This window comes from Dryobates pubescens, chromosome Z, assembly GCF_014839835.1.
Source record: "Dryobates pubescens isolate bDryPub1 chromosome Z, bDryPub1.pri, whole genome shotgun sequence".
In the NCBI taxonomy this organism is placed as follows: domain Eukaryota; kingdom Metazoa; phylum Chordata; class Aves; order Piciformes; family Picidae; genus Dryobates; species Dryobates pubescens.
The window spans coordinates 38366552-38438640 of NC_071657.1; the positions used below are offsets into that span (position 1 = coordinate 38366552).

Below are 72089 nucleotides of genomic sequence, written 5' to 3' on the forward strand. Positions count from 1 at the left end.
AAGTGTCGAAACAACAAGGCTGGCTGCCTGATTTTTAGCTATTTAGTTAATTCAGCACAAACCCGCAAAATTCTGTGATTGAGCGGTAACGTTATTTCAGAGCCAAAGAACTATTTAGGCTGAATATAGTTTGCTGAGCTCTACTGGCTCAAAAGAGAAGCCTGCAGCTGTTTCATCGTGAATTATCCATGGAGCACTGATTCCTTCCTTTACCATGCCTAATCAGCCCCAAATTTGCCTTAATCCATTAGCTTTGTTTGTTCTGTTGTCTGTCTCTGCTTTATCTTGGGAAGGAATGAAGGTGACAGCCCAGAACCAAACAGGGCAGCGACTGTCTTCTTCGATTGCCTACAGAGCAACTCACAAGGTGGTTCTTCCCTCTAATCAGAGTCCTGTAATGTTCCTAAAACATAAGGAACATTTTTTTTAAATCTCCCTTGTGAAAGGAAAACTCTTCTATAGGAACTGTGTTTACCATAGAAGCTCATTTGAGGCCAATTCTTTCTTTTACAAAGTTGGTGGGTTTTTGGGTGTTGCTTTTCGTTGTTGTTGTTGGGTTGGGGTTTGTTTTGTTTTGTTTGTTTGTTTGTTTGTTTTAATTTCCAGGCTGTTAAGTAAAAGAAATACACAACCTGAAACAACAACAACAACAACAAACTCCCTACTTGGTCAAGAGGTCCAACTGCGGTATCCAGATATGAACTGCTGAAGAAGCCAGAGGGTGGCTTTCTACTAGTTTGCTGGAAACTATAAATGATAAAATATTTATTTGGTGAATGTGACTGGATATTAACAACCAAGGGAAACCAGAGACAGCTTGTGAACTGTTCACTAATCCTAAGAAGGGTTGAAGCTCTCAGGAATGAGTGCAAGTCTGGAGGAAGCTGGACTCCTCTCCCTTGTCCTGCAATTACTTCCAACTCACAGTTTGCATTACAGGAGAGTAAATGTTTAGCCTTCATGGCCAATGAAGAGTTTGAAGATGAGGATGTTAAACCTCAAAGACCAAAAAAGCAGATTAAAAAAATGGCCCAGCATTTGTCTTCTGAAACAAATCAAAGAAAGCCTAGCAGTTTTTTAGCTAGATCAAGTAGTGTTCATTCTTTCTGCCGTGTGCATTTTGTGCAGCTTTTTCTCAGCCCTGTCAGTCAAACCTTTTGCCTCAGCCACAACATTTTTAGAGAAACACGAGGTTAAAACTTTTGCAGGCAATTCATTGTACCCTTGCTTCTCCATGTTGTGGAGCAGGTAGGCATGGGATCCATTCATGTGTAGCCCACCTCTCCTGTGGGGAAGTGCAATGTCACCCCTTTCCCAGCATCTCCTCACATTTTCTGCAGCGGCAGAGGTGGTATTTCTAAGATCTGAACTCAAGATTACATCTAGGACAGGACTGCTGTTAAAGAGAGTTCTGCACCTGGTCCTTCAGGGTGCCTAAGCATCATGAAACCAAGCATCTCCAGAAGTAATTGCAGATGTCCTCTGAAAATATCCACCACTGTCAGGAGCAGTCTGAGAAAGAGGTAGAAACTGCCTTTTGCATAACAACCTGTGCTACACATGCTAGATGGGAAAGAGCTCTCTGGTCACAGGCCAGAGATTAGCTGAGGCATCCAACAGGAGCTGAGTGGCAAGACTGAACGCCAAGAAGACTGGTGCCCTTTGGGTCTGTTGGAAATCCTGTGCAAACAAAATTTTGTCATGTTTGCATCAAAATGGTATCAGGAAGTCTCAATCCTTGCAGAAAAATAAATCCAAAACTGCAGTGGAGAGTTAATAATTTGTTTTCCCTGGAGAGGAAAAGCCTAGCTCCAGCAACAAAGGCCTTGGTGAAGCATGGATGTACTATTAGAGGTGGCACCCAACTGGTGGTGTCCTCTCGTGTTCAGTAGAAGCTCAGCTCATCCTGTGGTGCAGAAGGCCGGTGGGCAGCTAGTGCAGGGGGCCACTGCCACCAGTAAAGCGGACAGGTTCCTGGGGGCTTCCTGTTTGTTGGAGGGAGTTTTCATTGTATCCACAACCTTACTCAGCTGTGTGAATCCACAGTGCTGTATGCGCTAGGAGCTTATATGGCTGAATTTATGGTCTCAAGATTTTTAGTTTAAAAAAAAAAATCTAAAAGTTTGTCTGAGGTAAAAAAAAAAACACTTTTTATTTTCCTACATGCAAGAGTCTGGAAGCCTTAGTTCTTACTCCAGTATAAAATAATATCTAAGGATATAAATGACTTTCAAAACTATAACCCTCAAAAATTGAGGAAGAAGTTCACTCAGCCACAAAGGAACCAACATTCCTTAAAACAGCTGCATTGCCAGAGTTCTCATGACATCAGACTGATTTGAAGTAAAATTCACATGTCCCTAATTATTTTACAGGAATTCTTAAAATTCCCTCAGGATAAGTAATTTGAAACAACCCACTGAGCTATTTTGACTGTTTCCTGGGGCAAATTTATGTCATAGTTTGGTTAGCTACAATGTTATCAGCTGTCTCAGAAGATCAGGCTATGCTAACACAAGCCTTACCTAATTCATGCCTAAAGTCTGATCCTCAGAGATTTCTAAGCCTTTTAGAGATCCTTTTGAATGGCCTCTTTATAATTTTAGACACAGGGACATTTACTGAAGTAGCTCCCATTGTAAGTAAACAGGAAGGTTTATAAGAATAGTCATTTTTGTTTGGCATCCTACCATTTACACTATTACAGACTTGCTTATAAACACATGACTACTTTTTAATCACTAGACATGAAAACAAAAATTCCCCAATGAAATTCAAGGATGCATTGGGAGATGTGAATGTGGAGGAGGCAAGGGCACTGAAGAGTCTTCTCTTCATTGGTGTCCAGAGAAGAGAGGGGCAGGAAGTTATTCTGCTCTCCAGTGTTTCTGCTTAAGTAGCAATGCTTATGTCTGCTACAGCCCCAGGTAAGCACTGGGGTACAGCAAGTCAGGAGTATGTTTGTGTTAGAAACCATCAAACAGACAAATTTCTACTTGCTCTCTGCATGCTCTCATGGCTGCATTTTCTTCTTCCAGGGCTGACCTTGACAATTAGGGCTGGTGTACCTGCACTCCAGGAGGAGCTGGAATATGCCTTTTCTCTGGTGTGCCATGTGGCAATGCCTCTAGTGGCAGACAAATAACTTTTACATTAGTGTCAGACAGCACTTTGGGACTTGAAAACCAGAAAAAGCTTCCCGAGATTTGTGGGTGCCATGAGCAGTCAACAGTGATGGCATGCTTATAGTGACCCAAAGGCCAAGTTGGTTTTCTTCCTGACAAGCTCTCTCTGAATGAAAGACCTCCAAGGAAAATGTTATTCTCCAGCTTGGAGAAGCCTGCCTACAGGATCTGAAGTCCTTCATGACCAAGGAATCAGGTGTCTCATTTTTGAGGGTCCTCCCACAATTTGCATGGTGAATACCGTCAATTGATCAATGATGGGACCTTACTGCTGCCTCACCTGCCTTCCCTTTGTCCTTTCCCTCTAGTTTATATCTCCTCTTTGTTGCCGTATCTTGATGTTGGCAGGAGTATGTCTGGGACAGGGACCACAGTTGTACATATCCCTACAAAGTGTCAGCATACATATTAAGTGGGTGGAAATAAATTCTGTTTATTCATTATTTCCATGTGGCTAATAGACTAGTCCAGACAAGGTAATTCTACTGTCCATAAGCAAACTTGACCTGTTTCCTGTTCATAGTCTGAAGACAGATAGTTAAGTGTATTCAGGCTTTGCTTGAAATATTTTAAATCTTCAGAGTATCTAAAAATTAATGCATATAGAAGTGCAGGATTGCTTTGTAGTTCCCATAGGCACTGTACGACTGTGCTTTGACTGCAGGCAGGCTGATCTGTCCTTTGGGAGTACACTCCTCACTCCATGAGCACTTGGGTTGGATATCCACGGCAGGAGTGTTGGGCCAGAAGGGACTTTTTACTCACTAGTTGTGAAATCCCAGAGCAGATTAAACTTTAAATGAAAATTAAAATAAATCCCCTTTGGGATGAGATGGAAATGTCAGCCCAAGGAGGAATCTGTTCTCAGTAAGTTGCAAGCGACCAAAGGAGATAGAAGTTGGAATCCAGCCTTGGCTGCACCACACACCATCTGTCAGCCTTGCAGAGCAAAATAAAGGAAAAGCAGAAAGTGTGCAATTATCTTCTCCCTTGATGAAGAGCCCAGAGGCCAGAAAAGTGACTTCTCTTCCCTGATACAGTTCTCAAAGTGGATTCGACACGTTGATTTTCCCACACTGGTGATGCTGTGATTTGCTCTCTCATCCTACTTGCTCTCCCCTTGGCAAGCAGGGATCCAGGCTGCCAGGCTGGGACCTGAGTGAGAAGGCTCCATTCCCATGGCTAGAGATACAAGTTTATCAAATTGCAGAAGAACAATGGAGATCAGGGGACACTGAATTCACTCCACTAGGTATCCTGTTCGCAAGATGCAGGGGCTAGCTCCTACCCCAACAGTTGCTCAAGCCCTACTGAGAATAAATGCTTTTAGTCAGGCAAGAGCTCTTCTCTCTCCTCTCCCTCCTGTTCTTGCATGTTTTCATAATCTTGCAGAAGTCTCAAAAAAGGTCATCTTTAACCTACTGCAGGCAGGGCTTAGGAGCTGTGTGAAAGACAGCAAGAGGGCCCATGCTTGATCAGTACACCAGCCCCATAGCCAGTGAGTGGGGAGATGGATGACACTCTCCTATTCACCACCCCAAAAAGAGTGCAGGAATGTCTCTCCCCTGGCATTGCATTTTGAAAGATGTGTCTGGTGAGACAACTATCTGACTTTGGCAGGCACTGTCAACAGCATGATAATTGATTAAAACACTGTTGAGAAAATCATAGCACAAGCTTACGGCACAGCCTGATCTGAAGCTCACTAGCAGAGTAGGGCATCCTGATCTAATCCATATCTCTTTATTTGAAGGAGCAGACAGCTTGCATTTTGCACTGAAAATAAGAAAGCAGAATGAAAAGGAATGAATCCTTGTGCTAATCAGCAAAAGAAGACCTTGTCTGCAAGATAAGGCAACCTACAAACAGAAGAGCAAATTATACCACGGCAACAGAAAGGATAAACAAGGCAAGATGGCTAAAGGCTACTTTACACAAGGAAGATCTCCTCCTCCTGTTGCCTGTGTGGCACTGAAGACTGAAGGAGCCCTTCTGCAAAACAGAAAAGTGAGCAGGAGGAACAGGTGTCCCGCCTAGTGCAGTTAGACCTGCAGCTATTACACTGTTTCCCATATTTCTGATCCTTCAGCAGAGCTGAGGTAGAAGACCAGGTAGCAACAACAGTGAAGTTCAATGAGTTTTCTTCCTAAACAGATGCCTAGGCTGTTCCTGCTGTAACCTTTCCCATTGCTGCACATTTATGGAAATTCAAGATAACTCTGGGATGCAGGCTTTAGTGCAACTATAGCTCTCACCTGTCTGCATGCCTGCCTGTCACTGGGCTGCCTCTGCCCCTGCTGAGAGGTGTCAGCACCCCATGCTCACTGCCAGTGTGGAAAGGCAGGCAATACTGTGCCACAAAAAAGGGCCTGTACAACAGTGCTGGTGGCTTGTCAAAGGTCACCCTCAAGGCCCTGGATGGCTAAGGCCATGTTACTCTTCACTCAGGGTACATTAAAGAGGTTCAGCCAAACACAAAAGGATTTCCATAGCACATCAAGTGGTTGCTGTAGTCATTACAAACATAAGCAGGTAAGAGTATTTTTGTAATTGCCAGTCTTGGGGGGAGAAGAGAAGATTAAAATATTTTTAAGGGGAGAAAAGCCTTCTTACTTACTTGCATTTCCTACTCAGAAGAACAGAACATGGCATTTGTTTGTTTTTTTTAAGATACTTTCATTGGAAGATCTCTCATCCTGGAAGACCTCAGATCCTCAGCTTTCATATGAATAGAATTAAAACAGCCCAGGAATTTTTGAATGTGAGTCTCTCTATCTCTTTTTCTCCTTCTCCCTCCCTGTGCTTCAAACTTTCTTTGGAGCAATACTGTGGAAACAGAATTTTGGGGTTGATTCTCCTCCTGCTTGCTGTTGTGTGAGGCCAGTAAATTTGACTGAGGTTTTAGCACAGCTGCATAATACAAACCAACACTGCTCATGTTGTGTTTGAGACACTTGTGGGTTTGTTTTGACTTTAACCTTCCACATGGTCTATGGATGCAAGTACTAGCCTAGTTATGCAACTCCTGTCTCCATTCCTCCAGACTTTCCTCCTGCTCCTTGTAAGAAATAATGCATTTTAGCTCTCACTCTATTACCTTCCACCCACTTTGGAATCCCAGAGTACTATAAATCAGGCTCTATTTTACTTGATAGAGCTCTGCTTTCCCCTACAGGATTACGTGTTTTATAGAGGAAGCAAAACTCAAATCCAGTTAATGATTGCACTGAAGCACACTGAGTAGATGCCGTGAAGCTTCTCCTTACAATTGTGATTATCTGCAAGGGAAAGAAAGTTTTTACATGCCAGAAAATATGCTATGTCAGGCTGGTGTCACTGAACATTGCTTAGTGTTCAGGGACACATTCTGCCTCCATGAAGTTCCATCTATTTCAGATTATTTTGCAGCTGGGTTTACAACAGACAGGCAATTTATTCAATATTTTAGAAACCAGAATTACCACACCCCTGCTCACACACCAGTCTTTCATCACTTGAAAGTTTTCTTTTAGCATTTTAATTTCCCCTCTTTGTTTTAGGTGAAGACTTGGCATAACTCAGATTGTGTTTCAAAACCGAGGCATGGGCATGAGAAGGAACAAACAAATATGCTAAGAAGTATTTTCAGTATAACACATCCGATTTTATTCTGAGTAGATCTACTGCCTGCCCTTGTTTCACTATCTGTATTGTGAATAAACTGGAAGTCTGATTATAACTTGTGGATTAGCAGAGATTAGTAGGGGCCAGCAGTCCATTTGGGGCTGGCCTTCCAAGCATTGCCACCATGCTTCTCTGCCTGCTTAATCTGATCCTATCAGCAGTTCAGTCTATACAAGTTATCTCCCCACAGACATATTGCAATGTAAGTTTTTGCTGCAGTAGCCGTGGGTATAGATGGGCGAAGCAGGAGTCTTTGTGCTCTGTTTTATTCTGATTAGATTGGTAGCATCACCTGTGGTTAAGGCAGCCTGACAGCTTCCATTTCTCCATTAAAGCTGTTCACTTTAACTTGCTTGTTCTTTTGATTTGCCAGATTTTGCCTGTAAGGACTAGAATTTCCTCTTACGTATGTCTGAACCTAGATGGAGTGGGGCTGATGCATAAGAGGGAAACTGCGCTACAGAGTTTCAACTAAGATAGTCATGAGAAAATGCACTGTTTAGTCCACACTTGGGGAGAAAAAGACATAGAAAAATCTTGCTTTTTTTTTTTTTTTTTTTTTTAATGAGAATGTCACCACAAACACTGGGTAGAGGATATGCTTGATACTTAGCAAGCTGCAGTACAAATGATATTTTTCTCCACTCACATCACCACCATCCTCTAGCAAGGAAGGCTGCAACCCTTTACTCCCAGCCTCCTCACCTCCTGTCCCTGCCTCTGACCCTCACCCTCTCCCACTACCTCATGCACTGCTTTATCCTCCCTTCCTGACCCTCTTGCCCTGGTTATCTCAGTTGGAAAGAAAGTTTCAGCATGGTCCATTTGCACCCTCATTAAACTCTTCACATGCCATTTAGATATAAATAGGGACTGGTGGTGGGGGAACTTGGAGAGATGTATTCTCATTTAGAGATAGTACTGGTATTTTAACAGGATCTAATGTTGAAGATGTTAATCGGCTCTGCTTCACTTGAGCAAACCTCCTATTGAATAGTCTTTTAGTCCTCTAAGCTACCTCATCTGAGAAGAATCAGTTGCCCTCAAAGTGCATCCCATTTGCTTCGTATTGCAAAACCCAGGGAGTCCTCACTTCTTGTCAAAAGTGTCTTTATGAAGCTGGGCCCTTTGACAATACACCACACAATGAAATGAAAACCAGCGTTATTAATTTAGTGCTCTTCTATTACATGTCCTTACCTAACTGATCTTTCACCCAGTGGCCACTGACACAAAGCTGCCTGCTGAGAGAGGAGGGTGGAAAGAGTTGAAAAATTCAGAGGCAGCTTTGCATTTCTCCAAACTAGAGATGCAACCTCTAGTGAATTAATGTAACGCTCCAAACTTGTATCCCCTTGAGAGCTGGCAAAATAAGGCTTTAGCAAAGGTTTTTCGGAAGGCCCCTTGGAGGAACTGAACTGACAATGCAGTTAGCAGTTGATTCCTAGTGCAAAACCATGGATGAGAAAGAAGCTCTTCTCTGGAGACAGAGAAACTAGGTCGCCCAAGGCAAGGAGGATCAGAAGGCAAGCGGAGGGGCCGCATCCTGGCTGTGCAAGCAGGGCTGCAGGGCACAGCGCGGGGAGGAGAGAGCAGAGCTGGGGTTCATAAACGAAGACTCCTGTCCGAGCTCCGGGGGATCGAATCGAGCAGAGTCGAGCCCGGCCCGTCAGAGCTGGAGCCCAGGCCCGCACCGCCCAAGCCACACCACCCGCGCCCAGCGCTGCCCCGGACCAGCCCGGGGCCGCTAGCCAAGCCCCTTTCCGCTCCGCCCCGCGGCGTGCGCCCAATGGGCTAGGAGATCATTTGCATATTTGCATATTGGCGGGGACATAAGGGCTGACACCGCAGAGGGGGCGCGGCAGGCTGGGCAGTTGCAGTCTTTGTGCTACAGTTGTGGTTTTCTTAAAAAAAAGAACAAAAAACCAAAAAAACCACCCGACCCAAGCCAAACCAGCGAAACCTTAGGCTTTTTTATTTGTTGTACCGAAACTTTCCTGTTGCGGCAATGCACAGGGAGAGAGAAGGCGAGATGGGGAGAAAGGCGCTCCTGGTCGCCGCCTGTCTCTGCCTGCGCTGGGTGGCTGCTCTCGGTGCTGCTCCGGCCGGCGGCGGTAAGTCCTCGGGACGGGGAGGGTGGGGGCTGTGGTGCGGGGGCGTGCAACCTGGGCGGAGTTCGGGGCACGGCTGGGGCGGGAGGGGCAGGGAGGCTGCCGGTCATGCCGGTTGCATTGATGGGGGTGTGGTGGGTGTTCGCTGGGGGACTGTCGCCGGTATGTTGGCAACGGAGAGTTCGCAACTTTACCTTTGCGAGGCTCTCATGGGATGCTGGGAATGCTGTGGGGCCTGAGTGGCGTGGAGTGGCCTGCAAAGTCGCTGGAGAATGATGCTGGGAAGACCTCTGTCCTCTTAGGACAGACACAGGGCCAGTCCCCCGCTAGGAGCACAGGCACAACCTTCTGTGTTGATGGCATGAACAGTGCAGTTTTGCGATGTGTTGGTGGTGGGTTTTTTGTTTGTTTGTTTTTTTCCCCTCCAGGAGCAAGGGGACTTAGAAGAGTTCTTTGCTAAAGGTGGACTGGCATAACAGCAGCACCACAGTAGTGTCCCGCGGCTCCTTGCAGGGCCATGGCCCTCTATAGAGCGTAGGACTCGACCGTCCCCATGAGAGCGTTCATCCGAAATTCATATAGTTCCCGATCCAAATTGTAAAAGACAATGCTGGGTTTCAGCAGTGCCATGACAATGCTTTTGGGTTGTAGTTAACATTCTTAACGCAGCGGAGCCCCTTAGGCAAGGAGTGAAGAGGACTGTACCCTCACAGTGTCTGTATATCCAAGCGACCTGTAGTAGTTATGTAGTCGCAGCCTGTAGTAGTTACCATTTGTCCATAGGCACCCTTCAGGATGGGGAAAGTGGATCGTGTGTGAATATTGTCTGCTCACTAATGCTCCCTCGGTTAATCATGATTGCAATTTTAATGAGCAATGTGGCTTGTTTTAGAAGACTGCCGCTCGTCAAATGTGTGTTATCAGTGCCTCGTTGGTGTCTTAACTTTCTTGCAGCAATCACACACACACTAAGGGTAGACATGTAACATCTGTCTTTAGAAGTCCACAGCCTTAGAAGAGAATGTGTCTGAGCCACTTTGTGATACTAAAACACAATATGGGAACTGCTGGTTGTTCTATTCCTCCTCCCCCCCTTTCCCCCTGTTGATGTCTTTGTTATTTCCTTTATGGAAATGAGGGAAATTTTTTACAAGACCATGGCATGCTAGGCACAGCCACAGGAATGTATCCTCACTTTGAATCTGATCTTGTGCCATCAGAGGCAATCTAAAGCACTTTTCATTGCCATATCCAACTTTTGTACAGTAAAATACCTTCCCAGATATTTCACTCCTGTAGGAATTGATTTGCTGTAGACTTACTGATGATAATATTGTTTCTTCTTAGGAATAAGTTGTATGAAAACAGGTTGTATGACCATCCTAAAGCTATCCAAGCCTTCAGTTCTGCACTATTTCATGCACATTGCAGTAAAAAGCATGTTTGAAGCCACAGAAAATACATAATCCACCCCTCAAGGAATCCTGAGTATTTAAAAAACAACACAGAAAAATATAGTCTAGGATATGATAATATTAGTGTTCCAGAGAAAAATAAAAACATTACCAGAAATACATTTTTATCTCTGTTTTAACCAGTATAAGTCTGGAGTCAGGGATTACAGCAGTCATATGATGTGAGCTGTAGTCTTTTTCTCTGGCTGTTTTTGGGATGAACCTACCAAAGCACCTGTGGCATGATATTTCCAGAAACAATTTATTTCTGAGTAGGCACAGATGTGAGGCTGTCAAGCACAGAAACTGTGCAGGAGAGCAGCATTAGCACTAGCACTCCTAAAAGTTAGCCAGAACCCCTTCTGTGCAGAAAGTGCTTGCATTGTATGGCTTTCTCATGCATCCTTTCCTCCCTATTAATGCAAGGTCTGACACAGATTGCATTTTATTGTCTTTGGCTAATTACAGATATCCCAGAGGGACTGGTAGGTGCCAAGAGTGGACTGGGTTACAGGCTTCCCAGCTGAGGTTGAGTAAGGATCTATTTGACAGGGAGTGCCTCAGAGAGGGGTGAGCACCCATGTGCACAGTGTGAGAATAGAAGTTTGCTCTCGTTTTTCCAGATACAGGGCTTGAGCTAGGAAGTTCTTGCTCAGAATCTGAACTTGGGCTCAGATTCTTTTTAAACGTATTGCTCTTTCTGTTGACTGCCTGGAAAGTGAAGGAGAACATACTCTCAGGGCTCTGCAATTAAGACAGACATAAATGAAGTTGTAATTTCTTTACAGCAAAGTTAAACAATAACCTGACTTGTAGGGTAAATTTCATGGGATTGCAACATATATTAGTCTGCTTTCAGTTACTAGTACAGATTAATTTAAATGATAACTATTCTTGTGATACAGCCCCTTTATTACAGCTAACCACGAGTGTGCTTTAGGACTCATTTAGGAATTCAGTATGACTGATTGATGGGTGATCCTAATACTTGTTGTCCGCTTAGGGAAGAGCTAGTTTAGTTAACTTCAAATGGTAATGTAAATATTAGATGTTATGTGCAGATGTTTGTTGCTGTACATGTCCCTGGGGGGTTGAGTTTACATAGTCTGGTAATGTAATTTCTAGTGATCCTAGCTAATAGTATTTCCATTTCTGTGTACGTAAAGGTGGGAAATTGTTGTTTATCAAAGATGCGTTTTAAAAAACCTTAGTCAAAGTGCACTGAATTTGGCAAATGCATTGTTAACATGTTTAGTATCCTGTGTCTGATATGGGCAGTTTAACTTTTGCTTGATATCCCAGATGTTACTTCCTCAGAACTCGCATTCTCTGCCTAGCTGAGCAGTGATAAAGTTTTCTCCATCAAAATCAGTTGCTAAGTTGACTTAGGCTTTTCATGAAGGAAACCTGAAGATAAATTCTTTTAATTAATATGTAAACTCACTGGCACTGTCAGAATGCTTGAAGTTAGTGAGATGCTTTCAGAATTGGTAAGAGTCCCTAACTGGGTGGAATTTCACAAATTCCAACTCCAAAATGTCATAACTAGGGTTTAAAACAGAAAATTAAATGGACTTTCCCCCTAGGTTCTAAGCTACACACACACACTTTCTTCTGAGTTCTGCAATATTCTCTACCTGGATGTACAGGACAGCTCTTTTAAAATATGAAAACTGAGATTATGTAAGTGGACATGTAAGAAATCATGATAGCTTGCAGAGCATGATGAAATGGAGTTGAGGAATGCAACCTGTAGGCTGTCAGAAAAGACAACTGATTTGAGATTGGTGTCTTAATTCTGCTGCCTTTCCCAGTTTTCTAAATAATCCTGTTGAAGGTCACCTTCTTAACTGTAAGCACATAGCTGTGTCCAGAAAACTATTTTGTAACAGGGAAGCCTGGAGGCTTTTACAATACAGAATACATGCCTTTATACCTTGGCTGAAGTAAGCCTGGGAAAATGTGATTTTGTTCTTATTTTTGTTTAAAAATGATTTAAAATTTCTTTTAGCAAAGGCATTCATTTAAGACTACACATTTTTACCTCAAGGTCTGATTCTTTTCAAGGACTAGCTTAGAAATGGACTTGAATTCTTGTCACTGAAAACTTCAATATCCCAGTATGGATCCGCATAATTTTCTTTATATTTAATTACTATTCTACATTATGTAAAATCTGATGCAAATTCAGGTAAATATCTATCCATGTGTTAGACTCCCTGTTTCTGGGTTTCCCCGGTTTACTAATATAGGTTAAAAGACACCATTAAACAGTGGTGTGTGTGTACATTGAAAACATTTGTTTGGCTTTGTGTAAGGCTGTACAAATGAGCCCAAATTACTTGTTGGACAGTTAGGACACAATTCAAGGAGACCTTTTACTTGAAATCTTTTATCTGTGACAAAAGTCCATGTATGACAGTTTTTCTGAATACTTTTTTTATATAGACCAAGATTATTTATGAGGTACAAAAATAGGAGAGGGAAATACTAGTTTTTCTCAAGTGATACACTCAGTAGAATAGAATTAGCCAGGTTGGGAAAGACTTTCGAGATCATCAAGTCCAACCTATCATCCAATACCATCTAATCAACTAAACCATGGCACCAAGTGTTTCATCCAGTCTCTTCTTAAACACCTCCAGTGATGGTGACTCCACCACCTCCCTGGGCAGCACATTCCAATGGCCAATCACTCTTTCTGTGTAGAACTTCTTCCTAGCATCTAGCCTAAACCTCCCCTGGCACAGCTTGAGATTGTGTCGTCTTGGTCTGGTGCTGCTTGCCTGGAAGAAGAGACCAAGCCCCACCTGGCTACAACCTCCCTTCAGGTAGTTGTAGACAGCAAGAAGATCTCCCCTCAGCCTTCTCTTCTGCAGGTTAAGCAACCCCAGCTCCCTCAGTCTCTCCTCATTGGGCTTGTGCCCCAAACCCCTCACCAGCTTTGTTGCCCTTCTCTGGACACATTCCAGCAACTCAACATCTTTCCTAAACTGAAGGGCCCAGAACTGGACACAGGATTCAAGGTGTGGCCTAACCAGTGCAGTGTACAGGGGCAGAATGACCTCCCTGGTCCTGCTGGCCACACTATTCCTGATCCAGGCCAGGATGCCATTGGCCTTCTTGGCCCCTGGGGTGCACTGCTGACTCATGTTCAGCCTACTATTAACCAGTACCCCCAGGTTCCTTTCCACCTGGCCGCTCTCCAGCCACTCTGACCCCAGCCTGTAGCACTGCATGGAGTTGTTGTGGCCAGTGTGTAGAACCCTGCACTTAGATGTGTTAAATCTCATGCCCTTGGACTCTGCCCATTTGTCCAGTAGATTGTTTGCTGCAGTTTTAAAGCAGGACACATGTAGGAGTCAGTGTGTGATATTGCATGCCACATACGGTAATTCTAAAATTTAATCTTCATAATGTGAGAGCTGAGATGATATTACAGCCTGCATGCAGCACAACATGAGGCTGGGAGAAGTCATTCTGTGTGGTCTGGGCCATGCAGAATTTGGAAAGCCTAACTCAGGTGAATTTTGCGGATAGATTGAGTGCATCATTAAGAAATCTGTTACAAACCCTGCCACACACACTTCCCTCACGTAAGGAGTAACTCGCCAGTGGCATTAGATGTGACGCTTTTTGTGAGAATAAAAAGATGCTAACAATTCTTTCTTCTTTCTAATTTCTCATGCATCATAGCTAAATGAGCAAAGTGGCCTTATACCGTTTCCCTAATCCATGGGCTGTGGCTTTGCAGCTGCTGGAGTCCTGGTGGTGATTGCACCTCAGTGTTCCTATGCCCATAAATGCAACCCAGAGTATTTTAGGCTGAAATACGAATTTGTGAAGCACTTGGCACATCTTCAGAGGTAGGTGCCATTGTACTTAAATCTATCTGACTTTGATGCACGTTTCTAAGCACATTGTCAAGTACAGTGCACATGAAACTCCAGACTTCTGAAAGAGATGGAGTCTGAGCTTGCATGCAAACTATAGCATGTGTTTGTAGTTGAAAACACACTACCAGGCAAGATATCAATTTAATTTAGAATTTGGTTAATTATCAGGTTTAATTTAGAAGAGAAATGGTATCTAATTATGAAAGGAAGCACTATCAACTAATTACTATTCTTGGTCACCTTCCCGTGCTGGACAGGAATATACATAATTGAAAGTCCTTCTGTTGTATGGCTTCCAGGTGAAAGCTGGATCTTGACCTTTTCAGGGATTCACTGATTCACTGCTGAGTGAAAAGTTATAGTTGATATTTAACCAATCAGTCTTTGGGACTTCTGGCACAAAAATAAATAGTGTAAGTCTAAAAGATTTGTTTCAGAAAGGGATTCCATGCTATTTCAGTTGAGAAAATGCTGTTTTGAAAGTGCAAAAATAGAAGGGGCAGCTTCTGAGGAAGATCAGTACTTGGTTAGTTTTAATTTTTCTTTCAGCAGGTAAAGTCTTCTATTCACCATTATGTGAACACTTGTTCTGGGGAAGCTGTTTTTCATAAACTTTGCCCTTTCTTTAGGGGGAAGGGAGCTCTTGGTGTAATTTTCCTGGGTTAGCTAAGCAGTTTATTGTGGTCAAGGCCAAAACCTAAAACTGTGTCTGTTCAGTGAACAAGTTCATGTTACTTCCATGCATGTGCTTTGCTTTCAGCAGGTGAGAAGTCCTGCTGAACTTGGGCAGTGTTAAGCCTTTGATGACGGCAGTCATGTGTGTAAGCATTGTTGTCAACCTCTGTGGTGGTTTTAAACCTTGTGTGAGGTTAAAGCCTGACTTCTGTGGCCCTCCCAAGCATTTCACGAACAGCTAGCTGAGGGCTGAGTGAGTATGGTAGCTTGAATGTGAAGACCAGAAAAAATAAGTTTTGGTAAAAAAATAGGTAGATGATCATTCATTGCCTTTGAGTGATGCAGCACACTTCATGGAGAAATACAAACATACAATTTGTCATGACAAACCTCTTCAGCAGTCAAAAAGAAGAGGAGTGGAAATCTGTGTGTCTGGCATGAGGTCTCACAGTATCCTTTTGCATTCCCTACACTGGCTTGGAGCCATTCATTAATGTGTGTTTAGGAGTTTGTGAAAGCATGGTGGTCGTGATGCCAGGAAGCACAATGTTGCGCAGGACAGAGTTGGCCTGAATTCAGCTACGCTTGGGAAATAGGCAATCGGTATTTGCGAAATGCAGCTTGCCAAAGTAGGGATAGGTTTTTGAAAAACATTGGAGTTCAAGGCTGCAGTTAGTTACAAGGTCAGCTGGGTATGGAGGTACTTAAGTGTTAAATTCCTCTTCTTTTTATGTCTGATTCAGGTTACTTCCCAAAGGAAATAGCAAAGTAATTTCTCTGCCTTGGCAAAAACAAAGGGAAAACTTATTTTGAAGCTGGAGGGGATTCTCCAAGAAGTGATTTTTCTCAGGCTATCACATGCACCAGTACAAGATCTTCACTCCTCTCCCTCCACTCTCAGATTCAAAATGGAAGAGGAAGATATTTTCTTTGTTGTTGCTGATTAAATGATCTGAATTAGGCTTCTACTTTAACTAGTTAGTTTTCTTAATGGATGCCTGAATCGCTCACCTCCTGTTAGTAAAAAGTTTAAAAATAGCATTTTGCCAAACAGTGCTGATTTTGACAAACAAGTCTCTTTAAAATAAGACCTGCAATGATTATTGAAGTAGAAGATGCACCACCAAAATATGTAATAGTATGGTATGACCTTGCTGCTTGTTTGCATGTCCTGTCTATGACTGTCCTGTGCAGTTTCCTGTGTTAATTACAAAAATAAACAGGTTTCCTGTTAATCATGTAATGGGGAAAATTGGCTCTTAAAAGGAATTTGTACTTCTCTGACAACTGGCCAGTTTCTCAAGAACTCTTTTAGTAGGGCATTGGAGGGGGAGAAATTTTCTTGACTATTCCTGACATCTCTCCAACACTGTATCTGTGACTTCTGAACTGGTTGTCCTAATACTCTTAAAACACTGCTGTCTATTTTCTGTGTTCTTGCACAGCAGAGACTGAGACCAATTTTCAGGGAATTGAGAGCAAGTTTTCCTTAAGGACACCTGCAGAGCCCGATGAAGATGTCTGCTATCTGGTTCCTGGACAGGTGAACAGCTTGGCACAGTGCAACTTCAACCATACCAGTAAAACCTTTGTGGTGATCCATGGGTGGACGGTAAGAAGAAAGAGGTGGAATCTTCCCTTTACCTATACTCCTGATAAGCTGTGCTAGATGTACTGGCTAAGGTGTCTGTATGCCACAGATATTAATGTATTTCCATTTTTAACTAAAAAACACAACAGGTGACAGGAATGTATGAAAGTTGGGTCCCAAAGCTGGTGGATGCTTTGTACAAGAGGGAACCTGATTCAAATGTCATCGTCGTAGACTGGCTGGTTCGAGCTCAGCAGCATTATCCAGTGTCTGCTGCGTACACTAAGCTGGTGGGAAAGGATGTTGCTATGTTTATTGATTGGATGGAGGTAAGACATGTAGTCAAACTTCTCACATGGTATGTAGTGTCTGGGGAAACAAAACAGTGGTGATGCAGACCTGTTACTCATCTTCTGTTGGGTAGATGAAATTAAGCTATTGCAGACAGTACATTTGCCGGACTGATAAAATCCTAGCTTACACAAAAAATCTCTTACACAAGGTGGCCTTTTATAGTGCATTCCAGAAACTTCATCTTGCAGTCTGTGGAGCCCAAAGGGCTTCTGAAGGCTCTGTGTGAGTAGTTATAAAATACAGTTTCCTATATGTTATACAGCAGCCAGCCCTTGGGAGACAGAAATTTGCCCTGCTTTTGGGAAGTAAAGAGATCCAGAAACTGGTGGGAAGGGGCTGTCTGAAGACTGTTGATACACAGCCCTGTGTTCTGTCACTCATTCTATATTCCCCTCTGCTTAGATTTTTGCAAGTTAGTTAAATCAAGTGACCAAGTATGTTACAAATATGCTAATTTTATGTAGTGTTTATTCAGGACTCAAAGAAAAATCCTGGTGTTTACAAAATATTTTCCTGTATGTCCTCTGATGTTTTGCCATTTGACTTCAAACTTTAAGCAAATCATTCTTCTGCAGGAACAATTCAACTATCCTCTCAACAATGTCCACTTGCTGGGGTACAGTCTAGGTGCTCATGCTGCTGGCATTGCTGGGAGCCTGACCAAGAAGAAAGTGAACAGAATCACTGGTAAGAAAACCTGTGGTTGTAGAGTGAAGAGGCCTGTCTCTTCCATGCTGAAATAAGTTCCTCTGGAAAAATCCCCAAAAATGCTTGTTGGCAGTACTTAGTTGTGTTCATGCTTTATTGAATCAGCAGGTCTGATATTTCTGTAGTAGAACTGGAAAAGGTTCAGAGAACAGCAACAAAGGTGATGGATGAGAAGCCTTGATCTGCTTCTGCCCAAGAAATTGAATAGACAGGGATTTACTGGCCATCAAAAGAGACTAGTTGGGGGGATGTGATTGAGACCAGCCAAATCAGTGGCTTGGAGGTCACAGTATCTCTTGCAGCAGTAGGACTTCAGATGGCTTTCTTCATCCAGACAGCCATTCCTTGCAGCTGAGGGGAGCTATTCAGAAAGAACAGGAGGTAGATTCTCCTGCAGAGCTCTTTGCCATGAGATGCTACAGATACAAGAAGTTTATAGTCTCAGAGGAAGATTAGACACATAATCAGAAGACATCCACTGTGGGTTACTTAAATCCTAAGTCTCAAGTAGTATTCTAGACTGAAAATAACAGAGTTTTATGAAGGGGAGGGAGGTATACACATGCTTGCCCTTTTTTTGTGCATGCTTACATGTCTGCTTAGGGTTCATTTCTTGAGACTGAGAAGTGTGCTAGGCAAGGCAGAGTGCATGGCCACCCGGGGGCTGATTTGACAGCCCAGGACTCTGAGAGCAGAGCCCCTAACACTGATCTCAGTGACAAAGGAAATGCCGACATCAGCAAACAAAGCTAAGACTAATCGCTCATCTGTGGTGTCTTCACTGCTGAGAGAGCTTGGGAGCAGCATTCAATTGGAATCCTAAGTCTATTCCTCCTGACACTCTTTGCTGTTTCACCTCAGCCTGGCTGTCATTCCAGATCCACAGGCATGCCTCGGAGTGGACTAGGCAGGTGTCACATCAGGAATGACTGGCTCCTGAGAGGAATCAGTTTTAAAATCAGGAGACCAAGGCACTGTTCCTTTCCCTCTGCTGCAGCACTGCATCCACTGAGGCTGCCAAATCACTCCAATACTAGCAGCCCTCTGTTATGCCCTGATAGTTGGCCTCAGTGCCCAGGATTAACCTTTCTTTTGGAAAAAGATGTCATCTTTGAGCACAGAGTGTTGAAATGTGGTTTCTGAAGTCTTTACAACAGAGGGGAAGGCAGCCCAGGCTGAGTGATGCTACCCAGAGGTGGGCAACCCAGATGTCTGCCCCAAGCTGAGGACTTCTCCTGTGGAAAAGAAATGTCCTTTCAGCTGTGCCTTCAGTCATCTCTCAAGTAGTTATTTGGACAGTACATCCTCACTGGCAGAATAGTTCTGGGTGTTTTTCATGTCAGTGTTGTTGCAGCTTGGCATTTTAACATAATGCCCTCTGCCCTTAGGCATGTAGACAATGAAGCTCTCATTTGTTTCCCGCGTATTCTCCTAGCAGGGAGTCAGCAGCAAGACATTTTCGTTTCAGATAGAAATTTTATAATTCTTCACAAGAAAGGAAAATGTTGAGAAAACATTACATGTTTATGCAGTGGAAATGTTACAGCTTTGAGGAAGTTATTTGGGTTTGTTTATACACCTTATGTGTGGGTGGTTTTTTTTTTTAAAGTGATGGCTTTTCAAGGTAGTTTATTTGAATCTCCTGTACACATGGATGCTACTTAAATGATCCCACTGTTATGCCTATAGAGACACCAACAACCACATGTAGTACTCCATCCCATTGTGGTAGCCAGCTGACATTTGTTACCACTCAGTGTCGGCAGACAATCTCAGTTTTCCTTTGTGGTTTGCCCCATTAAGGACTGGATCCAGCTGGTCCTACCTTTGAGTATGCTGATGCCCTCACCCGTCTCTCTCCTGATGATGCTGACTTTGTGGATGTCCTGCACACCTACACTCGAGGCTCTCCAGACCGTAGCATTGGGATCCAGAAGCCTGTTGGACACATCGATATTTATCCTAATGGTGGAGGCTTCCAGCCAGGTTGCAACTTGGGAGAAGCACTCCGTCTGATTGCTGAAAAAGGCTTTGCAGGTGAGGCTGTTCTGAAACGAATAGTGTAACATCCAAAGCAACATCTTCAATAGCCTGCAGGTTTCCTGCAATCAAAGATCGAGAGGCACAGGAATTTGTTCTTTTAAGTGCTTTTAAAAGCCACCCTGTAAAGCTCAGCTCTGGTGTAGCAGATTGTGTGCCTGTTCACAGCACTGCTTAGGGATTCATATCATATGTGTATGTCTACCTATTGCACATTCTTGTTCTTTGAAGATGTGGATCAGCTAGTGAAATGCTCCCATGAACGATCCATCCACCTCTTCATTGACTCCCTCCTCTATGAAGAGAAGCCCAGCATGGCCTACCGCTGCAACACAAAGGAGGCCTTTGAGAAGGGTCTCTGTCTGAGCTGCCGGAAGAACCGCTGCAATAATTTAGGTTACAAGGTCAACAGAGTGCGAACGAAGCGGAACACTAAAATGTACTTGAAGACTCGTGCTCAGATGCCCTATAAAGGTAGGTTCTGCTTGTTTACTGGTGACAATGACTACTGTTTTTGCTCAGCTGTCTCTCAAGAGGATGACAGTATTGCTGCTCTGGTTCCTGTGGTGAGCAAGGATGAAGCTTTCTTATAGATTGCCATTAAGTGCAATCAAAGCAAAGCCTCAAAAGCACTGTCATCTTACTCAAGGTGTGGAGGTGGGGGCTAGAGTACAAATAAGATCTTTTTTTTTTAGCTCCAAGTAGGAAAGTTATGAAGATTTATTCTGTGGCCTGGTCACTTGAAACAACTGTGTATTCCAATTTTTTGTCAATGTTTTTCATCCAAATATTTTCTGCTGCTTGCAAAATAATCAGCAGAGCTCAGCCTTGTGAGTGACTTCTTCAAAGATATGCAATCAACTTTTTTAAAGATACACAATCATCAGACTTGTGCCTTTTGTAGTGTCTTTGCCAGACTGTACCATATGGTATGCTCATTGTGTGCAATCAGAGGGCACATTCTTGTGGTGTTGGAACAGCTGCAAGACTAGTGTTTTGTTGGCTTTTGGTGCTTAATCTGCAGTGTCAGTGGGTTGATTTCCCGCCCCCCCCTCCCCCCCCTCCTTTCTTACCACCTCCTCCCCCACCCCACTCCATAGGGTTCCTGTATGGGGAGGGCACAGCTGGCTTGTTTCAAGTCAGGGACAGCAAGACTGATAATAGCACACTGATAACGGATTTGAAGGTGATACTTCAGACTGGCATTGTAGTGGCACTCAGGTCTAAATAGAGAGTTTAGTCAAAAACTGCAAAGGTGGTTTTTAATTGTAATTTCCTTCAGGCCTAACCTAGGGAAAATTATTTCCTGGATATCTGCAGGAAACTCAGCTCCTCAGTTTTAGTGCTCCTGGCAGCCCAGAATTCGCACAAGAGGTTTTTGGATGGTTTTATTATCAGTGGTTTCTTTAGAAGCTGAGTTTTTTTCTTAATGGCCTTTTTGTTTGTGTTTGCCCAGTCTTTCATTACCAGGTCAAGATCCATTTCTTTGGAAAGACTAATATAACCAAGACAAATCAGCCATTCCTGATCTCTCTCTATGGAACTCTAGATGAGAGTGAAAACATTGCATTCACACTGTGAGTAGCTACAGAAACAAATCCAATGTACTGTTGAGTCTGCCCAAATATCTTAAAGACCAAGCTGAAAAATTAGATCTAGCTGCAGCTACAGAAATATTAGAGAGTTCAAGAGTCTGTTCTTGTACTTGATTAAGAGGATGCATGCACTGCTGAAGCTATGATCTAAGCTCTACAAGAGCTGCTTTTGATAACATATCTGAAATATGGAAATATGAGTCAGCCTAGCATGACTTTTTCTGGTGTGGCAGGTTTCTTCTATTCTTCTCTTTTTGGTAGCTTTATGTTATGCTTCAGCTGTTCTAAAGCTCCTTAAAAACAAACTGCAACCTGGAGTTGATTGTGGGGATCTGAAGGCCACAGTGCAGAAGCTGAAGGAAATATGGCATTAGCTTCCACAGCTCTGCTACTAAAGAGAAATCTCTGCTTATGTCCCTGGGCTGACAGCAAATGGGGCTGGAAAACACTGCAGTCTGCTTTCTACTCCAAGGAACCTGAACTGTTCCTGGTTGGTGGTTGTTTGGCTTCTCTGAGAATGTCATCAGCACTGAAGACAACCCTTGTCTGGCAGTCTGTCCCAGGATTGTTTTCTAGCTTTGCTGGAGAAAGCTATTGCTTGAGGCTCTACAAAAGCCTGAGGTGTTTTTTCCTTACTCCATGCATCAGAACTCTGAATAAGTTTACTTCCTTCATTCTGCTTCCCCCCTCCCCCCCCCCCCCCCCCCCCCCCCCCCCCCCCCAAATATCTAATTATTTCCCCATAGTTTTCTATGTCCAACAGTTGCCATTTTCACTTTTCCTTATTCCCCTTGCCACAGGCCAGAAGTGTCCTCAAACAAGACCTACTCCTTCCTGATTTACACAGAAGTGGACATTGGTGACCTACTTATGTTGAAGCTGCAGTGGGAAAAAGACACCTTCTTCAGCTGGTCAGACTGGTGGACTCCTTTTACATTTGATATCCAGAGAATCAGAGTGAAGTCAGGAGAAACTCAGAAAAAGTAACTAGCTTTGATTATTATTAGATATATTTTAATTGACAGGGTTTCCTGATTCCTGGTATCTTGCAGGGTGGAACAATACAATTACAAATGAATGTGTCACTTACAGTCAGGGTGCCAGTGGCTCCAATGTAGCATTTTTCAGCCAGGTTGAGTTGTTAGCTTCCACCGGGATGTGTAATCTGTAGTTTTACTACCACATGATTTGCATCCCACTGTCTCATGTGTCTCAAGTTGGTTATAATACCCAGGGGAGGCTCTCCAACAACCAGCGTCTCTGTATGTGAAGCTCCTCTCCTTCCTTCTCCTGCTGGACATTTGCATAGACTTTCTTGCAGGGAGCAAGCTTAGAAAGAGTTTTTTAGAAACCTTTCCCAAAAGGTACATTTGTACAAGAAATCGGGGCTTCATTAAACTGTGTTTTCTTAGGAGTTGAATACCTGAGCGGTGGAAACACATGACTATTGCAGGGTATTGCTAATGCATGAATATTAAAACAAAGTCTGAGCAACTACTTCAAGTTGAATCTTTTTAAATGATTCATGAGATGTGAGATCTGTTAGCAAAAAAATAGGCCCAATATGCATGTCCTATGTTCACTATTCTGAATAATATTTTACACCTTCTAATAAACAAGGCAGTAATTTAATCAGAGAATAGTTATCAGAGCTGAACAAATAGAGAAGTGGGGAAGTACTGATAAATAGGAAGGCAACTGTTCAGGTTTGCTGGAACTGGCAATCTACATTGTTTGCAAACATTTGAGGGAGTAAGGCTTTCTTCCAAGATCCTTGACCTGATAAAAGTCACATAAGGACAGGTGTACAAAATCCAAGAGGCTGAAATAGTCTTTTTCTGCCTAAAAGAGCAGAAGCTCTTTATATAACAGCCAGCAAAAGTTACGGTTACAATTTGAGGTCTGTGCATAATGCATTTACTTCCCCCCCCTCCCCCCCATTCTTTTGTAACAAAATTATCTTTTTAAAATAACTTTCTCATAGCCTTGTAAATGCCCCAGAGGACAAATTATAAAAGCCACTTCCATGCACCAGTTCTGTTTATATAGTTAGAAAGATTTCTGGCTCAATGTCACTGTCCAACATTTATTCCACAGGGTAGTGTTCTGTTCACGGGATGGCACCTCGCGCCTTGGTAGGGGAGAAGAGGCACCGGTGTTTGTGAAATGCTCGGAGCAGCCTGGCAACAGGAAGAGAGGAAGGTATGAGTGATCCCTGTTGGGTTAGGGGAAGCTTCCCAGTTTAGCTGACTTATGCACCAGCCTTCTCAAGGCTTCAGAAGCTCACAATTCAGAGTAACCTAAGATTTGCAAATTGCAGCTTTGGCAGCTTAAACCCTAGTTTGGTTCTCTGCTAACCGTCTCCTTGAGTGGTTATTAACATATGTGAAAAGCAGGTACAAGTCACCACCTCACATTCACACAGTGGTCAAGTGTAAATGACTGCTGGAGTTCACAGGCAAAGTGCTAACACAAAGGAGGTATGCCTCTAAGAGTGTCATGCATTTACCCTTGATTGAAGAACGTCCAAACAACTGTACTGAGTCAGTCCAGAGCCTTACCTCCACACTGACCAGTAGCAGATTTGGAGGTTGGTACAGAAACTGAGCAGGCATATGCAGGTACTATTCCTGGCACACTGCTTTCTGCTAGTAACAGAATGACTTCTTCATGTTGGCATCTTTGATTTAGATTAGAGATTGGGTCTTCGGTGTTTAACAGCACTTGGTGCCCTTAAATTCTTTGATCAATTTTTCTTAAACAGTGTAAATTTTTGAATGTGTGTCCAACTTTAACTGGAATTTATCTGCTAAAGTTGGCACTTGAGAAGTTGTTGTATTTTAGTGCAATTGCTGTTTGTAAGGTCTTATGGGTATGCTTCTAGACTGAGCCCTAGATCTGCACTGAAAGGGGTGTGCTGACCTTCACTCCAGGGCAATGACCTGGGGAAGACCAGAGAGCTGTGTGTATCTGATGTGTAAAAATCAAGCAGCAGCCCCAAAAAGCCCAAGCACGTGATCTATTTTCCGTTAAGGAGTGTATATATATAAACTAGGCAAAGGAATGAGTATCTTACTACATCTTCCTCTTCACCTTACCTGTGTTTTTTCTTTCTTTACAGTGCCAAGAAAACCTCTAAAGAAAATTCTGCTGATGAATCTGCTTAAGTGGCAAAATTGAAGAGATTTTCTCCTCCCTCCCCCCCACCATGCTGGGGAGGTTAGAGAGTCTGTTCATCCCTGTGGACTGGATGTTCAGAACCAAATATATAGAAATATTTATCTGCTGATGGCTCTTTGCCTGCTATTCCTAGTTATTTTAATAGACTTTTTGTAAGGAAGTCTTAGTATACAAAGTTACTAACCATAAAGATACATTATCCAAATAGTTAAAAACAAAAAGAAACCTGCAAAACTTGCCGAAGGCTTGAGTGCTGGGAAGGAGTAAGTAATTTTGCTTAATCATGGTGCCTTATGACAAGGTTTCTTGACCTCAGACTTTTCTAGTATTTATTGAAAAGAAGCAAAGCCCTGTATGCGGCTTTCCTTTTTTTCAGCAGTCCTCTGGAACTTTTTACTGCCTTGGATGTCTGAATTTTCAGGCAGTGGCTAGAGTTCATTGTCTTCAAGTGTTCATTTAGCAAATGAGTAGGTTTCTCGTGTGGAAAACAAAACAAAACAAAAACCAAACACCTTTGTGTGTATTACTAAAAGGTGCCAGGGACTGACTTAATTATGGGGATGCATTTTCTAGTTTGTGGTTGTGTTTTACTGTGGGTAGATGCCAGTGCTGCTTAGCAATAGATACGATCTGTTAAGCTATATACCTTTACACAGCTTACCCTGGAATTAAATAGAAGTTGTAGGGGAAGTACCAGTGTCCTCTGCAGGCATTCAGCTTCTCATCTGTACCTTCATTCCTTCAAAATGAAACCACCTAGCCTTTACCACTGTTAATAAAGAACTACAAAGGAAATGAGCTACCAGAAACAGCAGGAAACTTCCCCCACCCCCACCAACAGTTGCCCTGCTCTTTGAGAATAAATATCAGTCATGCAGTGCCTGCAGTATTGCAGTCTTTGGTGCAAGTGAATCCATGTGACAGGTGACAAGCATGCTTATGTTTCCCTGTACTGGAATTATGACTGCCAGTGACCCACCTCAGTTTGTTGCTTGGCTGTGATATAGTGCCAGATCCTAGGAGCTGCTTGGTTTTCTGACATATGATAGAATTGAGCAAGGAGCAGGAACTGTGACAGCTGCTCCTTTTAAGAAGGCTGGTTGTGTGATGTGCGAGAGTAAATGCTCTGAAAAAACACTGGAATTAGGCACGCTGCAAATTGCCAAAACTAGATATATTGTAGGCATTCTGCTTCCCCTTTAAGCAACACAATTTTTCTAGTGTTCTAAAAGGTTCAGTAGTCCTCTTTTAGCTCTCTAGGAGATAATGTACTGGGGAGGCAGAAGGTCTTGAATGTAGATGCTTGGAGAGGTGTAACATGATGCTGGGTTTTGTAGTCTTTCCTGCATGTGCAAGGCAGTGTGGAGGTAGTGATTTTTCCAACATCATCCCACCTTGAAACTGAAGCCAATATGTGTGTGTTTCTGTTTGTTTTATTTTCCAGCTGTGGCTGCTAGCATATTTGGGGATAAAAGTCTTCAGTGCAATATGTTGGAATATTAATGACTGAAATTGCTCACATTTGATTTCCTAACCCTTAAACTACAACAGAGATGTGATGAGTCAGAGGGTGGGGTTGAGTATTGAGCCACTGCATTTGAGACCTCTAAAAATAAATAATGATTTATTCCTTGTAGACGTCATATTTGTTGCAATTTTCTCTTAACAGTTAAGTTCTTTGAGAGAAAAAATGGTGTTTGAACAGGTGCGCTCTTACTTGCAGGATGACATACAAACACATACAGATCTTGGATACAGAAGAGTGGAGGTCCTTGTACATGAGGGCACATGATTTAGCTTTTGGATGTTATTTATTAGCTGTAAATAAGATATTTATGTGTGTAAAGGTAGTTTGTATATATTGCTAAAGTTGCTGACAATCTTTGCCTTAATACAGTTGTGTGGTATTAATCCTGTATATAACTTTCAGGTTTTTATCAACAAACCACTTACACTGCATTATTTCCTGTGTGGTTAATACTTTTTTAAAGATAAGAAAGCTCTTCAGTTTTGTACAGAATAGAAACCTATGGTTTTAATAAAATTCTCAAATGGATGAGTGGGTGGTTTCCTTTTGCTGAGATAATGTGCTGTATATCTTTTATGTGAAGACCACAGCCTTCTGATTGGATTCTGTGGTGAAGAGATGGTTTAAGATGGGATAAAAATTTGGGATGGGATAAGAGATGGTTTAAGATGGGATAAGACTTTGTTTAAGCAATGTGTAATTTCTATTTCATTTCCTTTTGAGAAATGATAGAGCAAGACCCAGGCATCACTATCACAAGAGAAAGAGCTGGTCACCTGGAATTTGTGGTTTTGTGTCCTTTTTGGAACAGCCCATCCTTTGAAAAGCAAAAAACAGAACTATGCTTCTGTTTACTGTGCCAAAATAGAGGTTGTTCTCTAGTGGGAAGAGGAGTTAAGCACCAGTCCTTTATCACCACCACTGCTTAAGGGAGTGACAAGGAGAAGAAAAAAACAACAAACCCAAACCAAAATCAACCCCCCCAACACTTTGACCCACATGTTGTAAGCAAAGCTGAGCTCAAGAGTGATTATCATCTGAACATGCTTTCTCTCTGTGATACAGGGCAAGGCTCTAACAAAGCCCTTGGAAGGAGAGTGACAAAATTAAGGAGAGTTGTAGTGAGGTGTATGGGGAACAACGTTAGGAGTATTTAGACCAGCTCTGAGTTGGCTTGGGATGCACTTTTTGTGAAATGGAAAAATGATGGGTGCAGGGGCAAGCGAAGGATGAATGTGGCGAGTGATGGAGAGAAGGTGAGGATCTGGAGGAAAAGGTGGAGTAGAGTGGCTTAAGAGAATGAAGGGGGGAGGGAAACCTGAGGCAGGAGCTTTTATCTGCTGAGAGGGAATGCATGGAAACAGTGGCTGCAGGTGTTCTAAGGATACTCTACTGCTTTCCCTGGGTCACCAGCTGGGTTGGGAAATGGTCCTGCAGTTTTACAAGATAAGGCCTATGACCAACATCTCTTAAAAGCATCATGATACTACTACTGTATTAAAGCCACAGCAATCTCACCACGAAGTGTTTTGTTAGGTAAAGCAGTGAAATAGTTTTTCGTGCAAGGACAAGAACTTGGGAACTTCTCCATCCTAGAATCATAGAATGCTAAGGGTTGGAAGGGACCTCCAGAGGTTGAGTCCACTTCCCCCCCCTGCAAAAAAAACCCCAACCACTTAGCGGGTGGGTCACATAGGAATGCTTCCAGGCATGTTTGGAAGAGCTCTAGGGAAGGAGACCCAACAACCTCTTGGGCTGCCTGTTCCAGTGCTCTATCACCCTCACAGTAAATTTTTGTGGTTTTTTTTTTTTTTTTTCCCTTATGCTGAGGTGGAATTAACTGTGATTGCATTTACATCCATTGCCCCTTGTCCTGTCACTGAAACGGGTATCACTGAAAAGAGACTGGCTTCATCCTGCTGACAGCCACCCTTCAGATATTTGTAGACAATGATAAGGTCTTCTCTCGGCCTTTTCTTCTTCAGGTTAAACAGCCCCGGTTCTCTCAGTCTCTCAGATGTTCCAGTCTCTTAATCATTCTTATAACCTTCCATTGAACTCTGTCCAGTAGTACCCTGTTGCTCTATGGAGCCCAGAATTGTGTGCAATAGAATAGAAATAGAATAGAATAAACCAGGTTGGAAGAGACCTTCAAGATCATTGTGTCCAACCCAATCTAATAAATTAAACCATGGCACCAAGCACTCCATCAAGTCTCCTCCTAAATACCTCCAGTGATGGTGACTCCACCACCTCCCAGGGCAGCATATATTCCAGATGTGGTCTAACTAGGGCTGAGTAGAGGGAGAAGCAAACCTCCCTTGAACTGCTGGGCATGCTCTTAATGCACCCAAGTACACTATTGGCCTTCTTGGCCACTCTGGCACATTCTTGTCCAATAGCCTTCAGAAGCATCCCTGGCCCCATTACTCCCGAATCTTGTTCAGCAGTGCCTAACCACATCAGGAAAGGTGATGGACTACTCATCCTGCCAACTGTCTCTGGAAGGAACTATGGGAAGAACATATTGTCCTGTGATTTGAACAGGCAGAAAGAACAATACTTGGCTGGAAACCAAGAGTGAAGGAAGGGTAATAGTCCTGTACCTGTAAGGCAAGGAAGTTCTGACTGAAGTACCTAGTGCCTAGAATTCATTCCAATGTATTAAATTTTGAGAAGTTTTTAGAAACCTATTGCTGTCTCTATGTGTCTCAATACTCAGCAGCTTGATATTTAATTGATTTGCTTGCCCTGTTGGAGCACCATATTCCTCGTAGGTGCTTGAAATGTGGCCCCTGGTTGCAAATCAGGGCATACATGCTTTAAAAATTAGATTTCAGGGGTTGAGAATAGTAACTCAACATTCAAAGTCCAAGATCAGTTCCCCCGTAAAAACTAAGAAAGCACTCAGCTGATACAGCAGGGAGAAAACTTTGCATGTCTGTAAAATGGGTGGTTGATTTCCATGAGCCATGATATAATGAAATTTGTACAGATAAATCCCACATGGAATCACAGAATCACCAGGGTTAGAAGGGACCTCTAAAGATCATCTAGCCCAGCCCCCCTGCAGTTAGCACAAGCATGCTTAACTAGATCAGGTTGCCCAGCGCCCCATCGAGCCTCACCTTGGATATCTCCAGGAGGGATGGAGCCTCAACTATCTCTCTGGGCAATCTGTTCCAGTACTCAGCCACCCTCATGGTAAAGACCTTGTTCCTAACATCCAATCTAAATCTCCTGTAATTTAAAGGCATTGGTCTTTGTCCTATCACTGCAGGCCTTCACAATCCCTCTTCAGCCTTCTCGTAGGCCCCCTTCAGGTACTGGAAGGTTGCTATTTGGTCTCCTCTCCAGGCTGAACAACCCCAGCTCCCTCAGCCTGTCCTCATAGCAGAGGCGCTCCAACCGTCTGATCATTTTCATGGCCCTCCTCTGGACCCTTTCCATCAGGCCCATGTCCTTCCCGTATTGAAGGCTTCAGACCTGGATGCAGTAGTCCAGGTGAGGTCACACCAGAGCAGAGTGAAGTGGCAGAATCACCTCTCTGGATCTGCTGGCAATTCATCTTTTGATGCAGCCCAGGATGTGATTTGGCTTTTGGGCTGCAAGTACACACTGCCTGCTCATGTCCAGATTCTTATCCATCAGCATCCTCAAATCCTTCTCCACAGGGCTGCTTTCTAACACTTCCTCCCCCAGTCTGTGTTGATAATGAGGATTGTTCCAGTCCCTCAGGTGCAAGGGCATCAATCCAACTGCCACCAAATCATCATTCAGGAAAGAAATTTCCAGCTTCTATTGTTGCCTCTTTCCAGAAAAGTCTTTTTGTCAAATGTCTTTTGTAGAAGGTATGGAAATTCACCAGTTTACACATAAAAAAATAAAGGGATTAGTGTTCTCCAGTGATTGAAGAACAAGGAAATGAGAAGAGGAAGGGAAGGGGACCATTTGGCAGAACATTCCACGTAGAGCTTGTCTCAACAATGCCTTTATATCCATGTGTGGTGCTATCTCTGCTCTGCAATGCTCATGATGCTTCCCTAAATAATTTCAAGTTAGCCAGAACAATGCACTCACATCAGAAAAGCAGCTGCTAAACAGGGACTGCTTTGGGTGTAGCAGGTGTTAGTGTGTGGGTGCAGGGTATGTCCAGTGATGTAATCTCTCAACCATTCTTGTCAGATAAACACCTTGTTCTTAGTTTAGGCCCTTCCTGTCGGAAGTAACCTCATATCATTAGTCTCACTTCTTGCCAATGATTCTGGAGAATCTCTGTTACTGCACATCACCCGACCCCATCACACCACTCTGATAAGCAATGAGGTAGCCTGTGTGGCCACATGTCTGTCCTCAAAAGTGCCTGGATGTGAGGACATGTTCCACCTGCCAAAGGTTTTTTTATCCACAATTAGCAGTAAACCTGGAATCTTCTAAGTAGAGAAACAAGAACAAACACTCAGAGAGGACTGCCAGTGCCTGCCAGTACAAGTTTGTATGCACAAGTTCTCTGCAAAAATTAGGAGCAGTAGAAAGAGATTCCCATGCTGGAACAGGTTGAACAGATGCTAGGAATAACCGCACATTTTCAAAAGAATGATTAAAAAGTGGACTTCAGAAGAGTTTCTTGCCAGCTCTTCAGGTGTTGGTGAAGCCCTTGCTTCCATTCCCTAGCATGTTACATTCAGAGATTCTGGGGTTTCCTTCCACAGCCTGAGAGGTTGTTGTTGCATGATGTTTCCTTGACCCTTGGGGTTAAAAACCACTGCTATGGCTGACTCTGAGTGTGAGGAGAGGGCTAACAGATGTGTTTCTGGTGAAAAATCTACTCCTGCTTTCACAATGCGAGGTCTAATCCAAACCTCACCGAGGCTGTGAAAAGTTTTCTGTTGTACTTGACAATGTGGGCTCTTGTGTGCTTTCCTAATACCTGGTATGATAACCCAGTTTTAAAATGGAAACACAGCTCAACCATTCTTGTTTTAACTCCTGTTATGCATTGTTGCCACGCTGAGTGCATACAATGTCAGGTCATGATCTATTCAGGCACTGGGTTAAAAAACAATTCTGGATGATGACTTATAAATATTCTCCTGTATCTTGGCTAGTACAGGCTTGCTTATGGATTGAATTCCAGGACAAACAGCCTAATTGCAGTGATGTAAATAGCACACAACTAAAATCAAAAAAAAAAGAACAAAATAGAGAGACAGAGAGAGAAAGACATGGTACATAATACTTCACTTAATTAGGAGGGTATGAGACAAAGATGATCCCAAGCAAACCCCACTGTTTGCACTGGCCTTCTTGCTGGCAGGCCAGAGGTTTTCATGGACCATGGAAGCCCTTTCAGGGATGATCTCATGTAAATCCAGCTCACTGCTCTGTGTAGCCCACTATATCCATGTCTCAGGTTGGGGGTACACTCTCCAGACTCTTACTGGGTCTTGCTCTGAAGCCAGGCATGGCTTCTTAAATTCCTCACTGATGCCAAGCTGCAATATGGGAAATAGCATAGGTAGGGCAGGTGGATTCTTGATTTGTAGCCAAGAGGCTTGACAGAAATCTAAATTTTGGAGCATTATATGTCAGCATCAACTTTAGGACAAGTCAAAACTAAACCAACAAACAAAAAAGGCAAAATTAAACAGCAGAAATGTCAAAGAAGAGGCAAGGGTGAAGAGAAGTTCTTTGGTGTTGCAGCAGGTTGTACAAAACTGCACTGAAATCTGAGGTACCACCACTAGCACAGTAAAGCTGTTAAGCATACTCTTGACATCAAGAAAATGGAAGCATTCATCTGAGGCTAGATTTAAACTTAAGTGCTTTACACTATGTTGATAATCTATTGAGAATGTTTAGTCTGTAACAAACTAATCCTGAAGAAAAATGTGTAAAGAGTCATTATAGAAACATCATGCAGATTACAAAATGAAAAGTAAGATATAAATAAAGGTTCAAAAGCAGAAGCAAATATTCTGCAAGAAGAACAAACTAAGAGGAAGAGGAAAAGCAAGGAAGAAGAGCTCTGCTTTAGCAAATTATTCCACCCAGAACACCCACCCACATATTCTTGAACGTAATTGAGCTATTATTTATACATGACTAATTTTTCCCCTTTAAAAAAAAATTATTTATAATATGTATGGAAAATGAAGCCAAATTTTCATGTTTATCTTGGCAAAATTTTGCCCTTTGCTTCCAAAATTTTTCTGCACAGGGGTAAAAATCTCTTAATCTTAATCTCTCTGGTTTTATTTCCAAGGCCTTAGACAGGAGAGACAGACCAGAATCAGTGCAACAGAAAGATGATGTCCAGTAAAAGACTTCTCTTACTGTCCTGAGAACAGAGTAGTGATGGAGTAAGGAAATGTGTACACAATGGATGATTCAGGAAATGGAAGATTATTTTTTATTTAATCATAGAGGTGTATTTATGCACCTTGCTGTAGCTCTTTGTTTTTCTTTTAATGTCAGTGAATTTAAAAATGTGGGGAGAAATCAGGGAAATGCTGGGGAACATTCTTTTGAGAGTAACTTTACTCTCTTAAGCATGTAGATTTAAATCTGGAGCACAAAACCAATGACATTTTTTTAACTGGGTAATTTTTAAATGTAAGACATAAACATCCTCACGTTCAAAATTTGATGTTGTTTTCCCCCTTCTGCATTTGGCAACACTGTTTTCAATTTGAACGAGAGTCAAGAGGGCAAGGGAGCAAACCTGTACCAGGTCAGTTTGAGGGGCTTTGTCAGTGCTCAAGTAGCTTTCTTTGAGACTTTTCAGTTACTCAGTGGTACATCTTCTAAGTGGCTTGTCCCTGGACATCACTTTCATTGTTTTTGGCCATACTCCATAATGATGCCTATTAGCTGTCAAAGCAGTAGACCCATTGCCTTCATTACTTCCTTGAGCATCTTAGGGGGAGTGAAAATTGCGGTTACATGGGAGCATTTTCTTTACACAAAGTTTTAATCAAATTGGCAAAGAGCTCTGAAAACTGGCTTTTGTTTTGTTTTGTTTTGTTTTGTTTTTTTAAATAACTAGAGAGGACAATATCTATTTTCTTACCAAGCTTGTACTAAATGCTTGGACAACTTTGTGTAGGTATGACTAAGCCTCTGTGACCTTCTCCCTAAACTTATACTAATCTGCTGCTGAATCCTCTTTTCCATTTCCCCTTTCAGTTCTATTTTGGCTAAGTTTCCAGAACTCAGCATCCTTCCCTCTACATACGTCCCTGTACTCTCTGTCCCATGGCCTTACAGGAGCCTGGTGAATTTGTATATTAGTCTTTGCATCTTGCAGCCAGTGAACAGATAAGCTTCCATCAGCCACTTCTCTGAGGGACCCGGCAACATTTTTACTTTTTTTGTTTTTAAATTTATTTCATATTAGGTTTCCTTTAGCTCCAGCTTTTGGTCTAAAAGCTGCTACAGATGGGGAATGAAAGGCACCATATTAAAATAACATAAGAAGTGTTTCCAGGTCCACCATGAGTTGATCAGCTAACATATCAGAATAAGAGAACTTGCCTGTGAGACCTCATCCTATTGTCTGTGCTATATGCCCACTTAAAAAATCACAGAATATCTCTGGTTGGAAGAGACCTTCAAGATCATCTTACCAACCTTGAAATATCAGTAGTCTTACAGCTGGATTTTGTTCTGTACAAATTGATGGTGTCTTGAGGACATTGGATCTCTTTAGACATCTCTTCATTCCGTGTCCTCTTTTCTGTAGTATTTATTGATACACTGTCATTAAGCAGAAATGCATTTCTTCCTACAAGGTATTATATGTGTGTTGGCGGGAGGACGAACCTAGCGTTAGTAAAAATAAATCAATAAATAAATACAAACATACATTTTATACAGTTAAGTTTGAGTCTTTTACTTTGTGTTTCTAGAGAAGAGACAAAGAATTCTTGAAAAGAAACACTTTTGTCATTCAATTAAGTAGCACACTCCCCATCTTGGACTGAAAGAAAGGCTGCCCAAGAGAGCAACATCATATTTAAAGTTTAGATCTCTCCTACCACTGCACTAGATTAGACTTTCTTACATTACATAAACTGATAGTGAAGGGAAATAAATTAAACTGTTTGTGGAAGAGATGCTTGAAGATTTGGAACAAGGGTTTGATGCATTCTCATGACTAGATTAAAACCAGTTTGATTGTGGTAGAATACAATAGAATAGAATAGAATAGAATAGAATAGAATAGAATAGAATAGAATAGAATAGAATAGAATAGAATAGAATAGAATAGACCAGGTTGGAAGAGACTTTCAAAATCATCGTGTCTAACCTATCATCCAATACCACCTAATCAACTAAACCATGCAACCAAGCACCCTATCAAGTCTCCTCCTGAGCACCTCCAATGATGGTGACTCCACCACCTCCCTGGGCAGCCCATTCCAATGGGCAATCACTCTCTCTGTGTAGAACTTCTTCCTAACATCCAGACTAAACCACCCCTGGTGCAGCTTGAGACTGTGTCCTCTTGTTCTGGTGCCGGTTGCCTGGGAGAAGAGACCAACCTCCACCTGTCTACAGCCTCCCTTCAGGTAGTTGTAGAGAGCAATAAGGTCTCCCCTCAGCCTCCTCTTCTCCAGGCTAGGGAACCTCAGCTCCCTCAGCCTCTCCTCATAGGGCTTGTGTTCCAAACCCCTCACCAACTTTGTTGCCCTTCTCTGGACACGTTCCAGCAAGTCAACATCCTTCCTGAATTGAGGGGCCCAGAACTGGACACAGTACTCAAGGTGTGGCCTAACCAGTGCAGTGTACAGGGGGAGAATAAGAGGATGAGCTGTCAGCTCCCTACGGGTCAAACTTTGTCATTGATGCATTTGAGCTTAATAAAACTCTACTAATTGGTTTCCTGAACTCTTTTTTTCCTATGAAACAACTCCATTCTACACTGAAACATTTTAACTTTAAAAGAATCAATGCAACCACATTGTGAAGAACCATCACATTAAAGCAGAGACAGTAAGACCCCTTACATGTCGTCTCTCTCGCTAAATGTAAGCTATGAGCAAGCGAAAATCTTGAACTGTGGGAACACCTAAATCACTGCTGTAGCCCTCAAAATGGGAATTTCAAGTGCTGTTACTATGGGGGAAAGATTGCACAGCATTCTGTCTTAAGGAAAGCCATCTGCAATATACCAGTAGCTAGCTTAGAGAAGAATAGTCCAGATGCAGCATCGGGACTAGACTACATCTTTTGGTTAAGGATTGACACAGGAGAGCACAATTTTAAGGTAGCCTCTGACAACTGTATTTCTGTTGTCTTTACCAAAGCACTTCCATTGATTAGGCAACTTTGATTCCCCCTCATCTTCTGAAAGACAAAGCCTATCAGTGTTGGTGTCACCATTCACAGATACAGGAAATGCTATAAAGAGTGGCCTGGTACACAGCTCTTTAGTACAAACAGGTTAACAAGAAACATGGCTGTTTTCCTCTTACCTCTTCTGAGTTAAAAACAGAGTACAAATATGAGAATAACTTTTCCTGAAAGAAAGGTCCAGTATAAAATCATGAGAAGCTAGAATCAGCAAGGAATCATGCAGAGGAAGACACTGTCAATATTTGGGCTTCAGACACTGCTCAAAATGCTTTGCTCTTTAACAATGCTGAGAATAAATTTGCAAATGAGGGGAGCATGGGTGAGTAAATACTGTATCACTCACTTGCAGTATTTATCAGCACCTTTCACATGTGTTAAAGTTCAAAACCAGTGAGGGAAAGAGAGACAGGAAAAAAAGCTTTCCTAGTAACTCAGTACTCTGAATACTGAATGCTGGAGATAAGCTAGTCACTGCTGTGTAGTGCTGGGATACTTTGCATGCTCACCCTCCCAGCCCTGCAAATTTGTGGCAATTAAGCTAGCTGTGTTCTTACTCAGTCACAACAAAACTAGGCCTGAGCTCCTCAGTTTCTTGTGGCATCCCTTGTGTCATAGATTGTCACTGATCCCAGATTGTCCTCTTTTCCCCAGGCAGAGAAAACAACCCATTTTCCTCAAAGGCATAGACACGTAACAGTAAACTTGGGAATCTCATCCTTACCTCTCTTCTGTGTTTGTGAATTACAATTGACAGTCAGTGTTTCTAGGCTCAGGTATTTTTTCTTCCTCAACTGAAAAATACCTCAGAATAAAGCTAGAGGTGAAAGTGGCCTTTTATACCATTACCAAGTACAGTTCCACAGATATGCATACAAGGGCAGCCATGAAGTAGGGCCCGTGATCCGGCATCACACTTTCCCTGTGGATGCTGGAGGTCTTGCTGATATGAGAATGGATTTCCAGTTTCCTTTGCTAGGCATATCCATCCCAGCTCTGCACAATATAGTACAATAAAGCTGCATACATACATAAACACATATTTTTTAATTTCCTGGCAGATGTGGCCAAAGGAAAGCTCCCAGCAACCATGTACAACCTCTTTGTGTTGTATGGAGCAGCTGCTGGGTCGCTATACCTATTCTGGGGGATTTGCTGTTCTCTTTTGGTAAATGGCAGGATCAGGTAGGCAGGTTTAGCAGTGTGGGCTTCTCTGGTAGAGAGTAACCCTTGACTACTGCCCCCTAAAAGAAACCTCCTTTGTACACTTTTCTCAGGAAGAAAATAGACCCAATGTCCAGGGTATTTTTCATATGGTAGGCTTCATGTCTCCCTCTGGCCACATACTGAAAACATCTCTTACATGTTATCAGTTCCTGGGAGACTTGTTTTTCTCCCTCAGAGGCCCCATGGTGAGGAGATAAGTCGGTGAGAGGAGAAGAGGGCTTAGTTAGAAGGGGGTTGGGAATCTAGAAGCAAGGACCTAAAGCTGTCTGAGGGCCATAAGTGAAGCTAAAGTGCCAGCTGCTCTTTTTAACAGTAATTGTGATGAGCTATACCTCAATGCTGTTTATGAAAACCACAGTGTCTGAAGATGTACCCTTCTGGTGTGAGTAGGTATGGAGCAAGTAGCACCAGCAGTACCAGAGAGATGAACCACTTGCCTTGGAAGAGGAAGCTGTCTGAACACAATATAGGCTAGGAAGAAATGGCATGCAAATGGCATGAGTGGGCAGTGAGAAGTTACTCACCACATCTTTGTCACATTAACTGCTTTCCCAATTATATTTTCTCCCCTGCCTCTAGCCTATGGATGAATGCTCAGGGGCAGGGGTCTTTCCAGTGGCTTCCTGTCTTCTGTCCTTTGAGATCACAGTCCCTTACATCTTCACTCTGGCTCTCCCTTTCTGCAGAAGCTTTCCAGAATGAGGCACATGGGGGAAACCAGAGAGGAGTTCCAAGGCAAATACACAAATACTTGTCAAAGACCCCAAGACAGACACTTCCATCATGGAAATTAAACCGTCTTTTGGTTCCAGATGAAAGCAAGGCTTAAACTCTCTAAGATCAGTGGTCTCCAGTACCATTCTTCTCTAACATCACTACATATACATATAGACGTGTACTTTTATACACGGATTCTATATATATTTGCATAGTGACTCCTTTTAAGTGCTTTCCCTGCTTAGCTTTTCACTTGGGATAGCTGTTGCCTGACAGCTATTGTAAAGCAGCCCACCATGAGACTAACATGAGAAGAGAATTAAACAATGCTGCTGCTTCAGAGGAGAAAGGTTACTCTCGGGCAAATTCCTTCTGAAGGGGCAGGATAGCTATTTGCATGTGACTGCTGCTTGTACAGGGATGAACACAAGGTTTGGTGCTGAGAGAAGATGCTAATCAGTTTCAAGCATTAGAAGTAGTATGTCCAAAAACATTCCTTTGGCTATGGACCCAGGCAATCAGAAGAATAATCTCAGCTTAAAGACTGGGTTGGTTTCCAAGACACTGCTGGTGAGCACAGGTTGAACTGGCATATTATTTCCTTTATATTTTTTCCCCCCACTTTGTTATCTAGGCACTTGTGGGCCCACACCTTCCCACGGCTTGCCTATCCAACAATCACTAATGAGTTTTATTCTCATTAAAGTCTATTTAAGAAATGTAGAACAGAGATACTGGGGTAGATTAAATGACTCACCTACAGAGACCATAGTTCAGCAATTGAAAGCAGGTCTCCTAGTGCTCATAAAAATTCTTTCATCAACCTCTTTCCTACCAGATATTTTGAAAGTAATTAAGAGTAGGGAGAAAAAAATCCAGTCACCTTAGAACCATGCTTGTTAAAAGTTCGGATCACTGTAATAAAAGGTATGATGGAAAAATCAAGACACTTTTAAGAACAAGCTGAGTCTCAGGAAAGAAAATGGTACAAAGCAACATGCTTGTCTGACCAATCCCTCTTTCATTTTTCTGAACCCTTGCTAATTCACCATTTCAGGGAGCTATCAGCATGGCATTCATTGGGTCTGACAGGCTGAACCCTGTTGTGCTGAGGAGCCAGTAGAGCATTAAACCTGGGGCAGGTGCTCTGGCTTCAGCATTGTTATGTAGTGGGTCTTCTTCCCCTTTTTCCCATCTCTTGCCTCACAGTTACAGGCCAATAAACCTGCAGTAAGACCTTGGACTTCAAGACTAGGTGGCCACAGGCATGCTTCAGGGCAGGATAGATGCCATTTCCCCCAAACTGTCATAGCACCCCTATGAGGCAGAGAAGGGCCTCTAAAAGTGCTTTATATGTGCCTTTGTACAGACTAGCATTTGAAACCATGCTGCTGCTATGTGAGGTGCTCTTCTTGTTTGGAAAATCTTTCAGAACATTATCAAGAAAGGGGAATCCTTCTTGATGTGTAACAATACACACAAAATTGTGCAATGTGGCCAGCAAACCTAGCAGGTTTATCCAAGCAGCAGCCTGAGATATACCCCTGTGTCCTGAGGAAACTTGTGGTCACTTTCTCCTCTCACATCTCCAGTCTATATGGTGACAGCAATGTATCTAAGACACACCCAAAGTCTCAAGAAAAAATGAATGATATATTTCTAGAACATGTAGTTTAAAGGTAGGACACCTCGATACAAGAATTTTAGATGCCGAAAGAGTCTGTGGTTCGGAAGTTCATGGAAGAAAAGAAGTTTATGCAAGAAAAGTCCACGTAAAGGCTGACATGCACAGCAATACTGCATGTAGTACTGGAAATCCATGTGTATTAAATGCTGGGAAAGCTTTTTGGAGTACCTTGGCTGCATTTGGTCTGCTGTGCAGAAATTTGCTAATGGATGCTATCAGAGAAGGATTCCCAGCTGGAACCCTCATCCATTTAACCTCATACATTCTAGCTGATAGCCCTATCTACTGGTTATCAATCTTCAAATTAGAGCAGTACTAGTACACTTGAACAAGATTTTTTAAAATGTCTTAATTCTTAGAGTTATCTTAAAGACCTGGTTAAAAACAATTATAAATGCGTAAGGTTCTTTTTGCTCATTGGACTCAGAAAAGGGCTGTAGGTAGGCACTTTTTATTCTTTCTTTTCTTTGTCGAAAACCCTAAAATGTGAAAGTGCTCAGATAATAGATATGTAAAAAGTATATTTTATTTTCAATTCTAACAGATTTAACTCTTTTGTGCCTTAGAAGAAAATCAGAATATTCAGTAGTGACAGAAAGGATTTAATTTTATAAAGGAAAGCCCTCTGGATAAACTGAGAAGTAAAAATTTTTTATCTAACTGTACACCATTTGTAGGCAGGTGCACAGCATGTTAAATGATACCAACTATTGCTAAAGTGTTTATACTGTGGAGCCCAAGGTACACAGACCTTGAATGCTCATTTGTTAATATGTTTGAATGTGTTAGACTTTAAGCTAAGGCTTTGCAATGGGTCTCTGCTGGTGTTCTCTATTTTATTATTTTTTTTGCCTACACTGTGGATCAGTGAACCTAGGCCCCCTGTGAGACACACTTTGTCTTGAAATGTAGACAGAGCCCAAGTGTTTCACTGGGTAAACGCCCATCAAAAAGGATCATAGATCCCAGGACAGTGAGGTTACAGACAGTTGTTAATTAGCAGTTTTGGAATGTCTCCACACTTTGTGGGTTTGGGTTTAACAGTTTCTTGTCTCATTTGTTCCATGTTGAGAGAAGATTGCTCTTGAGAGAGAGAGAACTTATTTCTGGAAGCCTGAAATCATTATGTGCCCAAAACTGTACATGTAGACTTCTCCTTAGCACCAAGTAACAAAGCTATAATGAGAAAGATGTCCTATTCCCCTCTAGTCCCAACAGGCAGAGGTGTGGAGCCCTGTGAAGGTGTAGGAATAGTAAAGGTACAGTAGCCCGGTAGAAGGCCGCATGATAACCTAGAATTCACAAGTCAGCATTTTCATATTTCTGTTAATTTCCATACTTTATTCTGTACTTTGCATTTACTCCTCCCCTGTACTAGAAGCAGTAAGATGATCTGATGATGTATATGCTGTGGTGTCAGAGGAGCAGAAGTTCTGAGAACATGAATTTCCCACATTTTGCAAGTTATGCTGTGAGGCTGCCCACACAGCAGAGTTATGGGACTTCCCACTCTGTTTCTGTACTGGGTAGGCAAGGAGCACAGCCAGCCATGTTTATGATTAGCAGCCTGCATTAAAGGACTATGAAGAAAGGTGAGCTGTGAACTTGGGGAGAGGGTATCAGTGCAAACACATGCAGGACTGGTATGACTGCACCAAACCAGAAATGCCATGTATGACTGCTACTTAAAGTATTGCAATACATATTTGGAGTGCTGCAAAACATGTATTTTACTATGCCATCTGCTTCTGCAAGGCTCTCCAGACAAACTACAACTTCAAAAAGCAAAGTCAGATGCCCTTTGACACAGAAAAGCAAGTGCTCACAACCTGTCCAGCAGCGTGTGTATTCAACTGCTCAGACGGCTCAGTCCCTGTTTCACCCCTGGGCTCAAGCTCTCTCTCTGATCATGTTGCACGTATGTGCTGTATCTCTTTGGCTTCCATCTGAAAAGGTAGCTGTTGTGAGCACAGTTTGGTCTAAGATGGCCCAGTGTGTGGTCTGAATTGTACTGTGCTGCACATAGATGAGAAAGTCCTTCAGCTTTGTCTCAACAGGACTTCCATGCTCAAATGTCTCTTGCCCCACTCAGGACACACATCATTCAGTATACATACCTAGCATCACAGCATTGCCATGCTTATCTGCTAAAAGGGCATTCTTGCTAGATAAAAGGAATTACTGGCCCAGAACAAATACAGTAAAAATAACAAAGTAATGATTTGTTAAGTACTCAAGATATAGGTCACAGTGTACAATATGGGTGAAATAATTCCATGTGAAAAAGTGCTGAGCCTACAATAGTTTAGAAATTGGTTTTGGGTTCATGTCCTATCCTGGTTTGTAAGTTCAGTATGAACAGATTCAGAAAAAAGGAGCCAGTCACTATCAGAAAAAGAGAAGGAGTCAAGCAGCTTCTTCCCTGGATCAACAAGTTTCTAATACAACTCTACTCTGTTAATGATTTTTGCTCCTTAAGAAGAGCATACTTCTCTGTCATTTACCTCTTGTGACTTCAATCAGATCAATGGAGCAGAGCAGGAAAATGCTGGATTCAACACTAAAAGAGAACTAAGCACTCTGTGGTACACAGACAAATAATTCATCAGAGTCAAGTAACAGAAATAACAGAGAGATGGGAATTAGCAGGTGGAAAAAGTTGTTTTTAGGCATGGTATGAGTATCACTTAATGCAGCCCATACCCACTCCTCATCATTCACTTTATCCGTTTAAAATGTTCATGGCATCAAATTAGTTGCTATCATTACATTTGTTGTTACAATTGAATCTATCACATAACCATGCCACAGGGCAGCTTTAAAGAAAGGCAGTCCTCACAGATGCCTACAAACAAGGAACATGGGTAAGATTTCTTGATCTGCAATATTTTTCTTGTCTGCTTACTATTTGTTTTAATGCCTTTCCCTCATGGAGTACAGATGGCAAATCAGAAATTCCTTCCTGTAGCAAATCTTTTCTCATGTAGAAAACCTGAGAAGAACAAAAGTATGTGCTTTTATTATAGCTCCTCTTTCTAGTTCCAGCACACACAGCCCTTCTCACCTGACCTATCCAGGCAAAGTGGAGGACTTTACATGTCTTTGTGTCTTGAAGGATTTTGAAAGCACTTCACACTGGACATCCAAGTTGGCGGACTGGAGAATTCTGCGAAATGCAGACAAGGTATGATGAGGAGTGGGTATGGGCTGCATTAAGTGATATTCATACCATGCCTAAAAACCAATTTCTTCCTTTCATCCACCCATCCATCCACCCATCCATCCATCCATCCATCCACCCATCCGCTTTCATCAGTCTTCTTTATGACAATTTCTGGCTTGTTCCTGATGAGGACACTGACTCAGACAAAGTTCTTCTATGTTCATGGCTGTCCCTTTTACCAATATCAAGCTAGTCAAATATTGCACCACTGGGTTTGCATCTGCACTGTGTCACATCTTATTCCCTGTAAAGACATCTGTGGAGTGTAGGAAGGCAGGCACTGCACCAAAGCAATATGAAAAGAAGTGGTGATTTGTTACTTTTCCATATAAGGGTAATAAGATAAGCTGGAAAATTGCCACTGGTCTTCAGGGAAGGCATAGAACTCAAGAAAGGAGTGGGAAGGAAGCTGCCCTATTACCCAGTCATTCCACTAAAGTCCTGTGACAGAGCTACAGTCATCTATAGTGAACAGCGTAGCCCAAAACAGAGACCCCATGATATCCACAAAGACTGTTCTCCATACTCTGAATGCAGAAGTTGTCCCTCCCATGGAGAAGTCCTCTTTACTTGCCACCCATGGATTTTGTAACCGAGTCAGGCCTGAAAGTGACCTAATGTCTTAAGTAAGGATGCCTACCACAGGTAGGCTTATGGGAACTAGTGGAGGATCCTTACAGATAGCAAGCCTCAGTGAACAAAGCAGCTTAGCAGTGGCATGGTTTTGATTAACAGTGTTTGCAGTACAGTTATGGCTCTCCACACTTCCCCTCAATCTTACTCCCTACTCCCAAAGACCATCTCTTGCATTAAACTCTCAGGACGAAGTTTTCTGATGCTAATACACAAACAACAGAATTCAGACTTCATCTGTCAGCTCGGAGACCTGATGGCAGCACACATAGCAACAGGACTGCAAAGAACTTAAAGCCAGATCTGTGGTGGATATGTACCTCTGTGTCCTGCATGCTTCTTACGGATCAAAAGGGCTGGCCAGAGTAACAAAGGAGCTCTGGAAAAACTGAAAGTCATTGTCACCTGAAGACAACTACTGGTTTCCAGCAAGTGGGATTCTAACAGCTTTCGTTCTGCCAAGAGGTGTTATAGCTCTTCCCTGATGCTGGCCAGTCTGCAGCATTTGCAGTGAAATGCATGAAGAGATTTAAAACACAGTAAGAGTTCCCTCTAGAGGAGCAAAGCAATACTGTACACGTCTTTCCACTGCTACAGCCAGGGCTCCATTTTCTCTACAAGTACAGGCTGACAGTGGGAGAAAACTGCTTAAAAATTCCACTGCCCATGCACACGCAATAAAAACAACAAAGTGTCAGCTACACAGGAAAAAACCAAGTGTCTTCCAATGGCATAAAGGAAAAAAAACCCACCACGATTATTGCAAAAACTGTGAGAATCCTGCACCGCAATCATGACCCTACTATTCTGGATGTTGTGTGTTCCTCACCTGCAGAACTTGTTAGCTAACCAGGAGAGAGGAAAGGAAATCAAGGCTCAGCAAAGGAACTAATCTGTGGTCAAGGTCACACAGAAGGGCACTTGCATGAACAGAATTTACTCATATGGAGTCTTTGTGTACCCAAATCTTACTACTCACTATTTTTTCAATAATATTGCTCTAGAAGAACTTTGTTTAAGAAAGCTTTTTGTTCCATAATCTCTGAATAATTCAAGATATTTTTTTAAGAAGTGTGCAGCATTGTGGAAAGGCAGTATGCTGTATAAATAAGATTTAACTTTGTTTGCTACTTTTACTTGGAACTGTGACCACAATGGAAATACTGTGAAGACGTATGGCCTAATGTACCACCTGTGAAGAATTAACTTTTCTTGTCTTACCAATATTTGTCCAGAAATCTCAATGGAAAAAGCCATGGAATTAAGTTAGTATCATAGTATCAGTAAGGGTTGGAAGGGACCACCAGGATCATCTAATTCCAACCCCCCTGCCATGGGCAGGGACAGCTCACACTAGATCAGGCTGGGCAGAGCCTCATCCTGCCTGGTCTTAAACACCTCCAGGGACAGTGCCCCAACCACCTCCCTGGACAACCCATTCCAGGGCTTCACCACTCTCATGGTGAAGAACCTCCTCCTCACATCCAGCCTGAATCTCCCCACCTCCAGCTTCATTCCATTCCCCCTAGTCCTATCACTACCTGATATCCTAAGAAGTCCCTCCCCAGCCTTCTTGTAGGCCCCCTTCAGACACTGGAAGGCCACAATTAGGTCACCTCAGAGCCTTCTCTTCTCCAGACTGAACAACCCCAACTCCTTCAATCTGTCCTCATAGGAGAGGTGCTCCAGCCCTCTGATCATCCTCGTGGCCCTTCTCTGGACACACTCCAGCACCTGCAGATCCCTCTTGTAATAAGGGCTCCAGAACTGGATGCAGTACTCCAGGTGGGGTCTCACCAGAGCTGAGTAGAGGGGGAGAATCAAACACATATGAATGGAGAAAGTACCAGCTCACTTGCACTGGAAGAGAGCAAATGCTTATCTGGGAAGAGAAGAAGCAAAACTTTGTACTACAATTGACTTATTTACCTAAAACTTTTTAGGCCAGGATCTTCAAGAGAGACCAGAGGAGATAGGCATACAGCTCACATTTGCAGTCACCTGAAACTTAGAACTGCAATAAAAGCATGCTATGCTTTGTCCTTCTCCATAGATGGGCTTAAGCATAATGCTACCTTTCATTCATCTGCTATTTTTTATCCTAAGGGAATGAGATTCCTTCAAAACCACATGTGGAGAATTATTTATGTCATTTTACACAAGGGACAAACAAAGCAAATGTCTGCACTAGTATGGGCAAACAGCTTGCTGTGTCCAGGCAAATCCCATGGGAGAATAGCACAGAGACACCCACAGCCAGAGATTGTGGTCAAACTCTTGCTCAGACACTACCTAAGTACATAAACCTACCCAGGACAAAGGTCCAAAGTCAAAGAACTTAACTGCAGCAGGGTAGAGATCATATCCTGCTTATTTGTAACGTATGCCCAAAAAGTGTTGAATAAGTAAAAAATAGGAGACTTTACAAGAAAATAATTATTTTTATTTTTTCAAGTAGATTTTATAAAATTGAGTTATGGTGTATATATATCAGATATATGCACACACACAGACATACATATAAACTACCTTCCACTCATATTTTTCATATTTGCAGGGAACTGACCTGAGAAAGTTGAAGACAGCTAATGAACAGAAGATGCAGTGGTTTGTGTGCTCTAAATGACCATTCCCAGTACTTGTAAAAGACCATTTAGATATTAATTTGAGACAAGTAAAACACTAATAAATAAGGAAGACACAACAGTCTGTCAACAAGCTAGCTGCTGTGGTATAAACAAAGGCCTTGAAAGGGCAGCATACTCTTAATTTCTCTTATTTGTTGTGGCTTTAAGAGTTAAGTTGTTATAAACAATCTGCAAATGAAGACCCCATGTTAGAGTAGTGCCAGATTCTATCCATTCCAGACTGGTTTTGTGACACAGTTTTATTAAACAATTCACTGCAAGAAAGTGGAATACGAGGCAAGTGATGAAGAGAGTTCAGAAAACAGCCTAAGGACCTTCCCAGTGTTTCAGGAGACTTATCATGAGTTTCCTAGACTGTCTCTGCTACCCTGGACAAATGAATAGTCTGTTCCTTCACATCTTCAGCTATGAGACATGATTTTTAATACTCATTCCAAGGGACTGTTTTCTGTGCCTCTGAGATACAAAGTAGGTGCCACCTAAAATTCAAAACACACAAAGATTAAAAATGCTATGAAAAGTGCACTATAAATTATAGTACTGAGCAGGCTCCTACAGTTAAGTAGTTTTTTATTGCCAAAGACACAGAATTGTCATGATTTTTACCTGCTGCTTTGCACAATACTTTTGTATGAGGTGGTGGGGAATTGGTGTCCTTGTTTGGGTCAGAACAAATTAATTATTAATTTACTATTAATTAATTACTGTGTATTACTACATCTTAATTACTACACCATAATTGCATGATAAGGAGTGTGGTTGTTATTGCTTCTGCAAAACTTTGCTTTTCTCTGTAGACAGGAGCAGTTTGGAGGAACAGGGTGCTGAATGCAGTGGCTCTGGGAATGAGAGCTTGCTCCCAGGCATAACCTAGAGGTCCTCCATAGCCAGGTGGGATGGGATTGATGATGAGAAGACCATGTATGCAGCTGTTGGATCTTTCCTGGTCCATAGGCCTCTCTGAGCTATTGCCTGACAATGGCTGTAGTGAGTCATGGAGCAAATATTCCTGTATCAGTTTAGTTATGTTATTTTTACTAATATCTCCTTCCTCTCCATGCCCCTATCCCCCTCCAACACCTCTCTAATTGTGCTTTGTCTAAGCAGTGTTATGGTCCTAACAACTGCATGGCAACGTGTTGAAGATCAAACTATAGGTCTCTGATATTGGTCTAGCCACTCTGTAGGCTCTGTAGGCCAAGACACTAGGACACTAGTAGTGTGAAATTAGAGACAGCTTTAAAAGAGTATTTGGTAAAAAACCTAAAGCTCTTTCTCTCACATTTTGCTAATGCTGGATGTATCATATTGTCACAAAGAAGTCGCTCTGCTCTGATAATGAAAACATGCTCTGTAGTTACATCAGGATGTTGCTAAGAAACTCTACTACTGCAGCACTGTTCTGACAGTGTTAAGAAAAATCTGTATAATTACAAGAAATAAACACTACCAGAATATAATTGTTGCTTGATTAGGATGGCAAATGGGAAAAAAAAAACCAACAGAGTATTTATCATTTATCTCTATCTCAAAGAGTATTTTTTCTTTCTTGTAACTCCTCAGTTTTGTAAACAAGCTCCAAATTTTTTAAAATATTTTAAATATAGCCTTTTCATAGCCATCAATATTTTCTACAACTGAACCTCTGTCTCTTTGTATCCATCCTTTGTATTCATGCTAGTAAATCTTGACTGCTCTCTATCAACTCCACTTTATTAATTGCATCCCTCAGCTATAATCTTCTATACAAAAATTAACAAAGACAAAGCAGGAGGTCTCTCCTTGACTGCAGACTTGCTTACATGTTAAAAACAGATATTTTGACGCTGTGTTAATTCAAGTTCTTCCATTCATTAGTGACAATTACTACAGTTTTCATGCTTTTTGGTGTCAACTAATGCCTATGTGAGAACTTTTGAAGTCTTAATAATGAGGAGTGAGAACCCAGTCATGCTTCTGGGGGAAAGTCAGAACCTGCAATTGAAAAACAATAACCACAATAGTTCAAGAGAGCTTTTCAGAAGCCAGGAGAGGCTGGTGCATTTTAGTACATGAACAGGGCTCACTAGATCACTTATCAATGGGCAGTTCTTACCATACATATAAGACTGTCTGACTCAGCAAAGCAGGCAGGGCATACCACATTCTGAATGTACATAGCAAACAAAATCAGTAACAGAAGAAAAGGCAAACAACCATAAGTCAATCCAAAACCCAAAACAACTCTGAGCACATATTAACTAGTTCCAGCCTTTCCCAGAAGTTCAGAGAGCCCGATTCCTTTCCACAGACTGAAACCCCTCCCCCCCCCAAAGTTGTTAAGTCCAAATGAGAAAAATCTAATCACTAATACTCAGTTTCTTCCCAACTGACTGTTTAAATTATGCAAATGCATTGTGTGCATATGATTTAGACCCTTCCTTGCCCTTTTATCTCCAGTAGTAGAAAGGATAATTAAAAGGACATTAAAAAAAAAATTAATCCAGTGGGGTCTGAGTTGAAAGCCTGGGTGAAGTCAATCACCTGACTCCCAAGAGCAGGGAGTCTTGGCTGTATAGCTGGATTTCCCTCCACAGACCTCCTCAAGCATGTTACCAAACACTTCCAGGTCACAGGTCTGACATTTTTATTCCTGGTCACATGAATTTCCCACAGGTCCTGGAGATTGGTCTATAGCCCTCTGTGAATTGCTGACCATGTTCTAGCCATTTCTGAAGCTGTGGGCAGTCTTAATGGATGGTTTCTCCTTTGGTGGCTACTACTTTAGTTCTCAGAGCTAGTGTACTTGCAGCAAAATGGTTCTTCTGTATCACCATGAATCTCTGCCCAGAGCTGTGCCCATGTTCATCACTAAGAGACCTTTAAAAGAAAAATGAAAAAATTAAATGGAAAAGCACATCCTGCAGGATAACCTTGTCTCTGCCCTATTTGTGCTGCACAGGAATGCTCCACAGGACACTTTTCCACTTGCTGCCATGTCTTTCTTTGTGAACATCTGGACACATACTCTGCTGTAGGGTGAGTGAGGAGAAAACAGAGTGCAATGGCCCTGGCAAGCCTGAACACCTCACTTTCACTCCAAGTGGAGGAGAGGTAGTATGTGGGCCTAGTGATTGAGAGCACTAGCCAAGCTTGGAGGACAGGATGGGAGTGGGAGGAGTTGGTTACAATCATACATCCAGAACTTTAGTGGGGTATCTGTGCTGAGTTATGGAAAATTTAGCTCGTTGTAGCATGTCATCAATATAGAGATGTAAGGGTGAACATATGTGTATTTTTGAGACTCTATTATACATATTTACATTTCCCACTGGATAGAAAGGTTCTCAGGATTGAAGGGAATCAGACCCTTCACCAACCAAATTTGAAATTAAGAGTTGTTATTATGAAGTTGCCTGATGTTTTGTTTGAGAGCCTTGCCCATGTTGCTGCTATGTGGTTTTCTATGTGGAGTCCAAAATAAAGCATGATGGATGTCTGCCTCTGCAGAGGACATCCAGTTTATTGCACAGAAGAACAGACAGACAGTGCCAGCAGACCACACACAACATGGAGACAACATTGATTAGTATGGCGAGCTTTGCTTGGGAGGCATCTCTGGAAAAGGCAGTGCTTGGGAGGGCTGAAACCACCTACATGGTAATTATGCAGTTATTAGTTGCTGCAGACAGGACAGATGTTTTCAAATGACTGCCTTAAATTTAATAATCCTTTAAAATCCTGCTGTAGTGAAGTTTGCAGGAGTGCTGAGAGTCTTGCTATGGCTCCCAAGGTACTCCGTGAGTTAAATGTTAGAGCATGAGCAGGATCTCTCAACTTTATAAAGAGATGGGAACCCACACCAGAAACTGAAAAGAATAGAGTCATGGTATCATTCAGGTTGGAAAAGACCTCTAAGATCATCAAGTCTAACCTTCTACCCAACACCTACATAACCATTAGGCCATGTGCCAAAGTGTCACACCTACTTGTTTTTTGACCACCTCCAGAGATGGTGACTCTACCACTTCTCTGGGCAACCTGTTCCAATGCTTCATCACACTTGAAAGAAATTCTTAATAGTCAATCTAAACTTCCTCTGATGTAGTTTGAGGCCATTATCTCTTGTCGTGTCATTAGTTACTTGGGAGAGAAGGCCAGCACCTCTCCATTCAGGTAGCTGTATAGAGCAATAAGGTCTCCTCTCAGCCTCCTCTTCTTCAGGCTAAACAATCTCAGCTCCCATGGCCTCTGCTGGGATGTCATAAGACATGCTCTCCAAATACATCACCAGGTTTGTCACCCTATGTAAAGCAGACTGTTTTCAGTGACAGTAACATGTATGTTCTTTCAAGAAAGTGAGCAAAGGAGCTCTTTTTTCCACAAACCTCTATGCTGTCCATGATGAGGTTTCCCATAGCACTTGCCAAAAAGGACACAATAGCAGAATACCTTCAGTCATTGCCACTATCAGCAGCAAAGCAGGATAATATGAAGACAGTAATTATAAAAGCCATCTTTTTTTACCTGCAGGCCTGTTACCCTAGGAGGGATACTTTTAGGTAAGAATAACAGGTTCCAAAAAGTTAAGGGAGTGAAATGTCTCTGATGTTGAACTGGGATAATCCATTTGTCCATGACTTGATTTAACTCACGTGGTGAGTCTGTTGCTCCAGTTTTCTCAAATTATGACCAAGGTCCTCAGAAATTATTTTTCTCCAAGTGGACTGTTTCATAAAGATTCAGAGGCAGTGATATTTTCCTTGATTCCTTACTTTACATACTGCATTTTCAGGGTCTGGACCTCTTATGTCTGTCCCCTTCCGTGATTCAAATAAAAATAGCACATAAAGTTAAAGAAAGCATAGCCCCTCTGAGAAGTGAGAGTGGAAAACTGGTGTCAACAGATAATGAGGAGGAGTCTAAGGTTCTCAGTAACATTTTTGCCTCAGTCTTCATTGGCTGTCTTGACCTGTACACTTCCGAGGTTGATAGACCACTAGATGCAGACCAGTGGGGTAAAGTCCCTCCCATGGTAAGGGAAGATCGAATTCAGGACCACCTGAGGAACCTGAACATATATAAATCTATGGGACCTGATAAGAAACATCCCAGAGTTGTGGAGGAATTAGCTGATGTATTGCAAAGCCACTCTCCACGTACTTGAAAAGACCTGGCATTCAGGTGAGGTCCCTGGAGACTGGAAGAAGGGAAATGTGACACCCATTTTAAAAAAGGGCAGAAAGGAGGACCCTGGGACTACCAACCTGTCAGCCTCGCCTCTGTGCCTGGGAAGGTCATGGAACAGATATGCCTATAATCTATACTCAAGCACATGGAGGACATGGAGATGATTCAAGATAGCCATCATGGCTTCACCAAGGGCAAGTCCTGCCTGAGCAGCCTAGTGGCTTTCTACAATAATGTAACTACATCAATGGACCAGGGAAGACCAACATCTGTCATCATCAGGATTTGTCTAAAGCCTTTGACACAGTTCCCCACAACACCCTTCTCTCTAAACTGGATAGATATTATTTGAGGGTGGACTGTTCACAGGACCTCACTTGAAGGGCTGCATCCAGCTAAGGGACACCCAGCACAGGAGAGAAAAGGACCTGCTGGTGTGGATCCAGAGGAGGGCCACAAAGATGATCAGAGGGCTGGAGCACCTCTCCTACAAAGACAGGGATTCAACATGAATAAGTGTTGAGTCCTGCTCCTGGGGAGGGACAACATCATGTACCAGTACAGATTAGAGGCTGACCTCCTGGAAAGCAGCTTTGTGGAAAAAGACATGGGAGTCCTGGTGGACAATTCATTTTCCATAGGACAGCAATGTGCCTCTGTGGACAAGAAGGCCAAAGGTGTCCTAGGGTACATGAAGAAGAGTGTGTCCAGCAGGTCAAGGGAGGTTCTCCTCCCCCTCTACTCTGCCCTAGGGAGACCATGTCATAAGGATGTTCTGGACTTCCCCAGTTCAAGAGGGACAGGGAAATACTAGAGAGAGTCTCCAACAGAAGCTATAAGAATGATTAAGGAACTGGAATATCTGTTGTATGAGGAAAGGGTGAGGAATCTGGGGCTATTCAGTCTGGAGAAGACTGAGAGGGGATCCAATTAATGTTTACAAATATCTGAAGGGTGAGTGTCAAAAAGCAGGAGCCAGTCTCTTTTCACTGGTGTGTTGTGATAGGACAAGGGGCAGTGGCCACAAACTGGAAACCAAAAAGTTTCACCTCCACATGAGGAAAAACTTTACTGTGAGGTTGACAGAGTACTGGAACCAGCTGCCCACAGGGAATGTGGAGTCTCCTTGTCTGGAAACTTTCAAATCCCACCTGGACATGTGGCCTATCTTAGGTGATCTTGCTTTGGCAGAGGGGTTGGACTTGATTATCTCTGGAAGCCATTTCCAACTCCTATCATTCTGTGATTATGTGGCTGTCAGGCCTGAAAAAAAAACTCCTCAGGCAGACAGCATTGCTATCTATATAATTAATAATAACTTCTCCCATTCCTTACTGGAAGTGTACCTTACAGGCAAAATACAAACATTAACAGATTGCATTGAGTTCAAGGGACACTCCAACTAGATCAGGCTGCCCAAGGCTACATCAAGTTTGATCCTGAATGTTTCTCTCTCAACCCTTTCCAACCTTCTTGTAGGGCTTCTTCAAGTACTGGAAGGCTCCTGTTAGGTCTCCACAGAGCTTTCTCTTCTCCAGGCTGCATAACTCCATCTCCCCAGCTCCCTCATAATTTTTACAGCTCTCCTCCGTAACCTCTCCATCAGATCCATGTCCTTCCTGTGTTGAGGGCTCCAGGGCAGAGTAAATTGGCAGAATCACCTCTCTCAATTTGCTGGCCATGCTTCTTTTGATGCAACCTAGGATATGATTAGCCTTCGGTGCTGCAAGCACACACTGTTGGCTTATGTACAGCTTCTGATTCACCAGCATCCCAAAGTCCTTTTCTGCAGGGCTTCTCTCTATTTCATCATCCCCTAGCTGGTATTGATGTCCAGGATTGCCCCAGCCTAGGTGCAGGACCTTATGCTTTGCCTTATTGAACCTCATGAGATTTTTCTCAGCCCACCTCTCCAGCCTGTCCAGGTCCCTCTGGAGGACACCCTGTCCTTCATTCTTATCAGTCACACCACTCTGCTTGGTATCACCTGTAAATTTGCAGAGAGTGCACTAAATCTCACTGGTGGTATCATTGATAAAGATACTAAACAGCACTTACCCTGATACATATCCCTGAGGTACATGACCTCTGAGCTCTGTTAGCTCTGTTAGCCAGTTCTCAATCCTTCTCAACATCCACTGACTGGTCTGCAGTTTCCTCAATCTTTGCTTCCAAAAGAGCCAAAGGGAATTGGATGCTCCAACTTCCACCTTCTTACCATACCACAAATTCTCCCAGAGGGAAATACATATTATTATAATTTAGATAGTGCCTGACCCACTGTAGGCACTGTTCTGATGTGAGGAAACACAATCACAAATTCAGTTTCTTAATGTCCTTTTGGTCTCTTTTCTAGCATTGCACACCAATTATATTCGTTGCTTAAAAACTGAGGACTTTGTACTGGTTTTAGGTGTAATACCTGTCCTCAATGCTGAACTACAAGTGTCACTTCTCTCTCTCTCTCTCTGTTTTATTTCAAAGCCTAATAAATTACTGCAGTCTTAAACATACCTCCTCAAATTATCAGAGCTGCAAGATGTGCCCTGGATTTAGGCCACTGTTTTGCAAGGTGCATGAGACAAGTCATGATGAGGAGCAGACTGAGATAACAAGATGCTGCTTGTACTGTCACTGTCTCCTCTTAGATTGCTTTAGCTACCTGTCTTGGCCACTGACATTTTCTTTCTCTTGGTCAAGATTTAACAACTTCATTGGTAGTTGGCTAGTCCAGGTTCATTCTTGGAAATACAGCTCTGTATTGCTTTAATTTTAACGAAGTTCACTTTAATAATAATCAGAAGTCTTTGTTTTCTTTAGTACTTTAAAATTAATTGATAACTCTCTGGACTTTGAACCAACACATTTTCATTGTGATTTATTACATTTAATCAGATTAGCTGTTTGGTTTTTTGTTTTGTTCTGTTTTCCTGTGAGGAAAAGCATTCAAATATAAAATCAAGGAACTTAGACAAATATAATTTTGATTCCCCATCTTTCATGTAACAGAACTGGATGTTAAAGGAAGTCATTCTTTGGTGACTTTTAAACCCCCTCATCAACTTTGACATTTTCAGTCCTTTATGTGCTAACCTACTTGGATTTCACTACTGAAAAAGGAACCACTTGTTTTGAATCATAGGATCATAGAATCAACAAGGTTGGAAAAGACCTCAGAGATCATCAATTCCAACCTATTACCTAATACCTAACACCTCATGACTAATTAAACCATGGCTTCAAGTACCACATCCAATCCTTTTTTGAACACTTCCAGGGACAGCACCACCTCCCTGAGCAGCACATTCCAATGGCAAATTACTCTTTCTGTGAAGATAGGTACTGCTTGGCCTAGTTCAGGAGATAGGGAAATCTCAGTGTAGATTGTCAAGAAATAGTCCATTTGGTGAAAATAGGCATTTTTGCCTGACAGAAAAAAGGAATTACACCATAGACATGGAAGAGAGGTTTCTCTATTATTTTAATTTATTATCAGTGTTTAATGAGACTAGAGAGTGTAAAAGTGTTCCCCATATGCTGGGATGAAAAATCACTCTGAATTTCGTAAAGGTGGTTCAAGTCATGGAGTTTGGTGCACATTATCTTTGTACCTAGCACTTCCAGGGAAAGCACCATAATTTGTATCACTGACATTAAATGCCTAAGGATGATGATAGATGTATTCCACTTAATAAGAAATAACAGAAAGTTCTTCAGGATTAGCAAGACAGGAAGTGGCCAAGGAAAAACCTCAGCAAGCCAGAAATGGAGTGATTTGGACCAGGCCAAACAGAGGTGCTAAGAAGGAAAGAGATACAAAGTTGGTAGCCACTGAACAAGTAGAGTTTTTATTGAAGCATCACAGTAAACAAGCAGTTTGTCCTAAATTATCTTTCAGCTGTCCTGGTCAGATGACACTGTTAACTCCCATTATAGTTTTTGTGGAGTACTCCAAATGCATCCTGCTGCCATCTCTGCTTACAGATTCTTCTCAGGAAAAACAATTGTATTTGAATAGATTGTCCAGATCCAGTTTAATGAGAAGCTCCACCAAAGAAAAGTTTCCCTAATTTAAGAGGCATGCACAAATTGTTTAGAAAAGTTTGTTTCAAAGTGAGAACAATAGGAGTTCTGAGTCCAGTTCTGTACAGCACACTGACATTCATGTGGCTTCAAATTATTGGTTATTATCAGGAGCTTACAACATTTTTTGCAGAAGTGAGGAATGTTGACTGTAAGGATTTTGTCATTTGGTCAAAAGTAGACATTTTTTGATGTTTCCTATCTACAGTGGTGTGCTACACCAAATCAGAGCACAGAGTTCAAGGCAAGAGGAAATGTATGTGCACGTAATTACGACAGCCAGTGTAAACAGAACTTGTGAGTTCACTCTGCAGTTCCTGTATCACGTCTGCATCTCCTAATGCAGTGAAAAAAATGCCATCAGAAATATAATATGCTGTCATGTTGTGCGCCATTCCTGTTTCAGTGTCTAACTGCTTCCCTTTTAAGAACTTGTTACCTATATCTAACATGGGTTTTTACACTACAGAGTCCGGAGCAGGTAAAGTACAAACAGATGAAAAAGCCTTCACACAGCAGAAATCCTGGAAATGCTAACGAACTTTAGTGGAAACATCACTTTCCCTTTCTTCATCTGGTTTTGCTTGTGAACAAAGAAAGTATTGTATGAGTATGTGACAGTTTTCCTTCCTTCCTTCCTTCCTTCCTTCCTTCCTTCCTTCCTTCCTTCCTTCCTTCCTTCCTTCCTTCCTTCCTTCCTTCCTTCCTTCCTTCCTTCCTTCCTTCCTTCCTTCCTTCCTTCCTTCCTTCCTCCCTTCCTTCCTTCCTTCCTTCCCTCCCTCCCTCCTTCCTTCCTTCCTTCCTTCCCTCCTTTCTTTCTTCCTTTCCTTCCTTCCTTCCTTCCTTCTTTCTTTCTTTCTTTCTTTCTTTCTTTCTTTCTTTCTTTCTTTCTTTCTTTCTTTCTTTCTTTCTTTCTTTCTTTCTTTCTTTCTTTCTTTCTTTCTTTCTTTCTTTCTTTCTTTCTTTTCTTTCTTTCTTCCTTCCTTCCTTCCTTCCTTCCTTTCTTCCTTTCTTCCTTCCTTCCTTTCTTTCTTTCTTTCTTTCTTTCTTTCTTTCTTTCTTTCTTTCTTTCTTTCTTTCTTTCTTTCTTTCTTTCTTTCTTTCTTTCTTTCTTTCTTTCTTTCTTTCTTCCTTCCTTTCTTCCTTTCTTTCTTCCTTTCTTTCTTCCTTCCTTCCTTCCTTCCTTCCTTCCTTCCTTCCTTCCTTCCTTCCTTCCTTCCTTCCTTCCTTCCTTCCTTCCTTCCTTCCTTCCTTCCTTCCTTCCTTCCTTCCTTCCTTCCTTCCTTCCTTCCTTCCTTCCTTTCTTTCTCTCCCCTAAGTCAATAGGACCTATTTTCAGTAGATAAAAACATATTGGAAAATGAAGGTCATCATTCTTATAAAAGCTCTTAAACTTGTAATGCGCAGAAATTCTTGACTTCGTAGTAAGCCTATCCACATTCACAGCATGCTAGTTTCTCACACTGAAATTGCATTCCAGGCACTGATCAACAGAGGAGGTTATTTGCAGCATCCACTTCAGATAAACAGGACATAGTGTGTTCATACAGGCTGAGAAAGTTTTAGCTGTGAACATTTTAGAGCCATCATCTAATATCAAGATTTAAAGTGACAAGTAATAAGAGTAATGATGACATTTTTCTCACCTTGCAGAGCTAATTGTTGCCTCCAATTCATGATGTTCTCATTACAGGTGAGGCAGCTTTTCCATTACAACGTTTTTCTCTGTCTGTGTCACTCAGACCTGACATTTCTCATAGTAGCTCTCAGTCCAATCACAAGAGGATTTTATGATTAGTAAGATACAGTTCTTGCTGTTTCTGAGGCACTTCACATCCCACAGGCATAGTTTACCAGAGCAAAAAGTGGGACAGTTAAGGCTTCTGATAGCAAGTTCTACTGATGCCTGGCTGTACACAGGTGAGCTTTTGAAGACAATGACCACAGCCTTTGATAAAGCAGCAAAACATTAGTATCTTCTCTGATTTGCAGCCCTGCTTACATATTTCTCTGCAAGTAAGCATGGTTGAAATGTAAAGGGAAACCTCTATGCCTTGTGCTGAATGGAAGGTTATATCAGGAAATAATCTGATCGCTTCCACTCCCTTTGGTTATTTTTTTCATCAATTTTGGACAGTGTTAGATTGGGTTTTGCAGTTTTGTTATTTGTATTATGCTACTGCAACTTTCAAGTTCCCAACTAGTACTAGGGCCCTGTGATGCCTACTATGGACATATTGCAAGGATTTGAATGTATGGAGTGGAGTGAGAATGTTTAAGGACCCTCTAACCTGTATAACAGCTGACTGATGGGAATAAAGCCAAAGTCTGTCCTGAGAGCAATGGAGAAAGTAAATAAGGAAATTGCTGTTCCTTATAGTAAAGAGGATCCTAAAGGAGACCAAAAGGTAGCATGTTCAAAACAAAGGAAAGAACATGGTTATTCACATAATATGTAGGGGAGATCAGGGCTGATTTGGCATGGATTCAAAAGGAGACAGGACAAATTCATGTGAGAGAATTTTTCCTGTCCCAGCTGAAGGATGGCTAGTATGTAGAAAAATGGTTGTGGCTTATGAAGTTTCCAGAGCCCCAGTTATCAACATCTGTGATAATATTCTGTGGTAACATCATTGCAGGTCTATCCTGACCTTACATGCATTTTGTGTGTTCCTGAGATTCAGGACTAAATGAGCCTTCAGTGTGATCCAGTGTGACTATTCCTGTATGTTTTATATTACTGTTTTTTGGGGGAGAAAAACTGTATGCAAGTGGTTGTTGCTTTCACCACAATTCTGGCAGCATTCAGAGTATGTCAGCTTCTCATAGCAGAATTGTGCAATACCTAAACAAACACCAACAATTAAAAGTGATGGAAATCTCATTATTTCTTCACATGTGTGTACACAAGGGCAGATTAGAGTAACTCAGTTGCATGGACCTAGAAATATCTATAAATGAGGAAGGCAATCTTCGGACATGTCTGTTTCATAATGGAAAAACAAAGCCTTGGTGAACATCAGCTTCCCCTGAATTGATAAGCCAGTCTTCAGGCTGATTTGAGACAGCCCTATGGACTCAGTAAGTTATTGATATCTATATTGTGATGACTAAAACTGTCACTGATCTGCAGACTTCTGTGCCATCAGCAATTTAGATGGCCAAGCCTTAATTCAAGGATGTTACTGAGTCTGATGTTCCCATGTTGTTTGCTCACAGGGTATGGAAATATTTTGTGTGCCTCTGAATAGTCCAGAGATTGTGCATCAAATACAATTGTTACGCTGTGAAATCCAGGAAACAATTCACAAAAAAACTGCAGGGCAGTGTGATTATATCCATGTGGTATGGATATAAGAATGTTGGTGTGGAAGATGCACAGATACATGAACAAATTGTTTTTTCTTTTTTCTTTTCTTTTGTTTTCTTTTCCATTTGTAGTGTTTTCTCAATGTGTCAAACACTTCTGTAATGAAATCAAGTGCAACACTGTAATCCACTGTAACTGGATTGGGTCCATCGTAATTGGATTGGAAGCTAGTCGAGGAGGCAGAAATCTGCAGAGGACTGCTCTGGGATTCATGGAATCATAGAATCATAGAATGTTTTAGGTTGGAAGGTATCTATAAAGTTCATCTATTCCAACCCCAACCGCCCGCCCCCGCTCCTTCTTCTCCCCCAACCACAGTGACATCTTTAACCAGATCAAATTACTCAGAGCCCCATCCAATCTGACCTTGAACATTTCCAGGGATGGGGCTTGCACTACCTCTCTGGGCAACCTCTTCCAGTGTTTCACTACTCTCTCTGTAAAAAAATTCATCCTTGTATCTAGCCTAAATCTCCCTTCTTTTAATTTAAAACCATTACCCTTTGCACTGTCACAATAAATAAATTGTCCCCACTGCTGATAGATCCACTGATAGATAAAGCAAGGCTAGAATTGTACTTTAGCAAAGGTTAACCTAAATTAAGAAGGGTTTTGCTAAATGCAGAGGCGCTCTTATCTTTATTCTTCTTCGGAGTCTCAGTTCATTAGTTTACTGCTATCCAAAAACACACTTTGTGAGCTCTTCACTGAGAATGTACACAGGCTCTTTTGTCAGCAATATCTGCTCACACACTGCTGAAGAAGGAAACTTGGAATAGTTTGGGAGAATCAACTTGCCATTTCATGTTAGTGTGTTACAGAAAAGAGCCACAGCATGTGATTAGCCATGTAGACTTCTGGTAAAATTTCCTGCAGGCTGGCAAATCCCAGCTGCCTTATCCTGGCAATCTTTGACAGACAGCAGTGCAGAATGATTGTCTACTTCTATAAACATATTTTCAGAAGGGGTAGGAGTAAGTGCTCCAGATTATGTTAAATCTTGAATATCTCTTCCACTAAGCTTTCTCTCATAACTGTTCTCCCTTGCTGTATTTTTTCATTTTGCTGTACTTCAGTGTTTATTTGTAAAGTCCTTTGAAATCTGGCATCCAGATCTTTAAGCCTCAAACAAGGATCAAAGTCCTAGAGATTAAAAAGATCTAATTTGTATTATTCAGTTTTGTGTTGTAACATCACTTAACTGTCAAGGACTCAGCTTTTATTTTGCTTTGTTGTGTTATTAAGCTTACTATAGGGAAAAGAAAGAGAGAGAAAAGGAAAGTACTTTGCTGAAGAACTTAGCTTGCATTCAGAAGCCTCAGGGCTCCTGATTTGCAGGATGATTTATTTTCTCAATATTGGTTCTTATAAAATACTTGTCATTTTCTGGTCACTTTAAACTTTTCTATGCCTAAATTGTTGCTCAAAAGGAGGTCCCACCCTCTACCCACCCTAGCATTCCAGCTCCCACTCCTTTGCTTTTACTGGTAATGTTCTTGCAACTGAACAGTCAGACAGGTCTAAGAACAGATCAGCTGAACAATATCCTTTAAGAAAATACTTAAAATCTGTCAGACTTGAGCTGTTGTCAAATTGCATTTATTCTTCATCTAGCACAGGGACAGCATAATCAAATTGCAATGGGCTGGAATGTGAGATGAGGCTACTAACTGGTGATAAGGATTTGGGGAGGGTTGAAGTGTTTTGAGTAGGGGTTTGTGAAAAAGCAGAACAAATTTTAATTAATAAGTTAAATAAATGGCTTGGGATACTTCTTCCCTGTTCTTTCCCTCAGCACATGCAAGATTTTTCAGTGCAGCTGGAACCTTTGCCAAGCCTGATTTCAGCTACTCACCCTGTTCCATTTGAAGACACTGCAAGTACCAGTTGAGCCCAAACACCTCATCCTTGCAGCAGCAAGAGAAAGCATCTATGTCTTCAGCCTATACTCACACAGCGAATCTTCTGTCTGTGATTGAGTATTCTAACTCTCCTTACCTTGCCCCAAAGAGATTTGTAGTTGTCAAGAGAGCCTGCATCACCAGTGAAGGGGTCTTGCTGTTGGGCTGTTATGCTGTTACCACAGCCTTCAGACCTTCAGATTATTGGCACAACTGCCTAAGAGATTTGCTGTCTTGCTCTTGTTATTTCTGGAGCTAAATAGTCACGCATAGACTGACACTGAAACTGGGCCGAACTCTGTTCTAATTCTCACAGTTATTCTCATGGGAATTGACTGTTTCTTTGGCAATGCACATGCTGCACAGATTAAGATTTGCAGCATCAGGGCCTTCTTTTGTACTTTCAGGGCTGAAGTGACACAAAAGGACCAGATTGCACTCTTGAACCCAGATCTTTGGCCCAGAGAGCTCCTTGCACATAAGGAGAGGAAGACAAGGGTAAGAGCATCCTGCTGTCCATACCAGTGCACACAGACTCAAAGACCAGTTAAGAGATGACTGACAAACCCAGTGAATTTGGAAGTTGCAACAATTTTTATGTTCTGGAAAATTAAATTGAGCTAGTTTGTATTCCCTGACATGTTTTAAATCTCTTTTGGTAATCACCAGAAAGAGGTTTCCTTCAGTGTTATTACCAGGGTAAGAAATGCAGTAATAGAGGAAAAGTGAGATTCTTTTTGTAATTGTTTACCAAAAGACACATAACCACCTTGCAAAAATAGATGCATGGCCCAGCACTGTCCACAGGGAGGGGAACAAATTCTAGCTCCTAGCACAGAAGGCAGTCAGCTCATTCACATGAGAACAGAGCAAAAAAGGTATCTGTTTATATTTTACCAAACAGAGCAAATGTCCTGGCCAAGACTGCAGAGTGATTTTACGTTTTGTTTGGAGGAAATGGTAACAATCAGTCTGAACCTATAGAGTATTTAAGATTAAGTCACAGTCACTTACCCTGTTCTGGTTCTTGTTGTCATAAGAGGTGGTCTCTTGGCAGAGACATACTTCCTCAGCACACTCAAGTGTGTTTTTCCATTGTGTAGTTTCTTCATGACAGACAAACTTAGTGCAGACACACAAACTCACAACGGCCCAAGTTCTCCATACAGCACAGGCATGTGAGCACGGGACCATGCTGAAACTGGTATGGCTAGACCTCTGACTAGGATACCTTTGTACTGTGCTCCATTCATGGGCTAAAGATCACTAGATTAAGTTTACCCTTGCTCTAATGGATTAGAGCAAAAGCACAAAAGAAAGTTGGCCCTGTAATCATGTCACTTAGCAAGTAGTCTGCTTCAAGGGCAGTGAATCTGGATGTTCATTGTCAAAAGGATTTTTAGAAAGATTGGGGTGATCACACCTCCTGGACACTGTCTTGTCTTTTCTTTTTTGTATTGTCCAAAAACCTGATAATCCATTAAACTCTCTTAAATGTAGACCTCTCTGCCTTTCAAAATGGCAACAACTCCCACCCTTGTAATTTAAGCCTGAGACATGACATAATAGAAATATAAGTAGGAAGGAGGCCGATGAGAAATGACTCTCCTGTATCTCATTCTGGTTCCCACAGGGGCACACAAGACACTGCACTTCTGCAGGATGTTTGTGTGCTCATACTGTCTTCCTCAGTCCTGTGTACTTGCAGGCCCTCAACTATAGCTTCACACAATCCTCCCCCTCCCCCTGCTCAGACATGTATCAGCAGTGGTTACCTGTTTAAAAGCATGTGCTTAATGTGGGAGAGATTGCCTTCTGGCCCAGATTGAAATTCTGTGTACAACAGGTCACAGCTCCATGGCTTGGTGGCTTTGGCAGGTTTTGGATGAGGCTTTCGATTTATGCTGAGGGCAGGTAAACTAATGTTGCTACTTCTTGAAGCAAAGGTTTTGGCTTGCTTGTGAAGCCAGTCAGAGATAAATTGGAGCACACAGGAATGCCTAGTCTCACCTGTGCAGCACTTATACCTGTCTGAAACAAAGCAAAGACTTCACAAAACAGCTCTAGCCTGGGAAATACAGGAGAGGTGGATCTGCACCTGAGGAATTAGGTGAAGCTGGTGATTCTCTGCCTTTACTGCTAGATGTCAAATGAGTTGTATTTTCTTCTCTTCACCCTTTGGCACAAGGCAAGATAATTTACCATGTGTTAGGCATGTCTTGTGTAGAAGGGAGTCTGATTTCTTTACTTGCTGGATGTGACATCACTGTAGGAACTATTATTACAATCATCTGTGAGCTCTGAAATCCCTTTATTTAGTCAGCACAAACTAATTAAGTAAAATCTGTTTTGCTGATGCTGTGTGTTTCTCTTCAAACTCCTACATATTGTTGTGCTGTAAACATTAGGTTACAGCTTTGCAACATTTGCCTCAATTCAGACTTAGATGCCTTCCTTCTTCTTTAACAGGATCTAATATTTTTTTCTCTTTTTTTTTAATCTCTCTCTTTTTTTTTTTTTTTTTTTCTACAGATTTGCTGTTCATTTGTCATCACTGCTTGGGCCTGACTGAGATTAATGTTGTTTAGCACTAAGTGAAATGTTTTAAAATTTTAATTTTGGACTAAGATTGGATCTGCTGATCAAACTCCAAAGCACTAAAATCTCTGGCTCTGGCTATCTCCAGATGGTAAATCACGGTTTCAGAGAAGTGGAATGAATACCTCCCTTGCAGTGACATCTTGCCATCTTGCCTAAGATAATGAATTCAGAGAGAGATGTGACTCTTAGTTTAGTTGATGCCAAAATTTTGGATGTTTGAAGTTAGGTGACATTACAGCCACAGTGCTCGAGAGGTTGGTGAATCTGACTTCACCCTAGTGGAAAGAAACTTCTAAGAATGTTAATGCACCAACAATGGCAGTGGAAGAATCCAATTTAGAGCATGTAAACTGATTGTACTAATCTTTGAAGCTCGTTCTCACTACAACACTGCAGAATTCCATGAGGACTCAAGAATTCATTTCAAGAATGATAAAGTCTAGATTCTAGCTGAGAAAAAAAAGGCCTGCACCATTGCTAGTTAGAAACACTGAAAAAACTTCAGCAGAAGTCTAAACAGAAGTAGGAAAATATTCTGGCATTGATAGCCAGCCACTGCAGCAAAATAACAACACTTGTCTCTTGAGGGGGAAAAGTGTCATCTGAAAACATTACCTGCAAAATCAACCTGTTTTGTTGAGATGAAGTGGATCCTTCGCATATGTTGTGAAATTGTAATGGAAGTTTTCCTAGAACATATTTTGCTCAGTTTTCACATGAAAGTGTGGCACACCTTTTCTGCGTGGTCTTTCCCTAACATGAGCAGAGTCATACTTTTTCAGATTCATTTAGTCCATGCTTGTTTTCCTGGGTTTCTTTCAGAGGAGTTTGTTTTGAGTGGGAGGCCCTTCTGAGACATAATGGTATGTGTGACTTAAAATACGATTAATTAAACACTGGGTGGTAGGCAAAATCCAAATGACTTCTACTGTGCAGTTTAAAGTGAGGAAGACACTTTTGACACTACAGACTTTTGGTGCTCTTTGTAAGTAAATGTGTGATTCAGGCACAATATAGTAGTGTCTGAGGTTGGAGTGGAGAACCCACTTGCTGCCGGGATAGATGGGCTTGAAAGTAATAAGAGGCTGTGCTCTCCTGAAAACAGATAGACAAGGAAGAAAAATATGATGTTTTTCATGCAGGTAGCAATTCAGAGAATGAAGACCATAATTCTTCTCCTTTGTAACCTGAGAACCTTTTCTCCACCACATTTTCTTTGGCAGGGTTATTTGTGTTAACATAGATGAACTATCAAAGAAAAGCTCAAGATTATCTGAATTTTCATTTCTGCTATTAAAAAACATCCCCAAGACTGAGCTGCAACAAATCCTGGAGTCTAGTCCCAGAGGCAGTGGTTGAATGCCCAGCAGTGTGCAGATTTAAAAATGGTACCTGAGTGTTCCAGACCTAGACACAGATCTCCTGCTTTGAATAGAAAGCAATTTTGTGAGAGGTCTTAAGTGGGGAACGATGTGCTGAAATTAACATGTCTGAGGGCTTCTGTGATTAGGTGGCTAGGCAACTGTGCTGCCCGATGCTGCCTGCTGTCCTGTGAGCGAGACTCATTTACTACAAGTCAATTGAATGGTAGTACAAGGCAAGACCTTATAGGTGCTGTCTCAGAAAGACAACCCTGTACAAGATAGTATTTTGAGGGTGAGTTTTCAATACAGGAACATAGAGATGTGTTTCTAAATGTACCATGACACTCGAGGATTCATCTAAAATACCTGCAATTGCTGAAGGTAAATCTCCATGTTCTATTTCTGCAAATGCTTATGCACAGCTTAGATTTACACTCGTGGTGTGTTTTATGAGCTTCAATGATAATGAGAAGATGCAAGTTCTTGGATGGCCTTTGACAAGATTGCCAGGGCTATTTGCAGTCTGGTTACCGTATGTCCTTCTCCAGCAGACCTGCAAAATATTACAGTGGTCTCCATTTAAGTACTGTCATTCACTGATCTGTGTGTAAAAAAAAATGCCTGAAACTCAGAAGCTGAAATTCAGTTAGGAAGTGTCTTTGGGTTTTCACAGAAATATAATTACAAAGCTGCCGTAATGGTACACAGGAGTAGAATTTCAATTGAACTTGGAAAGGAGAACTTGAGTCTAAAAGCAATAAGCTGTACAAAATGGTTTTTTATGTTGTTTTTTATTTTCTGCTTATGAGGAAAAGGTGTTTTTGAGGAAATGTGCTTTGAAAATTCCTACTTTCACATTCCAGATTGTGCCATTGCTGCAGATGTGTGATGCCTTGCACTACATTGCTCATCAGACACAAGAAACGCACAGATGCTTTTTCACTCTGGGGTGTAATTTGGGATTGTTTTGGTTACCCTAATGTGAGCTGGCTGTGTATTCCTCCCACAAGTGCATCGCATCCTTCTAAACCTGTAAACTCCAGTTCAGTTTCTCAGTTGCCAGCCAAGAAGTTTCCACGTGCTTATTGTGCTAAGGTCTAGAGTGAACACTTACAATTCAAGACTAGATGTGGGTTCTGATGTCCCTTCCATGCAAGCCCAAGTGAACCAACTTGGTAAGTAGCTGTTAGTAACAATTATTGTTAGTCACTGTTATTAATTGTAATTGTAAAACTGTGTGGTGGTTCCAAAGGAAAGGCTCTGCTTTCCCTCCCCCACTGAGAAAGAGACCACGGCTAAACCCAGTCAGAGAAATGAGATTATATTTTACAAGGAAACAGATAAGATGTAACACAACAAATACAGGTATTTTACAATATATACAGGAGTATACAGCAAATGAACTCAATCAGAAACCAGACCTCCCCCACAGAGGGGGCTTCCCCCTGTGCCCTCTTCACCCCCCTACCTCCCTTCTCCCCCAAAGAGGTAGAAGAAAAGAGATGTGGACGGTTAACAGGGCAGGAAAGGAAGAAAGGCCTGGCATAGGGAGTTTGTTAGTTCTTATCTCTTGGCAAGAAGCCCAGAAGCAGATCCAGCCGAAAGGGACAGCGAAGGAAGGAAGACTGAGAGAAAGTTCCCACCTCCCCTCGGTCCAATCTCACCTCCCCCCTATACTTGGCCAATGAAATTCGTTTAGAATACCAAAATATTTTACAAACATTTAGCCAGTGTGTCCCTTTCTTAAAGGCACAGCGTCAAACGGCCACAAACTGATAAATACTCATTATTATAATGAAATAATACTAATAGATTAATATATTAGTTTCCCAAAGGTAGGTACTGTAGCACCATCTGAATGTCACCTCCAGAAAAGATATCTTTTTCATGACTGTGAACACCAAAAGCAGGACACAGCTTCTGACCTGAACCTCTGTATAGATCAAGGCATGAGAACTCCTTTGCTAATCCCACTTTACAGTAAGTCTACAAAGATTTTGTGATCTGATCAGAACCCACACAAGAAATCTACATAAGATATGAGAATATCCATTTAGGATGTTTGTGTCTCAATTCCTTTTCCTCAGTCAAATATCAATGACTTTAAATCAGTAGAAGGCCTGCTTGTTTCTGTGTTGATTTATTACAAGATAACAGAGCATGGAAGGCACGAAATGTATTTTAGGAAGAAAGCGTACAACTTAACAATCAGTGGCCTTCAATTTCCCACATATAATCATAGAAAATAATGAATAAATATGAAGATAATTTGTACACCAGCACAAAGTTTTTGTTGTCATAGCAGCCCATAAGCTACATGTAATGGTTTAGCAAAAGGTCTAATCTGCCTGCTCCCACAACACAAAAGTGAGGGAAAAGTAGCATACAAAAACTCAATATTGAGACACAAAAAAGTGAGAGAAGAGTAGAGTTTACTGATCAAAATCAGATAAACATAATACCTGATGCATAATTACCATAGCCTATTTGTAGGAAAAACCATGGTGCAAAGCAGCAGCAAGCAGAAGCAAGTGAGCCAAAAGCCCAAACCAGAAAGCTACTCCCCCAGGCCTCCTTGTGCCCCTGCCATCCCAGTGGAAAAGACAACACCCAAGAAGCCAGAACCCAGAAGCAGCATCTGGAACAGAAAGCCTCCCACATTACAATCTGAGCTTCAAGCCCTGAAATGCTTTGCTCCGGCCAGTACTTTAGTTTTTGAAGCTGGCATGACTGCAGCATGGTATGAGTGACAGCAGCAGGTTCAACTCTATCCATGACTGTGGATGTAGTTTGCCCTTGCCTGGCTGCTTCCAGACCAGTAATTACTGCAGCACCAGCAACACCAGTGGATTATTCAGGTGGGAACAATGACAACATTCAAAGAAGTGTTTTCTGAAGGAGTGGTGTGGAAGCAGTGGGACAGGATGTTGCCTAGGGCTTCTGACCTTCATTTAATATGCACTTGAAAGTGGAAATTAAGAAAGCGGAATGTTAAGATGGATATGATTTAGTTGCCTACATGTAGGTGACAGGAATTATCTCAGTATTGTCTTTCAGCTGCTAGTCCAGATGTCCACAACTGCCGAAAGGTTTCCTCTTCATTTGTAGTTGAGTGTCTTGACCATGATATCCTATCAGATTCTCAGCTTTGTATAAGGACAACTATTTCAGTGAGGAAGACACAGTGATTAAACCTTTTAAGTTATAGACTAACAATACAGCTGCTCAAATTAAAGTGTTTGAAAAGTTCCTGGTAGGTTTTTATGCATATTTATGACTTTATTCTGTGCCCTGAATCTTTGAGGATAACCAGATTAGTTCACCCAGCAAAGAGAGTCCTGCTGATGCATCATTATAGTGATACTGTCCCTTGTAGGGAAGTGAAGCCTCTTAATTTCAGCTATGTCCTGTGCTGTCCCTCATATGTTTTATGTAATACAGAATGCTCCCAAAAGAATAGCTTACATTAAGGGAGCTATCTTACAGTCTATCACCATGTCTTTACCAGCTTCTCCATGTTACAGATCTTCTAGTTTTCATTTTTTTTAGATTAATGCAGGTGTTACCTTTGCAGTTGGATATAAACCTTCTAAGTTACTTTCCTATTTTAATATTGCAAAGTGTCCAGTTAATAAATGAGAAATAGGTTGTCCTCGTGAGTATGACTATCATGAAGATACTTAAGACTGTATTGTACAGAGAAGTGATGGTAGCTTCCATATCTTTTGAGTGGTGGACCTCTGCACCCTGATCTAGGAAGAGATTGCTTTTTCACCCACAGCAGTGGCACAAAGGTTGTACAAAATCATTAGCTTTCTCATATGGATCTTTACTACACATGAGGGATCCAAATGTAGCACATTCATGGAGTAACATGTTTATGCAAATTTGCTTCTAAATAATAAAAACTTTCTTTTCTGCCTTCACACAGCTCAGTCCTACTGCAAGAGAAGGGCCAGAAGCATGGATACTACCAGCAACAGTGAGTGAGTTGAGCACACAACTTTGGCTTCAACCTCAAATGAGCCAAAGCAAAGCAGAGAAGAGAAAGCATATTAGAGCTACTTAAAGGCCACCAGAGGATCTCAGGGCTGTTTCTGAGATCACTCAGATGTACTGGGCCAAGATCTCTACCTTGCCTGGTTGTGTTCAAAGAATCCTAAGAAAGATGAGGAAAGGAAACCAAAAAGGCCTGTTTGAGCTGTTTGGCATGTCTTCTTTTCCAGATAGAAATAGGACATAGATCCTCTGACCAATTTAGCTATTCTGCAATATGATTATATGAGATCTAAGGCTACCAGGAGACTGTATTTTGGAGGATGCTCCCACATCTTTTGTAATTCTCTTGCAATTGGGCTGAAATAAAAGGCATCCTCCCACACAGCCATTCCACTTTCCAGAATAAGAAAGAAATCTGGACAAATTGTCCAAGAACAGGAATTTACATAGCAGATGCCTAACTTAAATTTCACCCAAAGTATCATTGGTCTATCTGAATTCCATGCTCTAGAATTACTGACTAACTCTTTCAATGTATTACTTCTTCTTTTTCTCCCCCTGTCTTTTGTTATTTGTAACATAGATAATTTCCATTTTAGTTGCCCAAATGGGGACTACAGGTAAGAATGCTTATCCCCAACAGCACATTAGAGCACATTACAGCCATGTGCATGAATGGTTACTGATACAGTGGAATTAGCACAAGCAGGAGCCTGGTGGACAGCAAACTGGACATCAGCCAGATGCTCTCCCTTACAGCAGGGAGAGCAAATTGTGCCCCAGGCTGCTTCAGTAAGGGGATAGCTAGCAAGTTAAGGGATGTGACTTTTCCACAATCCTGTAATTCTAGTGAAGAAAGCATTCAAAGCTATTTTATCCTTGAGATGCTTCTCAAAGTCTTTTAGGAAATCCATTGACCTGTTAGACACAGCTATGGATAAGTGAAAAGGAGCTGCTCTGAAACCTGAAACTCTGAAGTAAACCATGAGCTTTGTACTTGAACTTTGTGGTTGAAATGGTTCATGATGGCAGTATAGACTGACATGTTACTTTGAACTGCAAGAGGTTATTGGTTGACTCAATTCACCTGAGAAGATATAGACCTGTAGCTGTTAATATCTGTAGATCACCTGAATTGGTTTATGGTTGCTTTTGTAATCATATTGATTTAATTTGTTTATTTAGTGAACTAAGTTGCATTGATTGAAGGCCATTGCAAGCACATTAGGAGCTGGCACTGATTTAGAAAAATCAAATTTGCTCAGCTAAATTACTTCAGCTTTTCAGGTAGACACTGAGCAAAACAATCTGATTTTAACACTTCATAAGTGCTGAAGTTTGTAAGTGACCTTCTAAAGAAACATTAGAGTTTCATCCTCTTCCTTTCCTCCACCAGACTGAGGAAAAATGTAAATTAAAGAACATCCCTAAAAGCTAGCATGCCCTAGTGATGACTTAAGCTAACTTTGCTTCTCCATTCTTTGAAGGTGAACTGCTTAGTTCTGATGAAATTATGAGCAGTATTTTTACCTCTCAAAATGTTCATCATGAAAGATAAACTCAGTGAAACAGAAAAGAGCACCATTCCTGCCAGTTTCTGGAGGACTGTCAGAATGAGGGTAGTGTCACTGAAGCTGTCAGTGGAGTGGTCCTGGTTCTTTCTGTCAACCTTTAAACAGACCATGATTTTGCTGAACCTCCCCTTTTCAGGTATCTGTGTTCAACTGAAAATCATGTAGCACCAGCTTCTCTCCAGCTGAGAAGTAACCACAAACTCTTTCATGTTGCCAGTCTCTTTGGGAGAATCAGGACAGGCCCTACTACCCCGTTTACCTGATCCAAACAATTGTTATGCAATTATTAGTGCTTGTTTGGATGCTTAAGAGATGAGCTGCCAGAAAACTGTTGTAGCTTAATCTTCCTTCTGTACATAATAAAGAAATGAAAATTCTACTTTCAGGGACTGTGCAAACAATGTTCAACCAGTCTGAGCTTTGAAAAATATGTTCTTCGATTTACATAAATTTCCAGCCCTCCCACCCCCATCTACAGAGTCTCTGAAGTCATGAGAGACAGGGTAATCACGTTGGGGTCACCAAATTGTGAGAAATGAGCTCACTGCTAAATTTTGAATACAAACAGTTTATTATAAAATAAAGGCAAACAGCGCTGGGTGCACAGCAGATTCGCTAGAGGCGTGCCATAACAACATGAGTTGAGCTTATATAGACGTCAAAAATACATATTCATACATGTCTCCACAAATCCCTTTGCATCCTCGCATAGTAGTTGCACTCTTGACCCCGTCAATCCTGGCTGGTCTCTGACACCTTGATGCCTCGCTCCCCCCGCCCCCCATTTCTCTCCCGTTACACATCCTACACAACACAGACTACAACCAGCTGATCAGCTTAATGATCAAACCCTGCGGGCCCCAGCAACACATGGCACCCACCTTCCCCTTGCAAAAGCCAAATATAACAATTTCTCCCAGTAGTGATACCTTTCTCTCTTGCTTCTTATCTCACTCTCTCTCTTTTCTCTCCTTTCTCTTATTTTCCTCTCCTCTCATGTAACCAAGCATCTTTAAGGTACAAGTGACCAAAAGCTGTCACGCAACACTCCGTGGATCAAATAAACAGAACTCATTAGCTGGTTTGTTTTGGTTCACCTTAATTTACTCCAAGGGAATTTGAATCTATCATGACTTTCCTGCTGCCCAGGACTGGCTTGGGAAACTGAGTGACAGCAGACAAACAGAGAATAGCAGAGAGAAAAATAGTGCAAATTTCCACTTAAGGTTTTTAAATGGTAGATACAAAATTTGCAATTTCCTTTTAAAGATAGTGGGGTGAAAATCTGGACATAATTTCATGTTCATTGAAAAAATGTTGCTGTCATTACATTCTCTGGATAGAGGCTTCTCTATCAGAAAGTAGATAGTAATTTTCTTGAAGGTATTTACATTAGTGCCAAAAGTTGAAAATAAGAGCTGAAAGTGCAATTTATACATATTAAATAGTTTAATTATTTTGTTGCTTTCATTGTATACTGAAGGGCCCTGTATAGAACACTGGCCGGTGACGCTGACCAGGCACTAAGGTTCAGAACTAAATTACTTTCTCCATGATTAAGAGTTGCCCAATAGCATGGACTTCCTTGTTGAAAAGGTGAATATTGCAGAATAGGAGGAGAGTCCTTTACATAAAGCATGATTGGCATTGTCTGGCTCTGCTTCTGTCCTCTTGTATCTTCTGCCATTACCGCCTAAAACTGAAACTACATAAATGAGACTTTCCCACTGAGTTACGTTACCTCCAGGAAAGATTCACAATAAAATTGGAGCAGCACAATAGCACTGATTATGTTAAGGAGTGTTTGGATTAAATTCCTCAAGAGGGGCACAGCCACAAGGAAGCAGTAACAGTTTTGCAAATTGAGCCCAAATCCCAGGACTCATACCAATGCTTTAACTCTTTGTACTGTAGCTGGGCACCAAAGATTGAGATTCAAGATGTCCTTGTTTGAGCCTACTCGGTAATAAAAGAAGCATAATTTATCAAAAGGAGATTCAAGAAATTGCTGCATCTTGTCTCTCTTCCTAAACCTGAACCCACATTTTCATGCTTCAGAAGTTGTCAGTTTTCTTTTTCTTGCAGCCCTTGCAGCTAGAGATAAACATTTTAACTGAAGTGACACACGCATCCCACTTACAGCAGCAAGAAAGAACTAGTGAATGCTTTCCACATCCTGGTACCTTCAGATCTTCCCAAAGGGTTCTATTATTTGTCTTTAAAAGCTTTATACATGTGGTGACAACTGCTACAGTCACAGAATTATATTGCTGCAATCTGAAGCAGCTCTTTCAAATCTCAGTCTTAGAAAGTGAGTCTCATCTCTTCCAGCTTCGTAGCTCCTGGAGACAATACAGTAAATGAAGATTAGAGTGCAATTCATCTCACCAAATGTAGACAACTATTTGGATGGGAAGTGTTGAACGATTACAAGGAATCAAAGAAAATAAGCATCCATATTTATTCTTGCTTTGGAGACAGCTAGACTCTCAAACACATACCACTTATGACTTAGTTCATGTACTCTATTATCACAAGGTAATTGCCTATATCACA

General features: G+C 41.8%; 1 protein-coding gene across 4 annotated transcripts; it reads left to right on the top strand.

Annotated features, from left to right (window-relative positions):
• Positions 1–8709: 8709 nt before the first annotated feature.
• Positions 8710–26534, top strand: LPL (lipoprotein lipase). Of its 4 annotated transcripts, none has more exons than XM_054177987.1 (11): positions 8851–8962; positions 14110–14279; positions 16430–16596; positions 16725–16904; positions 17505–17616; positions 19441–19674; positions 19909–20151; positions 21134–21254; positions 22073–22255; positions 23370–23474; positions 24394–26534. In XM_054177987.1, the coding sequence occupies exons 4-11, from the start codon at positions 16734–16736 to the stop codon at positions 24437–24439; spliced, it is 1215 nt and encodes a 404-aa protein (XP_054033962.1). In that variant the 5' UTR covers positions 8851–8962; positions 14110–14279; positions 16430–16596; positions 16725–16733; the 3' UTR covers positions 24440–26534. The 4 variants fall into 4 exon arrangements, with proteins under 4 accessions (XP_054033960.1, XP_054033961.1, XP_054033962.1 ...); XM_054177988.1 differs by having other exon boundaries at positions 16433–16596; XM_054177985.1 differs by lacking the exon at positions 14110–14279 and having other exon boundaries at positions 8710–8962.
• Positions 26535–72089: the final 45555 nt, after the last annotated feature.

Coding starts and splice junctions, on each gene's coding strand:
- LPL (XM_054177985.1), top strand. CDS start 8,857: ATGCACAGGGAGAGAGAAGGCGAGATGGGGAGAAAGGCGCTCCTGGTC. Junction 8,963..16,429: donor TGCTGCTCCGGCCGGCGGCG/GTAAGTCCTCGG, acceptor GTTCTTGCACAG/CAGAGACTGAGACCAATTTT. Junction 21,255..22,072: donor GAAAACATTGCATTCACACT/GTGAGTAGCTAC, acceptor CCCTTGCCACAG/GCCAGAAGTGTCCTCAAACA.